Consider the following 69,755-nt stretch of genomic DNA (forward strand, 5'->3'; position numbering starts at 1 on the left):
ATATCAAAATGCACTCCTACGCCACTACCTGAAAGCAAAAGGTAGAACATAAGAACAGTATTCAGGAAGTATTCAGCTTTCTCTCTTCCCACCCATTTAGAGAAGGTCCCTGTCAGAGAAAGTGACTCACAACTCTACACTCTGCCCAGCCTCCTCCACACACACACACACACACACACACACACACACACACACACACACACACACACACATACACACACACACACACACACACACACACACACACACACACACGACTCAAAAGTTTGAATTGTTTAGGCTGGAGTTCCACAGCTGAGCCCGATAGTCACATAACTCTTATAGCCAGCCCTTGAAAATGTTGTGACAAGTTTTGACATGTAATATATACAGTATATCTTGCGGCCAAACACAAGCCTAGAGTATAGGTACCACACAGCAACAAAGCCTACAGTACACAACCTAACACACACCACCCTCAGCTTTAGGACACACACACACCTGAACTCTAAACAACGGAAGAGTGGCTCACATGTTTACACTGGGTACTGTTTCACTCATAACACCTCTTACTCAGAGAGAGAGAGAGAGAGAAAGAGAGGGAGAGGGAGAGAGAGAAATAGAGGGAGAAAGATAGAAAGAGAGAGAGATAGAGAGAGATAGAGAGAGAGAGAGAGAGAGAGAGAGAGAATAGAGAGTATGCTGACAAACTTACCCTTCACTTCCCAAAGATGACCCTCAGCTGATGTGCAGCCACAAATACCCCAGATGACATAGATGAAGAGATAAGAAAGGTTCTTTATGAACACTACCACAAACTCTAACATGGAGCAGCCTAATACTCCGACAGAGAACACACATCAACAGCCCAGGATCCTGGATGGAGCTCACACACACACACACACACACACACACACACACACACACACACACACATACACACATACACATACACACACACACACACGCTGTGATGAGGCTGTGCTTCCGCAGGGCTCAGCCAATGGTGTGACTCCTCTCGACACACACGGTTTTCCACTACACACACACACACACTCCACTCCCCCTAAAACAAGCCAAGCTGGCTCTGACTAGTTGTGGCAGTGGTAAGGCAAGGCTGGCCACTGTATCACACACACACACACACACACACACACACACACACACACACATCGTAGGGCTTACACTCCCTATAATCAGCTTAATCCCCTCACTGCTTATTCACACCATTGTTTATCTTTCAGCAGCACCACACCTTTAAAGGGTGTGAGTGTGTGTGTGTGTGTGTGTGTGTGTGTGTGTGTGTGTGTGTGTGTGTGTGTGTGTGTGTGTGTGCGTGCGTGTGCATGTGCGTGTGTGTCCTTCTACTTGTTTCAGAAACAATTATCTAAACATTCATTAAGTGCTTCTTAATCTGTCCATTTGAATGAAAGTCTCAAACACATACTATTAGTCTTACCGACATCATGTGAATGTTTGCCCTCAAGGAAAGTTTCTGTGCGTATACTGTAACTTAATATCAGACATGCATGACAACATCAAACAGCATCTCCTAAAGTACACATCTCCTAACATTAATGTTGCTGCATTCTGGCCAGTTGACGTCAACATGTTTATGGTCTCTACATATTCAAAGTTATGTAAATTTCCTGGAGGGCAAATGCAGGATAAAGAAATGGAGACAGAAATGGTGACACAAGTATTCTCTATGCACTGGCATTGAATGGATATGAGAAATAAGAGGGACATACTGTTGGTGCATGCACACGTAATCCCAATCCTTCTTACCTTTAAGCATGTATGGCTTTAATTTTGCAGTCATAGTAACCAAGAAAATTAGAGCTAGATCTATTTATTCATTCATTTAGAATCTAGTTATTCTATATCTATTCATGTTACATTACAGCATATTCACCCATTATGAATTCTGTTCTGTTTCGCTATTTCCTGGTCACACTGTGCTGTTTGATTAGATTTATTGATTAGCTTAATGATTAGCTTAATTCAGCTACACCAGGGGTCTCAAACTCAATTTACCTGGGGCCGCTGGAGGTAAAGTCTGGGTGAGGCTGGGCCGCATCAAGTATTCCACAAAAAAAAGGGTTTCAAGTACAGTGGAACCTCGAGATACGAATGCCCCAATATACGAATGTTTTGAGTTACGAATTGAAATTTCGTAGAATTTGTGCTCTGAGATACGAATGAAAATTTGAGATACGAATCCTTTTTTTTCGCGAGAAGTGGCAGCCGCCTGCACACAAACCCTTTTTTTTTTAAATTTGAGATACGAATGTTTTGATTTACGAAGGAAGTCTCGGAACGGATTAAATTCGTATCTCGAGGTTCCACTGTATTCCAAAAAACCTGCCGTGAAGGGAAAGGTTGGTGACGAGCACAGACAATTTCAGGAAAAATTCGCTAATTCGCGTTGGCTAACTTGTCAACAAATGGTAGCCCATAAGTGATCAAAAAAACATATAAAACGCCCAGGGCAACGACTCGGCAAAAAGGTGTGTGTGAGAAAAACGCGCGGGCCGCACTAACACTAAACTTTGATGTCAAGTAGGGGGCCACAAAATATCGTCCGGCGGGCCTCAATTGGCCCGCGGGCCGCGAGTTTGAGACCCCTGAGCTACACCATCAGTCTGTAGTGTCTTCTGATAGGGTTAGCGTTAGCGCCATTTGGCAACATACAGTACAATATCAATGATAATGTCTTTAGTGTTAGCTTCAGTTGGCTACTTACAGTACAACCTTAGTGTGATAATGTCTTTAGTGTTAGCTTCAGTTGGCTACTTACAGTACAACCTTAGTGTGATCATGTCTTTAGTGTTAGCTTCAGTTGGCTACTTACAGTACAACCTTAGTGTGATCATGTCTTTAGTGTTAGCTTCAGTTGGCTACTTACAGTACAACCTTAGTGTGATAATGTCTTTAGTGTTAGCTTCAGTTGGCTACTTACAGTACAACCTTAGTGTGATAATGTCTTTAGTGTTAGCTTCATTTGGGTACATAAAGCATCAGTAAGACCTGTCTTCTGACATTAGCCTCTTTGTTGTTCTGCCTGGGAGGAGCTGGCATGGAGCCGTAAGGCCAGGCTGGCTGTATCTCTAACAAACAGTGATGTTATACAAGAATGGAAGATAAAAGGGGGAGGGTGGAGGAGTGGGGGGAGGGTGGAGGAGTAGGGGGAGGGTGGAGGATTGGAGGGGAGGGTGGAGGAGTGGAGGGAGGGTGGAGGATTGGAGGGGAGGGTGGAGGAGTAGGGGGAGGGTGGAGGATTGGAGGGGAGGGTGGAGGAGTGGAGGGAGGGTGGAGGATTGGAGGGGAGGGTGGAGGAGTGGGAGGGGTGGAGGGAGGGTTGAGGAGTGGGGGGAGGAGTAGGGGGAGGGTGGAGGAGTGGTGGGAGGAGTGGGGGAGGGTGGAGGACTGGAGGGGAGGGTGGAGGAGTGGGAGGGGTGGAGGGAGGGTAGAGGATTGGAGTGGAGGGGTGGAGGGAGGGTGGAGGATTGGAGGGGAGGGTGGAGGAGTGGGAGGGGAGGGTGGAGGAGTAGGAGGGGTTGAGGGAGAGTGGAGGGGTGGAGGAGTGGGGGGAGGGTGGAGGAGTGGGGGAGGGTGGAGGAGTGGTGCAGGATGAAAGGGGGTTAGAACTGTTCCTTTATTTATATTTTATTGCACATAGATTCATTTCAATGCAAAGTTCAGAGCATACAGAGAGCTTCCCAAAACATTCATCATCCACTGAGTCAGATGTGGAGACACCCTGCACACAGTACCCTGACACCCAGACACCCAGACACCCAGACACCCAGACACCCAGACACCCAGACACCCAGACACCCTGACACCCTGACACCCTGACACCCAGACACACTGACACCCAGACTGACACCCAGACAGACACCCTGACATGCTGACATCCAGACAGACACCCTGACAGACACCCAGACAGACACCCTGACAGACACCCTGACAGACACCCTGACACCCTGACACCCAGACACCCAGACACCCTGACAACCGGACACCCTGACACCCTGACAGACACCCTGACACCCAGACACCCAGACACCCAGACACCCTGACACCCTGACACCCAAACACAGTACCACAGCACACCATCTAAAGTCTGTTTCTAGGACTGGACAGAGAAATACAGTAAAGACTTGAACAGGGGTCTGAAATACCAGTCAATACCCATCATCAATGGATGCATTGTCCAAAAATGCCTGGCAGGCTGTGTAGTACATCAGTCACTGAGCTTTAATACTGTACTGACCATGTCCCGGTGGACCGTGTGGTTTTACATCGAACAAATCACAGACAACCACAGTCAATGGAACAACCCTCCAGGCTTCCCGCAGCCTCTCCGTGTTCGCTGTACTGACCATGTCTGTGTGACCGTGTGGTCACTGTCTGTGTGGACCGTGTGGTCACTGTGTTATATTATACTGACCATGTCTGTGGACCATGTGGTCACTGTACTGACCATGACCACGTCTGTGTGACTGTGTGGTGAGTGTGGAGCCAGTAGAGTCAACACAGAGGCTGTCTGTCCTCTGAGGCTCCTACGGCTGTTGATCTTAGCCTTTGTACGGAGCACAAAGGACCGACCTGCAGCTAAAGCAAATACATGCCATGAGCTGGCAGCAGCACAGAGAGAGGGTCATACAGACCAGCCTCAACTCAGAAACACACACACACCTTCTCACACACACACACACGCGCGCGCGTGTACGGACGCACAGACACACGCACACACACACACACACACCTCCTCATGCACACACATGCACGAGCGCACGCACAGGTACACACACACACACAACATGCACGCATATACACATGCACACACGCACACACACGTGCGCACACACACACACACGCACACCTCCTGTGTAGACTCTGTGTGTTCTGTGGGTTGTTACATTAGTCAGGTAAACCACAAGGTTGGCATTGGGGGGAGGAGGGCGTAGTGTGAGAGAGAAACACACATTCACACGTTTGATTGACGGGCACTTAAAAGCTTGGAATCCATATCCTAAACTTCCACACCCCCTTGGAAAGAGATTGTCATGGAGAGATTATAGTCCTGTTTGCTCAAGGACTTGACTTGAGAAACATGGAGGTGATCCCAAAACATTCCATGAATCAGAAATCTAACCAAACATTAGATTATGAACAAGTTGTGTAAGCAGAAATCTGTTCCCAGAGGAGGCAGAAATCGAAGGGCGGGCTCTTTGTAATGACTGGAATGAAATGAGGAATGGTATCAAGGACACATGTCTAATTCCATTTTATGCATTACAACAAGCCCGTCCTCCGATTTCTACCTCCCGCTGTCTGTTGTTGACCTGTAGAGGAACGTGGCGCTGAGCAGCCCACACATGGCTCTGAGACTCCAGTAGTCAAACATGGTCATAATAACCTACTGCAGACGTCACTCTGTGACATTGACACTCCTGCCAAGACACGCCCCCCCCCTGGAACGCTCAGAGAGGTCACAAGATTTTAAGCGCGCAGGCATTCTGGCTGCTGCCCATGTACGTACCAGAGTACTCCTGCCAACGAGGAAACACACACAGTGAGCAAGGGTTCCACATTCCTCGTTGACATGGCCAAGTGGGGAAACGTTTCCCAGGAGAGAGAAAAAGCTATTGAGAAAAAAACTGGTAAAACTGGAAACTACGGAAAACGGTGTGAGGTTAATTATCCACAATGCAAGTCATGTCAACACCACCAGGGTCGCATTCCAATATACACACAAGCGTACCGCGTAGGAGGAAGACACGCCTCCTTGCAAGCAGCATGCTAGAGCCCATATTGGAACACAGCCCAGGTACCGACATTCTGGTCTAACGTCAGGGTGTAGACCAGGGGAGGCTGGTGGAGGAGGTAGGAATTGGAGGATTTCTGCCTCTATCAATTTCTGCTTCCACCAGCCTCCCCTGGTGTAGACTTTGGGGAGAATGAAAAATGATTCCCTAGTCAACAACAGCCTGTAAGAGTCTGCCGCTCCACTCAATGTAGAAGTCTCGTGATAAAGAGGGAAAGACTGTGGTGTGTTGTGTTTGTGGGAGATCTGGGGAGGAGGGGGCCGCAGAGGGTTGGTGTGTTGTGTTTGGGGGAGATCTGGGGAGGAGGGGGCCGCAGGGGTCAGTGTGTTGTGTTTGGGGGAGATCTGGGGAGGAGGGGGCTGCAGGGGGTCGGTGTGTTGTGTTTGGGGGAGATCTGGGGAGGAGGGGGCCGCAGGGGGTCGGTGTGTTGTGTTTGGGGGAGATCTGGGGAGGAGGGGGCCACAGGGGTCGGTGTGTTGTGTTTGGGGGAGATCTGGGGAGGAGGGGGCCGCAGGGGTTGGTGTGTTGAGAACACAACAGAGGACGTATTTACCTTGTAACAGATGGAAAGATAAAGCTCTCTTTTTTGTTTTATGACAGATTAAAAGTTAATATTCAAAAGCTCATTGATATGCGTCTCAGGATTTCATTCCTTAGCCTGTGTGTGTGTGTGTGTGTGTGTGTGTGTTTCTGTGTCTCGGTGTGTGTGTGTGTGTGTGTGTGTCTCTCTCTCTCTGTTGAATTGTGATGGGTAAAGGTTATGTCTTGGTCATAGAGCCGAAATGTACAGTATCGATCTCTACTGCTGAGTAATGTGAATTGTTGTGTGGGAGTAGCGTTACACACACCGGTGTGTGTTACCTCGAGGAAGAGGGACATCCCTCCTTCATTATCAGGCACAACATCATCAAAAAATGGATTGCCACCGATTTATCATCGCCATTTAACACTATGTTAAAGCTCAAATCTACGGACTGTACCTTTAATAAACAACTAAACTTGTTCATAGCTGTGAAGGCTGGATATTGTTGTGTGACTGAGTGGAGATGGGGGTGGTTAGTCAGACAGACAAACAGACGGGCAGGCAGGCAGGCAGGTAGGCTGACAGACAGGCAGACAGACAGACAGGCAGGCAGACAGGCAGACAGATAGACAGGCAGACAGACAAGCAGACAGACAGTCAGACAGACAAGCAGGCAGACAGGCAGACAGACAGACAGACAGACAGACAGGCAGGCAGGCAGGCAGGCAGACAGAGAGACAGCTATTGAGCGTAGGCCACCTCTCTCTGCCTCTGTAAGCTGCCATTGATTCGGGGGCGGGCAGAACCCACGCCAAGCGGACGGACGGACGGACGGACGGACGGACGGTGGACTGAGAGCAGCAGCCTTTGTTTGGAATGTCAGCCAGATCCTATAAACATGAGATAATGACTGTCTAGCTGAGCGGGCCAGCGCCACAGGCCATGGAACACATCAATCACATGGTGTTCTAGGACAGCCAAGTCTAAAAACATCCATCCACAAAGACACGGAAAAGCATCTAAAGGACACCTCTCTCTCTCTCTCTCTTTCGACCTCTCTCCCTCCCTCCTCGACCTCTCTTTCTTTCTACCATCCTCCTCTCTCTCTCTCTTTCGACCTCTCTCCCTCCCTCCTCTCCCTCTCTTTCTTTCTACCTTCCTCCTCTCTCTCTCTCTTTCTAACTCGCTCCTTCCCTCTCTGTCTCTCTCTCAGACTTCTATTGGTGATTCTATTGGTCTCTCAGAACTTCTATTGGTGGTTCAGGTGCATTATCTGCCACTCCAACTGAGTCAGTCAGAACACAGTTAACAAAAGACCTTGTTGGTGCTCCTGCATAATACTGTACTTGTCTACTTTTGTGTAGATGTAGGAGGAGAATATCAAAGGGGAGGAACCTTGAATATTGTCCTCCAATGTGTTTGAGAAGGAAGCGAGAATGCAAGGGAAAGAGGAAAGACTACAGGGACACAACCCTAGTCTCTACTTTACTGTTATATTTCACACCACACCAACACTGCCCTCTTGTGGAGAAGAAGATACATCACAGTCAGCACACCAACATGACCGCCTCCACAATGGAGAGACAAACTCTGGTTTCTAAGAGAACATGAAAACAAACATTTGCGAATCTCTTGTAATTATTAGTTTTATTTCTTTATTCCAGCAAAAGGATTCAAACAGCAAATGTGTAACAGTTTACAACTCCAGGGTCTGTTCATTCACTACCATTAGTTAAAATCCATGTAGTGATAGAATCTGTATCAAAATCATCCAGTGCTTAATTTACTACAAAACCTGATTATTAATTAATCTCAACGAGGAAGTGTTAAGAGCTGACGTCTGATATATACTGTATAGACACATAGATACGGTAAGACAGACAGAAAGGACAGAAAATAAACAATTAAAATAAAAAAAATAAAAAAACAACGGAATGCTTGTTACAATAGAAGACATAATGTGACCGTGTGAGAAATGTGTTTCTTATGTACATGTTACAAATGACATCTAAAATATACATGCAATTATTATCATCCACTATAATAATAGATATTAGTTATTATTATTGCTCAAGAATCCACTTCAAGTGTTTTACAGTGTGATCAGATATGCTCGTTAAATTCAGTTCAGATTTTACAAACTGACATCATATAAAAAAATATATACTTTCTCTTGAATAATATGTTGATTTTTTGAAATACAGCACCATGATTATTTAAGATGATTTAGTTCTTATGAAATGTCTTACTGAAATGTACACTTCAAAACAAACAAATCATGTTTCTCTTTTTGAATTGAAATATCAGAGATGACTGAACGTTCCATAGACCAGTACAATAACAGGCCATTATAGAACCTTCCCTAGACCAGTATTATAACAGTGTTCTAGAACCTTCCATAGACCAGTGCTATAACAGTGTTCTAGAACCTTCCATAGACCAGTACAATAACAGCATTCTAGAACCTCCCATAGATCAGTGCTATAACAGGCCATTCTAGAACCTTCTATAGACCAGTCCCATAAGAGGCCGTTCCAGCGTTCTAGAAGCTTGATAAGTGTTCTGTGGAGGAATTCCTCATCATTTTAACAGGGGCATACAATTTTATTTAACCAAATTATCGGCCAATTGAAATGCATTTGATTTGAGAATGTTCTTAGAACTCTCACTTAGAGCAATGGACATTGAATTGAGCTGAAAACAACCATGACACAACTTAAATTCTACCCGTAGATGTCATTTCCGGACGTTTCAAAGGACCTATGTTACATGTATGTTACATACATGATAAATTCACATTCACGTTATTCCTAGTATAGATTGTTCATGTTGGCTAACGCACCAAGCTGCCCTTTGAACTTCACATCATCCTCTCTTTCTAGTTCACCAGTAGTTTCTACAAATTAATAAAATCATTCACTCAACCACCATTACAGTATTATTCCGGAGTAAAAACCCTTAGTATTATTTTGACCTGCACTGAACACAACTGAGTGACACAAAACGAGCTCAGAAAACTACAACTCCCATAATGTGTCCTGGCTGCCCAGTCTGAGGTGGGAGGTGAGGGAGTCAGAGGTGAGGGGTCAGGCCCTGAAGCTCCAGCTCCTCTGGAAGGGCTGGCTGAAGGGTTTCTTCAGTGTCAGCAGCATGAGTTGAGGTTTGAGCCGCGCGGCTTTCTCCGGGAGGACAGCTGCCTCGCTCTCCGCCGTGGGGAAACGGCGCCGGTAGATCTCTGGGTACGACTTCTGGAACTGAGGGGCGGAAGGACGGGGGCCAGTTCACACACAGCCAGAGTACAGACCGTCTTTGACTTTTATTCATTTTATTCACTTAAACATCTTTGTCGTTTATTCATGTCAAAATGCCGCTAAAAAATACAGCTAAAACGCTGAATTAACCGAGGAACGTGATGGCGCTTTCACTTAGCGCTTTTCACAGCGATGTCATCGGCCATCAAAGATGGTTACTCTATCATGAAATATCAGTTTAATATATAATAATATCAGTTTTGACTGAAATATCAGTTTAATTTCCTCCGGAAATGTTTACATAGTGGCAGAGCCGAGTGGTTGTTTGGGGAGAACCCTGGGCTGTTTGAGTCTCCTCCGGTCTCTGGGCACACCTGCTCAGTCCCCCGGAGAAATGAGACGAATCAACCAGCACAGACAAGGGAAAGGATGGGGCGTTCAGTGGCGTAGCACACTAAGGCGCGTACCATATCATCGCAAGGTCCCTGGTTCGATTCCGGCCATCGACATATCCTGCATGTCATCCCTCCTCTCTCTCTCTCACCCATCCTTCCTGTCAATCTCTACTATCTCTATCCCAATAAAGCAGAAAATGCCCTAAAAGCATATTTAAAAAAAAAAAAAAGAAGACAAGGGAAAGGATAAGGCGTATATATATCAATGCAAGTGGAAGGGGATGAGGATGTGCGGGAACTAAATTGGGAAGGCTCTCGGTGTAAGGAGTGAGAGTTAACCTCTGACCGCTGGTTATCAAATTGCTATGATTCTGTGCTTCTGCTACGGGGATTCCTTTGTGAAGAGGGATTTGCAGAAAAAGTGTTTTTCACCTGTTTGAGCCTTTTCCTCTTGTCCTTGTCGGAGAGCTCTGTGTCGGCGATGAGGCCCTCCAGCAGCTCCTGCATGGGGCCCTGGGACCCCGTGGTCCTCTGCTCCTCAAACTCAGCATGGCTGATCTTCCTGCAGTAGGAGGGGGACGCCAGGGAGGCGTCCGCATCCGCGCCGACATACTTTATCTGGAGGAGGGAGGGGGGGAGGGGGGGAGGGAGGGAGGGAGGAAGGGAGGGGGGGAGGGAGAGGGAGAGGGAGGGGGTTAGATGTCTGTCGCTCTGAGGTAGATAGGGGAGAGGTCTGAAAATTTGATGATATATCCACATATACACAACAGACACATTTGTTCTCTCCCTCTCAGTCACACACACACACACACACACACAGACAGACACACCTGTACCCTCCTGAGGTGTGAGAGGTGGTCCTCTACGTGTCTGTGCAGGCTGGAGGGGACCTTGAGGACGTTGTCATGGTGATCCATCATGAAGGTGACCAGCTTGGTGGCCAGAAGCTCGTCCAGGTCCACCTCGTCAGACGAGCCCAGGACGCAGCGGGAGAACGTCTGCACCATCTGATCACACATACACATACACACGCACGCACGCACAGACAGACAGACAAAATACAATAGGTCAAAAAATGTCTCTTCCACAGACTTATTACATACAACAGACAGACAGACGGGAGTACAGACACACAGACAGACCGACAGGCAGAGAATGAGACAGACAAACAGAAATACAGATAAACAGACAGACAGACACACAGACAGACAGACAGACAGACAGACAGAGAGACACACAGACAGACAGACAGACATTCAGACATTCAGACAGGTGTCTATACCAGGGTGCGTGTTGCTATGGCGTCGTTGAGTGGTGGGAGGGCGGGGTTGTGACAGACTCTGGTCATGAGGCGGAGCAACAGCTGGAGCCTCCTCCGATTGGCCGGGGGCAGGAGGAGACAACACACCTGGAGAGCCTCCTCTGCTACCTGCTGCTGGGGCAAGAGACCTGGGGGGGAGAGACAGGGTTACACACACACACACACACACACACACACAGACACACAGAGACAGACACACAGAGACAGACACACGCACACGCACATATACACACACACACACGGAGACAGACACACGCACACACATACACACACACACACAGACAGACACATGCACAGACACATGCACATACACACACACACACACCTAAGCAGCAACCGACTGCTAATGGAGGAGACCAGAGAAAAGAGACAGCGGCAGCCTCTCACTCACACACACACTCACACTCACACTCACTCTCACTCTCACTCTCACTCTCACTCTCACACACACACACACACACACACACACACACACACACACACACACACACACACACACACACACACACACACACACACCCTCCCTCCTCTCCAGAAGAATGGAGGAATGACTATATAAAAGAACTACTGACTGAGAATGTTGACGAACACTTCGTAGAGCTGGAAGGTCATCAGAGGCTCCTTCAGCCTCTGGAAGTACTCTGCTACCGTCTTCAACACGTCCTTCTCAAAGCCTGTGTACATGGGCTGTCTGGTCTCACCACCGTTAGGCCCTGGGAGGGAGGGGGGGGGGGGGGGGGGAGACAGACAGAGAGGGAGGGAGGGAGGAGAGGGAGGCAGGGAGAGAGAGAGAGAGACACGTAAATAACACAATTCACAACGGTAAACAAACCTACGAACAGATGTTCATAAGCAATCAAATAACCCAGGATTCATAATCCTTTGGGTTCGAGGACGACTCGAAACGTCGACACCGCTAATGAAGAAGGCAATCCCCCCCTGAGCAGATGCGGAAAGTTTGAAGCTTGAAGTTTGAGGTTTGAACGTTAGTTTGTCGGCGCCGGCGATACTCACAGTTAGCCAGACATTTCATGGCAGAGAGCACCCAGTAAGGCATGTCCTCTAGTCACGCCACGCCAGGAGAGAAGAGAAAATCAGTCACTCATTTCACTCCGTCATCAGGTTTTTACATTATAAACAGTAAGAACGGCGATACATCGGTCAGGGGAGGCTGGTGGAGGCAGCAATCGGAGGACGGGCTCATCGTAGCGCACGGGACGGAAAGAGTGTCTGACGCCGTTCATCATTCCGTTCCGTGCGCCACGATGAGCCCCGTCCTCCGATTATCGACCTCCGCCGGCCTCCCCTGCTGTGCTGTGCTGTCCCCCGACGTACCGGCTTTGTTCTTCAGTATGACGATCCCCGTCTTGTTGACGCTGAAGACGTTGTGAACGATGTGCTTGGCGTTGACGTGTTTGGACTCCAGCACCCCCTCCATGGACTTCAGCCCCAGAACCCGCTGCAAACTAGCCCAGCGCAACACAATTACAACAGCTGGCAAGAGAACACGGTTATCTGAATACAGTATTACATTTACATTACATTTACGGCATTTAGCAGACGCCTTTATCCAAAGCGACTTACAACAAATACATTTGTTTTAGTAAGTGAATCATCTATCCATCATCCATCATCTATCCATCTGTTAACAGGAGAGTGTGGCTGAGGTGGCGTGTGGGTCAAGGGTGGCGGAGGGACATACTGGGCGATGGTCATGGACTTCCAGATGTGGTCCACCTGCTTGGGAGTGATCTCCCTCCTGCGGATGAGCTTACACTCGTGGACCTCTCCGATGGCGATGCTGTGTCTCTTGTTCCACATCTCAGAGTTCTGGAGCAAATACACCACATACAGATACATGACATACAGATACATGACATACAGATACATGACATACAGACACATGACATACAGATACATGACATACAGATACATGACATGCAGATAAATGACATACATGACATACAGACACATGACATACATGACACACAGATATATGACATACATGACACACAGATACATGACATACATATGTGTTCCTTCATAGTTTTGATGTCTTCAATATTAATCTACAATGTAGAAAATAATAACAAATAAAGAAAAACCATTGAATGAGAAGGTGTGTCCAAAATTTTGACTGGTACTGTACATGACAAAGACACATGACATACAGACACATGACATACAGACACATGACATACATGACATACATGACGTACAGATACATGACATACAGACACATGACATACAGACACATGACGTACAGACACATGACATACATGACATACAGATACATGATGAGTGGTCTATGTCCACCACACTTATGGGACGCGTGAGTGAGGAATTATTATGGACATTGAAATGTGGTGTGATACATCTGACTTCACACACTCACACACACACACACACACCCACCCACACCCACAGCAGCCCTCTCTCTCACCAGGACCAGCGGTTTCATGGGGAGGTTGTCCTTCTGTGGCAGCTCCTCGTAGTCGTCCCAGCGGATGAGGCGGGGCAGGTCACTGCTGTCTATCACCATCGGGGGGCGCTGTGGCAGGGGCTTCAGGGGGGACGTGGGAGGGAACCTGGCGGGAAAGAGGAGATAGGAGGGGAGCACTCAGGTACGGATCATTCCTCATTCACATGCATTGGCCTTTTGAGAATCCAGTCTCCTTGTATACCACAATGCACTTCCCATATTAGCCATTAACCCAAAACGCTAACAGTGCCGCCTCTTGGTTGCACCCTCTTTGATGACATGAATCATGAGGGAGACAATAATCTACCACTGTGTCCCTGAAGTGTGTACTTGTCTACTACCCGTACATTGACAAATCCTTTGTAGAAAGTAGCTACAAAGGGGGTGGAGACCGGTTTGAAACGAGTGACATTTGGCGACACGTTAAACCAGTTTTCTTCAATGTTGCAAAACAGTCCTACCCGGTCGGAAAAGACCACGCACATTAGAACAAACAACCATTCTACGGGCATGTGTGTGGGGGGGGGGGGGGGTGGGGGGGGGAGGGGCTCTTGGAATGTAATACTAAATGTAATTGCGACCACATTCTCCCATCGCTCCGTCCAGTTCAATCCAAGCCAGGTGGGCTAATCTTTAATTCTCCAGACCTCCAAAGGCGGTGTGAGAACGGCGTGATATGGAGGTATGGCTGCGTGACACTAGACTACTGCACACAGACCGCTGGGTCTCTGCATGTGGTGTTTGTGCGTTGGCCTGGTTCTGAGGCCTTGGGCTGGGCCTGTCACAGCGTACGCACCACACACACACACACACACACACACACACAACAATAAGATAGAACACAACAATAACACGTGTGTGTGCCCCTTTCTGGACACACACGCACACGCACTGACACGCACACATGCACAGACACACACACACACACACACACCCCGCCCCCCCAATCAGGACCTCACCTGTACAGCTGTCCGTTGTCCTCAAAGTCCTCGTTCCCGTAGCGTCCCTTGATGTCTTCGATGACGTGGTTCTTCAGGAACTTACGGAGCAGCTGCAGGGTCTGGTAGCGCGTCACCTCCGGCCCAAAGTTGTGGTTCCGCCTCAGCAGCTCGTGCAGCCAACCAATAGCCTCGGAACCGGCGAAGCAGTTGTCGTAGCTACGGAAGTGCGCCCAGTGTCTTCTCAGCGGCATGCCTCCGCGGAACAGCTTGATGGTTTCATTCCACTGTGGGACAGAGAGAGACGGAATAAGGAAGAACTAGGTACAGGGGAGGCTGGTGGAGGTAGAAATCGGAGGACGGGCTCATTCGATTGCGTGTTTGATACCATTCCTCATTCCGTTCCGTGCATTACCATGAGCCCGTCCTCCGATTTCTACCTCCACCAGCCTCACTGGACTACCATCTCGACCAGCCTCCCCTGATTGTTTCAGAAAAATTAAACAATTACACTCTGAGGATGGGTTGATGCCAGTGGAGGCCGGTGGAGGTAGAAATCAGAGGACGGGCTCATTGTAACGCATGGAACGGAATAGGGAATGGTATCAAACACGTGTGCTGGGCGGAGCGGTGCTGGCCTGGTTACATATCAACCAAGTCACTGTGACAGTGGTGCTGGAAAGGTCAATGTGAGAACAGGCTTCCCTGACAAGCACAGTACAGTACAGTTCAGTAGTATGTATAGTTTATTTTGCACGTTGCCAAAACAATATGTTGTGGATATAAGAAGAAGAAGACTCTTTATATGGCCATGCAATCAATTCTCATCAATTGTAGGAATTTGACACATGCACACCCCTCCCGAGACAACACACAGACTGCACACACCACACCCCCCAAGGGAGAGCAGAGCTCTGAGCACAAGGCAGCCAGGGTGGGGATCGAACCAGCAGCCTCTCTAACCTCTAGGCCAACTGCCACCCCAATATATATATACAAATGGTAGGTTAGATTGGCTAGATGAGCCAACCAGTACAAGTAGGAACGGCTGTGACATGAAATCTGAATTTACCCATAATTGGTCCCCTCTATAGCGAGGCCTAGCCCGCGAGACGCACAACGATTATTAGGCATATTTCTCTCAAGGTCCCTAGTAAATAAGGTCTAATTTGGAGTGGCCCCATGTCTGCAATTCTTATCTCATTTCCTATCGTCTGGGTAACTACACGGGAGACTACATGGGGAATTACACATCAGGCAATTAAATACTGCAGCCCTCCAACCAAACGGCCCAGGGGGCCTGGTTTCCGCCTAAACACATCCTCCACAAGATCACAGTTCACCCATGCATGCTGGTCGACAACTGGAGATTGAAGATTGTAGATTGAAGATTGAAGAGCCATCTCTTCAGGCTACATCTTAACGGTCCTTCCTAAAGACCTCTTCACCCCCACTACCCCCCTGTACAAGTTTCTCTCCGGTTTAAAAATAATAATAATAATCCTTCTTCTAGCATTGTGACCGCCTATGGCCCCTGGTCTGAGCATTGACTACTTTACCTTATGATGATGATTCACTTATTTAAACAAATGTATTTGTTGTAAGTTGCTTTGGATAAAGGTGTCTGCTAAATGCCATAAATGTAAATGGAGCCTAGATGCGTCGTTTATTCCTTCCTAATCAACCTATTTTCGCAAGCAGTGCCGCTAGAACGCTTGGGCTAGACTTTGATCCTAGAGGGGAAATTACAATGTTGCAGCCACCAGTGACGATCACAACACAAAGGACAAGTGCAAAAACGTAACAAAGTACAAGAACACAAAGTATAAAAGGTTGTGCAGTGGAGGAATAACTGATGTACATATATACAGTGTTATAAGTTAAAAACGTTGGAGTATTGTACGTGTGATGCATATTTACGTCAAACTGTGATCACCATAACAGCAGCAGTTGCACGAAACAGACGTGTGCTGGACACAAGTAATACGTATAGTTGATAGATATATACACACAGTGCAGATAAGTCAGTCCTATGCTACAAGGAGTTAAGTGAATAAAGTGTATTTCAGTGCAGGTTCAGGTAGTTGACAGATATGCAGGTTCTGTGGTAACCAGTAACTAGATTGTAGACCAGCACTGGACAGCGCAGAACATCCCTGATGTTAGACATGACAGTGACCTACATGACAGTGACCTACAGCCATAAAAACAATCAATAGTTAACTTACAACTCATCTGATTAAACAGCAACATTACGGTATCTATCAACCTATACATTTTGACTGGAAATCGGCCAACTGAACTAGCTAGAAGCCGATCTGTCCTGTGCCAAAAATAACAAGAGACGGAACATTGGCAGACGACCAGCACACACACACTCACCAGCTTCGTCGCCCTGTAGGGTCCCGGTCCGATCATTTCACCCTCCATCCTCGTATTATTCAGATATGAATACCGTTTAACGGTAACGTAAGTCAAACGTTCCCAAACGTTATTGGAAGCTGTTGTTGACGTACAGAACAGTGCGTGCCATTGAACCGCTAGCCTAGCCGCTAGCTACACGCCTGGCTCACAACAAACTTTGAATCTCGGGCGTTACAGTATGGCGCTGTGATTGGAGGAGAGGCGGGTCACATGGTTCATTGTCCAAATATGGGAATGGGCAGGACAACATGCCAACTTCCGGTGGGTGACGTAGTACGTGGATGAAAACAATTCAACTATGGGCGTGGCCTACTAGTCGCCACAGATTTAGCAACGCGAATACTACAGTGAACTAGTTACGGGTTAAGCCTGAGAATCAAATCAAGCCTAACTATACTGCATCAAAGGACAAAATCCAAAAAAATCACAAGAAATGACGTCAATAATTTATTGCAACATTGAGCATATAAAAGCACATTCAATTTGTTTTACAATATTGGTTGTGGTAGTAGTCTACTTTGAAATACACAGTATTCGTTATTGACTGCAGAAGTAAAATACAGCTTTCACTGAGACAATTTGTTCTCCTTCACCATGGGCACATGAACAAATGCAATTCCAATTCATGGCAGGTTCCTTCAAGAACATTTAAAAGCTCAGACAGCCTTCACACACACACTAGTCCTCCCACAATACAGAAACATTAAAAATTACATTAAGATAGATTAAATAAACATTGAGAATATATCAAAACAAGATCCCTAAGCAGACAAACCATAAAAGCATTTCAGGAAGTGGTTTTCACCTTGATGGCAAAATCTGATAGCTAGGGGTCCAATGGCCTTCTGAAACAGGATCAAAGCTCAAAATCTGTGAAATGTCAGACAACATACTGAATCCAAGGCTTCCTGGCTTAGCCACTCATCAACCTGTTCACACACAGCAAGACACTTCAAGTATCATCACTTCCTCCAAAACAATATCCTGCAGCCTGTTCTCAGACAAGCCATATTGTAACATTACAGTCTTTAACATCTGGATAAACCAGAGAATTCTCTTCTTCCTTTTTTTTTTTTTATGTACAGTCAATTGTTCCCTGGAACTTAATTTCTGAACCACAGTGATATACATAAACAAACAAACAAACAATCTCAGAACTACCCTCAACAATAACATCACCACGTGAAACTGGATGTTAAGAATCAAGCTTGTAAAAAACATGATTGGAAGTGGAGTTGAGTGAAACAAAGTGAGGACATGACTGAAATGGCTGAGGTGTAAAACATCTACAAAGAGAACGCAACACTGTAACTTGTGGTAATAGTGGAATGACGTAAACCAAAACCTGATGGATGGGAGCAGGCCTCCTTTACTCTTCCTTCATGTACATGCCATTGCCATGGTGTACCCCGTTGCCAAGGGGAACGCCGTTGGCGACCCAGTTGGTTTCCCGCTTGGCGAATCCATTGGCATGGTGAACCCCATTGCCTGCGTGACAACCGTTGGCGTGAACACCGTCGGCATGGTAAACCCTGTTGCCGTTGCAATCGCCGTTTGAGTGAACATCTTTAGCCTGCGCACCGTTGGCATGGTGAACCCAGTTGGGATGGTGATAGCCATTGGCGTTGTGGGTGATCTGGGGGGGCAGCCTCTTGCCCTTGGTGTAGGCGTGGTACCAGAAGTTGAGGAACAGAAGCAGGAAGACCAGCCCATAGATGCCAATGATGTAGATGAACACAGGGAAGCGGTAGTGGCAATCCTCCAACAGGAAGTACTGGCCAATGTGGACAGTCACCATCATAAACTGGACCTGGAGACAGGAGATGGGGGGGGGGAATTTACCATCTAGTTCTAGATCACCAACTAAACTGAGACACTGGCCACAAAATGGCACCGAGGGAAAAGGGCATTCCTCCACTCCATTCTTCTGCTTCCCATCCAACATTGTATATGTAAAGCACCATAATAACAGTCTTCACACACGCAGATGTGTTCATGCATTGCACATGTCTGTCTAACATGCTACAGGTGTGTTCCACCTACCAGCTGGATGGTGGTCATGTGTTTCTTCCACCACAGGTACTTCTGGTAGGCGGGGCCCAGGGCCGCCAGGGCGTAGTACGAGTACATGATGATGTGGACGCAGCAGTTGAGCAGGGCGTGGAACGTCCCCAGACCACCGCCAGAGAACTTGACCCCAAACCACCAGGTGAAGGGCATGATGGAGTGGTGGTAGACATGGAGGAAGGTCACCTGGCTGTTCTTCTTACGCAGGACGAAGAAGATCTGAGAGGGGAAGGAAGGGGGGGAGGGGGTTAGATCAATGTTTGCTTATGTTTCTGATCAGTCTCATCGACCCCATGTAGAACATCTGAAATGCTCAGTAGAAAAGATCTTGATTCTTATAAAACAGTCACTGTTAAGTAGAATACTTACAGTGTCCAACATTTCAATGAACTTTGAGATGTAGTACAGCCAGCAGGTCCACAGCATCTGAAGAGGGAACAAACAATAAATTAGCCTTTCATTGTCAAATTCAAAGACAGGGATCAAATCTTGTTCAGATTTCAATTGGGCTGTGTGCGCCGCTTACCCGAACACCCTGTGGCGAGTTAGAGTAGTCGACAAGGTCACAACGGTATGTGTAGCCAGTGGCCCAGCCAGCCATCAGAAACTAGATACAAATGTGGTCAAATTAGTCACAATTGAGTAGCCTTCATATAAAAAGCATCGACATGAAAGAGCAGATATTTAATTCTTCAGAGCACTCATTTCAAACAGCCAAGATTGTAATATTGCAAATAACCAGCAGATGGCAGACTAGTAGTGGAAACGAATGCACCGTCTAGCATCACAGGAATAGACTGGTGTGAAGTTGAGCTGCATCCCAATACTCTACCCTATTCCCCCGATAGAGTACACTTGTACTTCCCCACAAGGATAGAACACATTGGATTGGTGCAAATGGGATTGAGAGCATTTCCACCACACCTTAACCAGTCCCATGTGTGGGATGAGAGTTCAAATCCCACACTTCAGTGAAAAGTGTGGACAACTGGGACACAGGCGTGACCATGCATTTGTAAGCAAGACTTCCTCATGGCACCCACCTCGTAGACCATGTACAGGGAGAAGGCCACGATGCTGAAGTTGTAGACGATCATGACGCGCTTCAGGTCAAAGGGTTTGCGGTCCGCCATCAGACGAGGGCCCAGCGTTGTGACGAAGTAGATGTAGGCGGCAATGATGATGGTCTGAGGGAGCGGAGACGACATGAGGAACCAGTCCTCTGCTCTGAGGTCTGGGGGGGGGACAAGATACAATGTTACACACAAGAACTGTTGGAAGGGAATAGGGGTAGGACTTCACAAGCAGAGGTAGAGATGAGAACATACATTGACTTGGAATATCACATCATATATACACACAATATAATTTTAAAGTGTCCTTGTGGGCACCGCAGATTGCAACCTACAGTGAACTAATGTATTAAAATAATATCTTAATCATAATAGTAATTAGATCTTCACTTCACAATTACAATCTGGATTAGGCTATGAAGCAATATTGCTAGACTTACCAGCATGCTTGATGAACGCATCATAGAGGGGGACAACTCTGGAGGCCAGCACATCCAAAGCCATGAGTTATCTTTCTAGTAAAATAAAATGTCTTTTTCTCCTGCAAAAGAAAATGAGTGAATAAAACTCAGAATAAAAGTATAATATCCCCATGTTTGCAGACAAACAGCTGATCAGACTGGAGGGTGGCTAGACCATACAGGAGAGAGATGTTCCAAATAGTGTCACCAAAGACCTTCGTTTTAAAAGAACTCCCATTTGAAAGGTTCCTGGCAGAGACCCCTGTACACAAAGGTAGGCAGGTTTGACCTCAAGACAAGTCATTGCTGCGGTTGATTTAGTTGGAAAGGACTGTTGCTGATCATTAATGAAGGCTATCATTACACAAAGCTAGACTGGGAGAGTCAAATGCCATATACATGTGGCTACATTACATCCGTAAAAAGCTTCTACACATTCATGTTCAGTCTATTGCAGAAGGAGTTCACACCATTTTTTTTTTTTATTATGGACCATTTTTTTTATTATGCATTTCATATGCATCAGCCTGCCGGGTAAACCAACAGATAAGCATATGGAATGTACAGCCGTTGTTTGGTCTGGATTGCGAAGGTCGCAACGTTCCCCGAACGTTTACACAAGGCTGGTCCATCGCAACCGTTACCTAAACGACGCAAGCAATTCAGAAAGATCTAGAAGGCTTAAATCACTACAAGGCTACTACTGATAGCTATAGGCTGTGTATTTACTTAAGAAACTGTTTTATAGACGCCGTGGGGATGGGTGAAGAAATCCAGCCTACCAAAAAAAACACTATTGCGCATTAATCAATCAGAAAGCCATTATCCACCGGTGTGGGTTTGTGTTCGGTTTTATTGCGCTAAGTAGGCATAGTAAAGTATATGTAGCATAAAAAGAAAAACACAAAATAATTAAATTTAAAAAGGAAGTTGACTAAATCACCGCAACACCAATCAACAGGATTCATTTTCTGGGAGAGAGAAAACAAACCGGTTCGATTTATGAGAAGTTGACAAACATTCCTCTCCGCCTTCACTAGCTAAGCCTAAACTATACTGTAGCCTAAAGCTCATTTCAAAATCTGAAAAAACGGAACATGAAGTTCCTCTCGACAAACCTGTGGTGACGGCGGCGACTTCCCTTCTCCTCTATCACTAAACACACCTGTCGCTGTTCAGCCTCTGGAATGGCTCACCTGTCGGTGATGCCCGGTACTTATCCCCCCCTAACAGGTGTCTCCTCCCCCGGCCAGGTGGAGGGTGGGGCCGCTGAAACCTCTCTACTTACCACCGAAACTACGGCAGCCCGCTTATTGGTCCGTTTTGTGAGGGACTGAGTTTATCAAAACTACGGCAGGCCGCGCATTGGTCCGTAGAGAGAGGGACTGAGTTTATCAATGAAACGTGACGCTGTTTCACAACCTATGCTGTGTGACCAGTTAGAACGGCAGGTAAACAATGCTGAATGTTTGATGTATGCACTTTGTCAGTTGTCTTAAAAAACTAATATTGAAACTCTGTGGACTGAGATGGTCATGGTCATCACTCACTGATCACTCTCATTCACACATATGTTGGCTTTGTGTAGCAATAGAAAGCATTAACACTTCAGTCCTAGTTTCAGGGATGTAACGGCTCTGGGATGGGGTTAGGCACATTATCAATAGAGTCAATGGGGCCATAGTGAGAGAGACCATAAACACAGACACACACGCACACACACACACACATGCACACACACACACACACACACACACACACACACACACACACGCACTCATACACACACACACACACACGCACGCAAACACACACACACACACACACACACACACGCACGCACACACGCACGCACGCACACACAGATGGGGTCATGTTAGTCCCTATGTTGTTGCTTTTGTGGAGAATCACAACAATGCCACCGAAGGAGTGGTTGCCTCCTTTCATCTCTCTGTTCTTTTCCTTTTTTCTCTCTCCTCCTCTCCCCTCTCTCTTTCTGCTCACTATTCTTATTCTGCCATGCCCACCCACCCCTATCTTTCTCTCTCCCTCTCTTTCTCTCACTGATCACCTGTAATTGACCTGTAATTGACCTGTAACATTCACCTGCCTACTTCTAGTGTGCAGATCTAGCAAAGAGCTCCTCCCGTCACCTACATAGGAAAGATTGAATCAGTGCTGTGATAATGCGAAAACCATAATGGAACCCTGTTTTATCATAGAGCATATATTGTTCAGTAGTCAGTAGTCCAAACAGACACATCAGAGTTTGTGTGTCATTGCTCATAGGATCATGGCAGACAGCACGCTGTCATGGAAATCAACAAAGGTGTCCTCATATCAGAGCTATGCAGCATGTAGTGTGGCTGTTTAGAGTTAAATGCCAACCACTGCAATCATACTCAAATACCTCTCTAAGTACGTAGGTTTGACAGAATGCGGTTGAACTTGAACTGATCTTCGTTGTATACATTTCCAAATAATAAACATCATAGTTGGAGACACATGTTATCTTTACTGTTATTTTCTTGTTGTTTATTATTTATTTTTGTTATTATTATTTATTATTGTGGTTGTTATTGCGGAATCTGTATAGCCATTATTTCCATTTTGGGTATAATACAGATTACTTGATCATGCATGTAGTGTGACAGGAACTAAGCAAACCTGACAAGTCCCTTATCACCAATACCTTTTCCCCCATTCTCCACCTCTGACAGCATTTTTTTTTTCCTTCTGGGAGTGTCAACAATAGACATTGCATAAGGCGACACACATAGGAGACAGCAACTCACAACTGGTTTTTGGAGGTTTGCTTTAGGACCCATTTCTGGTAAATCCTTTCTAGAATTCTATGACCATCAGATCACCATCATCCACCAGTCAGATATCACATTTAGCTCTATGGGCAGACAGTCAACAAGGCACCAAAGGGGTTAAATGAAGTGAACAGTCCCAGGGCTGAACAAGTGTCCGGGAGGAGAGACGCTAGTGTCTGACACACCCTCCCAGCTCTCACCTGACGAGTCCTGCAGGTTACTGTGACAACCAAGGCAAGGTGATGATGGGTTGCTGATCCTGCTGTATGGGCCTGGACACACAATCTCCAAATGAATACCTCCCAGAGGATCGTTTCTGCAGACCAAAGAATACAATCTGTGTGAACGTATTATCTGGCTATACCAATGTTGACCACATGTGGTGCTGTAAGATGGGTCCAAAACTTAAGATCTGTTAAGAAACTGTCCCCCAGAACGCATTCATTTGGAGACTGGGTTGCGGGCTGGACACACTATAGAGCCGTCTCCAACCATACTGGGATTTACACATTACAGACCCCAACCATACTGGGATTTACACACTACAGACCCCAACCATACTGGGATTTACACACTACAGACCCCAACCCTACTGGGCTTTACACTCTACAGACCCCAACCCTACTGGGCTTTACACATTACAGACTCCAACCATACACACACACTACTGACCCCAACCATATTGGGCTTTACACACTACAGACCCCAACCATACTGGGGCTGGACACACTACAAGACCGGACCTGGATTCATACTGTGCTTGTTTCATTTGTTTTGACCTTGTCCTTTCCAGCACTGTTTCAGCAATATGGTACATGCATATCCAGGCCAGCCCAGTACAGCTCAGCCCGGCTCAGCTCAGTTCGGCTCTGTAGTGTGAATTAGAGTTAGTGATTAGGGTGTGGGTTAAGTGATCACTACATACCTGAGTAATCTACTATCTAGAAGTATGAAATGATGCCCACTCTCAACAATCAGCGATAATTATTAAAGATAATTATTAAAGATAATTATTAAAGATAATTATTAAGATTAAAGTTATTTATTTTTGCGCTGTTATCTATGTGTGAACAGTGAGATTAGAGGATGATCTCAGTAGACACATCAATATAATCATGCACAAATGATTATACTGTACACAAATATTTGATTGATTGATTGATTGATTTTTGGGAAAACACAGATGCGGTGGAAAAATACACAAGACAGACAAAACACAAAAAAACCACTGTGAGTAGTTTAGGTATGTTATGAATATGTTACAACACAACAGTCTCTCAAGATTGTTGTCACAGACAGGTTTTAGACAGACAGGTCCTGCCAGTGTCCCTGACAGAGATGTATGGGAGGTTGTACACACCCACACATATTCACCTACACACCCACCCAGCCAGCCACACACACACACACACACACACACACACACACACACACACACCCACACACACACACCCATATACACACACACCCGCACGCACGCACGCACACACAGTTTTCCTCAGCTATTTACTCAGAGATACCATTGGCATTACATTCTGTATGTCTTTTGTTCCATTGCTCCATACATTCATAGGTTATTACTGTTACAAATCCAGTTCTGCAGCCTCAGGCTCCCTCGGAACTCCAGCCAAAAAAGGTGACAAGTAGGCAGTACCACTGGAGAATTACAAGTTTCACCTTCAACACACTTACAACATAGATTTGAAAGGCCCTTGTTTACAGTATAAGACCATTTTGGTTTCTTAGTCACCCTGCACATATATATTTCACTTATATTGCTCGCTATTAATCAGACTCTTGTCTCTGAGTCTGTTGAGTCTGTCTCTTGTCTCTGAGGCCCTGTGTTATTCTCCTGCCTTCTCAGACTCAGGTGTTGCAACTAGTACAAAGTGTGTCCTATGAGACCTCTGTTTTCCACTACAGAAAAAGACAACATCATATGACCTTATACAGATACAGATGTTACAGACCAGCTGACATTCTGTCCTCCTCCCCTACAAGAGAAACGAATGTTATCATATAAATCATTTTTGGTGATAGGACTTTTAGCAATTACATAACTGATATAGGCAGTGTTGGGGAAGCTACTCTGAAAATGTATTGAACTAGATGATAATTACTTTACTAGATAATTACTTTACAAGGGAAGAAGTTGAACTACCCTTGAGAGAAATATAGTTTGTCAAACTAAAGCTACTTTGAAAAAGTAGTTCACTACATCCAAACTACATTATCTAACACAGACAGTCAGTTACTGAACGATGACCAGTCCATGTGACAGAAAGCGTGTGACTGAAATAATTGTGAGGTGGAGCAAAGTGGGGAGACTGGAGGCAGTAAGAGAAGAAATAGTTGGGAAATTGAAGTTCAAGGGCTGGAATAATAGTTCAATTCCGCAGTTTTTTTTTCTTTTGGAAAAATGTAGTGAATAGTGACAGTAACTTACTACAACGCCACATAGCAAAAAAGTTGTTAACTACAGGAAAAACTACTAGGATTTGAATTTAGTTTAACTAACACCAAGCTACAGTACTGCAACTGCAGTTAAACTGATAGTTGAACTACATGTAGTGGAACTACTCTCCAACACTGGATATAGGAAGAATTAGATTAGATTAGATTAGATTCAACTTTAGAGTCATTGTGCAGAGTCAGAAGTACAGAGACAACGAAATGCAGTTCGCGTCTCACCAGAAGTGCAAAAAAGCAGAAAAGTGCAGTGTGAACAATATATACAGGTATAAGTAGTGCAGTATAAGTCTAAGTAGTGCAGTGTAGCAGTATATGTATTAGCATGAATTGAAATGCATTGGAAAAAAAGTCAATTTCAATTAGTTTACATTCTCTATTCTCATTTCAAATATGACTGAAATACACTGATCAGTGAGAGGAGGATCAGTTTCACTTTCCAGACACCCTGCCCTAATCCCCATATAAATGACAACAGATAGGAGAGGAGCCTTTTCTCAATTGTTAGGAACACAACTCCTCGCGTCCTCCACACGCTTCGTCCTCAAAAAGAATTAGAGGAGAATATGTATGGGGAGGAACCTAGGTCTTCTCATCCAATACGTTTTGAGTAGGGAGGGGGTGGAGGACGGAGGATGGAGGCCCATGGTGAAGGAGGCAGATGTGTACACATGTTGGCCAGCAGGGAGCGCCGTCCCCACGATGGACAGCTGTGCTGCGTCAGCTGTGTGACGTCATTTACAGGAAGAAAGATCGTAGATAGGTAAACATATGACCGGTTAGGCTGCTTGATGGAAGAAGCCCAATCACCGTGTCTTTTAGCTAGATAATGTTCGCGTCGAGGTCAGCTTGGGTGCTGGGCATCGTGTCTATATCATTCGTTTGCTGTATTTCATGGAAACATTCCATTATTGGTAAGGGTTTCTCTTACTGCTCGTCCCATACATTAAATTAACGTGGTTCCCCTACGATTAGGAGTCTCATCATTGTGTAATATGCATGGCTATGTGTAAAATGAATGTCTATTATAATGTGTATCAGTAACCACCCAGGGAATTATAATGGTGCTGAAAGTTATGGTGGGCGTCCTTCTGAATTACTCCTCAGTGGCTCCTTCTAGTACAATGACTGTAGAACGAGACAGACATTATACATTCTAAATTCTCTCTTATATTGCCACAGTACAATAGCTAATTGGAAAGAAAGTATGCATAAGGTATCCTATATGGATACACACTCAGGCTGCACATTGTTGATGAGGCCCCTATCCATGTTTTATATGCATCTATAACAGGGGAGACTGGTCAAGGTAGAAATCGGAGGACGGACTCATGGTAACGTAAGGAACGGAATGAGGAACGCTATGTTTGATACCATTCCTCATTCCGTTCCGTGCCTTACAATGAGCCCGTCCTCCGATTTCTACCTCCACCAGCTTACACTGGACTACCATCTAAATCTCAATCGATGTACTTCTGTTCTCTTCCTCCAGGGGTGAGGGGTGTGCTGTTGCTACTGGGGCGAGGGGCTCTGCTGCTGGGGCTGTCTACCTGGACGGTGTCCTACCTCTACCCACGCGTGAGAGCTGCCTTCTCCTCCAGGGCTACCGCTACATCTGAATGTAGGCTGCCCGCTAACAACCACCGTTCAATCCTCAGATGACACATTCACCTGGCTGCGACTCCTGCCTCAGATAGACTTGTTGATGCTGATTGATGATCATGCCTGCAATGGATATAGATTTGGTTTGGCAGGCAGATCGAGCATAACATACAGTACCAGTCAAAAGTTTGGACACAAACTCGCCAAGAGTGTGCAAAGCTGTCATCAAAGCAAAAGGTGGCTACTTTGAAGAATCTAAAATATAAACCATATTCTGGTTTGTTGAACACTTTTTTGTTTACTACATAATTCCATATGTGTTCTTTCATAGTTTCGATGTCTTCAATATTAATCTACAATGTAGAAAATACCATTGAATGAGAAGGTGTGTCCAAACTTTTGACTGGTACTGTAGATACACAACACAAGTACAATGTAAATACGGTGGTATGTTCTGATTGGCTGACAGCGGTGTTGTCCTCCAGATGTGGAGGTTGAGGAGACCAAACAGAAGCAGAGGCTGGTGAGGGAGGAGCTACAGAAGAGGCACAGTGAGAGGGTAAGAACACCTCTCAGCCTCATTCGCTAAGACAACAAAAACCAGCCCCAGCTTGACAGAGCAATACTTTGCCTGTGTGTGTCTGTGTGTCTGTGTGTGTCTGTGTCTGTGCACGTGCACGCCCCCCTATCAGCTGCTGAAGGCTCGCCAGGAGTTGTCTATAAGGAAGACAGATGAGCAATACTACCGCAGGACCGGAGAGAGCTGGAAGATGACGGAAGGAAAAAGACTCGGCGGGAGAGAACTTCGACACATAAATGTATGATACACAATGGAAATAATGACCATACACTTGTGTTTGTCTCTCTATATACCAACCTTCTTTTACACTTTCTCTACTTCAAATATAGTCTCATTGAAAGCACACTCACTGACTGGAAGTCTGGTCCCCCTGGCCCATTTAATGCAGTGCAGTACTTCCTTTCACCAGGGGGAGCTGTTGCACACATGAGTGGATACTTGCCGCTCCAGATTGTGCTGATTGCACTGTAATCGTGTTATTCCTGTGCTACAGGAAGGAGAATCGTCTGGAACAAGCCCCCAGGCGGAAGTGAGCGGGACATCCAATCAGCAGGCAGTGCGGAGGAGGAAGGTACCAGAAAGCGCTACTAGACCTGAGCCCCCTCTCGAGAAGAGGGTGAGTAGCAGTGGAGGCTGGTGGAGGTAGAAATCGGAGGACGGGCTGTTTGTGTGTTTGATGCCTATACTCATTCCATTCAATGCATTACATTACATTAAGCCCGTCCTCTGATTTCTACCTCCACCGGCCTCCCCTGGTGAGTAGTATTTCCTTCTGAGGATGCGCTACCTGTGTCCTCAAAGTGAGCACTTCAATCTCACTTCAGATGTCATGTTGCTAAAGGCCCAATCATGAGTTTGCTCTTCTTCTGTTGTTTCTCTGCACTGTAAAGGTTGTCGTGCTCCCAGACGAGCCAGAGGATGATGCTGAAGGGGTATGAAGGCATACTCATAATATCTACCTCTTTTAGTTCAATGCTGAGGGTTTCATTAGTATGATAAATGTCATGAGACTGAAAAATCATTTTAAATCCAAGTTAAATCAAATCTTATGTTGTTGTTTTTTACGTGGCACTTCTTCTCTCATTGTTTGGGCATGAAACCCTCCACCCTGAATGTTTCATTAGTGGGCTTGCGTCAGAAAGTCCAACTATTGTTATTGCTCATACTTATTCTTATTCTTATTAATAAGCTTGCTTCAGCAAGTTGCTCATAGTTTTCTTTATACTGCTCTTCTTCTTCTTCTTCTTCTTCTTCTTCTTCTTCTTCTTCTTCTTCTTCTTCTTCTTCTTCTTCTTCTTCTTCTTCTTCTTATTATTATTATTATTATTATTATTATTATTCAAATTCTTCTGATTTTTTGGTATACTACTCCTCCTACAGCTTTTAAGCTATTCACACCAATCAAACTTTAAAACGTGCAGAGAGGTCGAACTTTCAAAGTCATTATATCTCTTTTTTAAACTAATCAGCTTTTTATAACTCAAAAACTCCTATCTTTTAACCCTAACCCATTGTTACTGCAACTGCTATGGAACTTTCACAACTCTTGAATAAAAACAACAGGAGAAATAAATGATTACACAACAATGCACTCGCTTGGCTACCAAGTCATACCCCCACTAAAACCACTCTCAACTACTAAACTAGCCAACTCAACCACTCTCAACCACAAACTTCGTAGGCATTTCTATGCTAGTAACAGAGTAGCTTGCTAGTAAGAGGGGAGAAAATACATTTAGAAAGTGTTTGTTTCATACAAAAATAGTGTATAGTTATTTCAGGAACTGCAGTGGAAGACATCCTCATTTTCCAGTGAAGTAGCCGCCAACTTCTTGGGAATATGTTGTTTGTCCCGCCCCTCCGTCAATTTGATTGGTTTCTTGGCCCAAGTCACTACATTTGGCCACTAGATGTCGCCCTGAGATCACAAATGATGCGTCCCTCAATAGTAAGGTCTGCTATTCATGACATTAACTTTTTTTCATACCATTTTTACTTTTTGCGCTGTACACCATTTTGCCTGAAATCCTATTAATTCCTATGGCCATTTGCTCTTAATGGGGACATTTAAAAATGTATCCACTTTTTCATATTTAAAGCTTGACACCTCAATATAACTTTAAAATATGTAGACTGACTCCACTTAAATAACTTCCATTCAGTGTTGATACTATTTATACTTTTTAAACTTCAAGCCTTTTCAAGTTGCATTTATGAACATGGGTTTCATTGGATTCTTATGATACATTCTATCTATATTTCCCTTCTCTCATCTATCCATCCTCTCTTTCATCTATCCATTCATCCATCCAACCAAACCAGCTTCTATCTATCTATCCTTCGCTCATCTTTCCCTCATCTATCTAACTTCATCTGTCTGTCGATCTATCTACAGTATCTATCTATATAACCTACTCTCATCTGTCCATCTACAGTGCAGTCCATCTACAGTGTAGATGAAGCTGGTGGTGCCAGCTATTTGATTTAAATGTGTTTAAATGAGACTGAGACAAAGGCAGTGATATGGTGATCAATGTCCCCCACTTTCAGCCCGATATACCAATTTAAAGTTGAATGACCATGTCTAGCGGACATCCTGAAGAAATCGCATCTCCCCTCTTGTCAGTTCCTTTGCTATTGTTATGTCGATTGTATAGGCCAACTGGCTCTCACACCTATGTCCTATTGTCGGGATGGTATTTAAGGACAAGAACGGCAAGACTTACTTTGAGTTTTGGGTTAGGCCCGTGACGGGCACCATTCTCCTGTGTTGTCCTTGACTGACAGTGTTAAACGTATGGTTAAACTGTTAAATCGGTTAATTTGTTCATACTCTATTCTCATTCTTCCTATGTGCCTTAATGTGATGTTGTGTGCTCGATAAAGGTTCTGTTAAAACAGCATGACATAATCATGACCAGGTTCTCCTATTTAATGTCTAATGTTTACATAATGTTTACATGCATCCTTAACGACACGTAGAGTCGAGTCATTATCTGCAGGTACATGTATTGGCTTGAGCTTAAACGCGATTTATCCTAACCTGAGGGCATGGTAAAATAGCATTTTGGGTATTCTTAATGGAATCTAGGATCCAATATGATCAATTGTCTGTCACAGGATGAGCAAAGCATTATAAATTATTGTTAACCATGAAATATATTTTGGAGTCAGATATAACGTAATGTTAACTTGTGTTAATTGGTCATGTGACCACTTGTGTAGAGTTCGCTTCATCATGTCCATCACCATTTGAAGTTGTACTTGGGAATAAATGTATGTCTTATCCTTAACCCATGCTCTGTTCTTCAATGTTTTCATTTCCAATTCTTCAACAGTATCTATCAATTTACCCATCCATCCATCCATCCAACCAACCAACCATTCATCCATCCATCCAACCCACCAAACAAACCATCTTTAACTGTATCAACTACCTAGCAAATCGATCTATCGTCCAAACTGTCGTTAAACTTTTTTCTACTACTAAAATAAGACTTTGCAAGCCCACAAATTTATTCTGGAACTTCTTTTTTGAGTTATTATTAGGTGGGCTTTCTTAAGCAAGTCCAACTATTGTTCTTCGACATACTTATTATTATTATTATTCCAATTCTTCCACCTGCTACTCCTCCTACAACTTTTAAGCTATACACACCATTCCAACTTTACAACATGCAGAGAGGTCTAACTGGCGTTGCTATAATTTTGGTTTTGTTACCTAACTTTTTAAATGTTACAAACTTGAAAGTGCACTTTTTAACATGGAGGTCTATGGAAACCAAAAGATGTGATTTTTAAAACCACTGTCGATCTTACACTTTTAAGCTATTAAAACCAATTTCAACGGTAAAATATGCCCAAAACTCAAAATTATCAACACAGATAAAAGCTTTTAAACCATTAAGTAACTCCAAAACCTCTCATCCGGTTGACGTGGTGGAATGTTGACTTCCAACATTCTGAGAGCCACATTATTACTGCAACTGCTCTGGAACTTTCACAACTCTTGAATAAAAACAACAGGAGACCTGCAGAATACATTCTTAGAATGATTACAAAACAGTGCACTCTCTTGGCTATGCATGTGTCCCGAACCCACCACTTAACTTTGACCTTCAGGGTGTCATTCCAATAAAATAGGAATGATCCTTTTAAAGGTTATATGATACCTGTTTAGTGATGACACGTGATGTGTCATGTGTAGGCCGAACAACTAGTTTCACCAGTCAGTACTGCTTCACTCAGTATAACCCATGCGGATTAACCCCTTAATTGTTGTAATCTTTCTATACTTCCCCTCTCTCATCTATCCATCCTTTCTTTCATCTATCCATTCAGTCAACTAACCTAACCAACCTATCTCACTTACTTTCAACTACCCAGAGACTGTTCATCAACCCTGATAAAAGCTTTCTGATACCTATTAAACCTTTTTAACTATGAAACTCCAAAAACTCTCATCCGGTTAACCAACTAACTCGATGTTAGTTAGTGTTGATGTGGGTTAGTTAGTCTTGACATGGGTTAGTTAGTCTTGATGTGGGTTAGTTAGTATTGATGTGGGTTAGTTAGTGTTGATATGGGTTAGTTAGTGTTGACGTGAGTTAGTTAGTATTGACGTGGGTTAGTTAGTGTTGATGTGGGTTAGGTAGTGTTGATGTGGGTTAGGTAGTGTTGATGTAGGTTAGTTAGTGTTGTGGGTTAATTAGGGTTCAGTTAATGTGGGTTAGTTAGTGTTGACATGGGTTAGTTAGTATTAATGTGGGTTAGTTAGTGTTGACATGGGTTAGTTAGTATTAATGTGGGTTAGTTAGTGTTGACATGGGTTAGTTAGTGTTGATATGGGTTAGTTAGTGTTGATATGGGTTAGTTAATGTTGATGTGGGTTAGTTAGTGTTGACGTGGGTTAGTTAGTGTTGACATGGGTTAGTTAGCGTTGATGTGGGTTAGTTAGTGTTGATGTGGGTTAGTTAGTGTTGACATGGGTTAGTTAGTATTGATGTGGGTTAGTTAGCGTTGACGTGGGTTAGTTAGTGTTGATGTGGGTTAGTTAGTGTTGATGTGGGTTAATAAGTGTTTGTTATTCCTCTCTGGCAGGTTGTGAGGGTGGCTCTGAAATGTCCCAGTGGAATAACGATTCACAGGAGGTTCCTCAAGTCACACAGCTCCTCGGTAAGAATAAGCTACTCTCTTACCATATGCAACCTGTTCATTTATCTTCTTCAAATGATCTGATAGAAATGATCAATAATTATGTATTGACCTGTTCTAAAAATAGCAGTGGAGGCCAAAATGTTGCTCTGTCTGCATAATATGCTCACTATTGTTGGTTTTCAATGCTGTCTCCTCACAGTACCATCCATATCCCAATTAAGATCCAAACAAATACCATGGTAACAGTAGTTGTGTGTGTGTGTGTGTGTGTGTCTGCTACAGGTTCTTCTGGACTGGTTGCTGAATGTGGGCTACCAACCTACGCGCTACACACTGTGTACCTCGTACCCCAGACGACCCCTGAACACAGGGGAAGACATCAGCATGGAGGAGGCTGGCATCCTGACACACACAGTCCTGAACGTGGAGGAGAAGGACCCCTCCACGACCTGAAGATGAACCATCAGCTCTCTGCTGTGGTTTCCTTGTTCTATAACCATTAAAGCTGCCTTCCAGGTCCCTTACATTGCAGTGAACATAGGGTTCCTGGGAGGTGTACCATCCCACACTGTCTACTGCTCTCAAATAGGTCAAAACAATAGAAATGAACTATGTAGGAGCATTAGACAGTGTGCGGGTATCTTGTTTATTTTCATGTACCAATTTTGTCCCCTGTAACTTGTTGCTGAGTCATGGCTGATATCAGCGATGCCAATCCTTGATGTTACCACTACACGCTCGAGAGGGTTGGCCGAAGCAGAATCCCTCATCTTGAAATTACTTGCATTACAAAACTACTTGGCAATAAATTATATCTACACTTCAGGCAGTGCAGTGCCTCACTAACAGCAAACATTGTCTTTCTGACATGGGGGTAAAGCTTTAGGTCCCGTACGTGTGGGTTTTATAGTGTTATTTCAGGCCAAAGTCTACAAGCCTATAAGTGTACTTAGGCACTCCCTCTCTATGTACTCAAAGACCACATTTTGTGTATGAAATCCAATGGTCTCCCAGATTTGTTATGCAGTATTTTGCTACTGATTATACAAGTGGACAATTTGTGATTCTGGGTAAACTCTTTGAAAATAAAGGCACTTTTCTGCAGAACTTCTCTGCTGTTGATCCTGTGACATTCACAATACAGTACCAGTCAAAAGTTTGGACACACCTTCTCATTCAATGGTTTTTCTTTATTTTTCTTATTTTCTACATTGTAGATTCATATTGAAGACATCAAAACTATGAAGGAACACATATGGAATTATGTAGTAAACAAAAAAGTGTTCAACAAACCAGAATATGTTTTATATTTTAGATTCTTCAAAGTAGCCACGTTTTGCTTTGATGACAGCTTTGCACACTCTTGGCTAGTTTGTGTCCAAACTTTTGACTGGTACTGTACATAAGTGAAAGGGTGACTAACAAACCCCAAATGGTCTTATAGGCAAGGGTTCACCCTTTAAAATCTGTGTTGTCAGTGTTTTGAAGGAGGAACAGTGGGGTTTCCTGCTAGTCACCATATTTGGTGAACCTGAAGCTGCAGAACTGGATTTGTTTATCTGTGAAAGTATTGCTACAGGCTGAACTGAAGCATACAAATCACAAGATGTGTATCTTGTTTGCTGTATCTCTGAGTCATTGTAATAATGGCTGTTCTCCTGATATGTGTCTGTCTGGGGGGGGGGGGGGGTGGGGGGGTTTCAGGCAAAACAATGAATGTCCATACAATACACATTTATTCTAAAAGTTATTTTTAAATCCTAAAAAGAAGCCCACAGCAACAGTCATTAATTGGTGTAGTTGACGATTAAAAGTACTTTATTAGTTCAAATACATCAAAGAAGAGGCAATCACTTCATGACAAATATACAGAGAGAGAGAAAGGACAGTGAACACAAAAACAGGAAGATAGACAAAAGGGGGGAGGGAGAGAGAGAGAGAGAGAGAGAATAGGGACAGAGGTCTATAGACATGAAAGCTTCCACTCCCAACAAGACAGGAGCTCCTCTCTCATTGTAAGCATCCATTCTCAGATAGATAGTGTTTGGTTGGTTGGTGATGTGGAGGGGGGGGAGGAGTGGGATGATGTAAGCTTGTGCATTTGTATAAAATAATACCGTAATTCACATGCCCAGCATTGCCAACAAAAGGTATCATTTGTCCAGTGATCTTTGGGGGGTACAGGAGGCGGGGGGGGGGGTGGGGGTAGGGGGGGGGAAGCCAAGTTGTCACATTTTTGCGTAGAAGAAGAGTAATGAACAGTCCATGAACAAAGAGAGACCATTACTAGTATTGATAGCATACAGCAGGCAGTTGCACAAGAGGCTAGAACAGGACACTGTGTAGCAGGATTGAGACACAGGGCATTGGGATCATTTTGGATGTGTACTAAATGCTTATATGGCACATTTTGGTCCATGTTAGTGCTTCTGTCGTGACGCACAGGTCATATGCACACTTGTGTTGTAATGCGGGAGGGGGGGGGGGGTGCTTGCTGTAGAGGCTGGGGGGGGGGGGGGGTTAGGGTTTATAAGAAGTAGTCAGGGGTGCGGCGGGTGACGTGAGGCTCTCCGCGTCGGGGTGCAGGGTCAAACTGAAGGCTGTAGGGGGAAGCAGAGACAACATGGAGGAATTAGATGACCACTTCGCACCACAACTCCCATGACACATTAGAAGGTCAGAGTTCATCTAGAATGAATGATCCCAGAGAAATGGTGGATGAAGAAGCCACAATAAGGGATACAATCATGACTGTTCCTCAGAAATATTCTAAATCGGTTGTCCTCTTAACAGCAGTCAGTATTCTCAGGACCTCAAAGGTAAACACAGAATATCTACTAGTCAGTCAAGCACAACAACAACAACAACAACAACAACAACTCACAAAGAGTATTTAAGAGTATCATCCAGTTCCATGATGGCCGCTTGGTTGCCACAGCGATAGCAGTAGTTTGGCGCACTGAAGATGGTGACAACGTTTCGATCGTGACACCAGTTGTAGCCCTGGGAAACACAATAACAGCACCGTACATTAGATTACACACACACACACACACACAAGGGTATGGAACATTCACTCTACAGGTTCAGTGACCATTGAACCCTGGAGTTTTATGTTATGTTATCTCTTTCTGTGGGAGATCTGGCTGATTGCAGGACTATATATAGTCATATAAAACAGCCTTTAACGAGATCAGACACTTGAACCTCCGCTTGTGTGTGTGTGTGTGTGTGTGTGTGTGTGTGTATATGTTGTGTCTGTAAATTAATGAAGAAAGTCTCCTAGTACTGATAAAATGGTGTTAAATATTAATTTCTTTAAATTCAAGGAGAAGTGACTATACATAATGATGCAGCTTCCACTAGGAAATGTGTTGACTCAGGGATTCTTAGGACCCTTCAGCACTGTCAGTGCCCTGGACCGACCCATCCCACCCACCCACCCTCCCTCCCTCCCTCCCTGTCAGAGCCACGGCTCCAGCTCCTCCCTCCCTCACAGCAGGAAATGGGAAATCCTATAAATAAAAGCCTGAAGTACACAAGGCTGCTGAATTATTGATCGGTGTTAAACATCTCTAACTCACAGAGCAGATTCCATCTGGACCCTCTCCTGAACCAGACTAGATTGGGAGGGGCAGGCAAGCAGGCTACAGTCGCTGGAAATCAAGCGCGGAGCTACATCTTATGTAACAGACGTTTACTGCCATTTACATAACAGACTTCGCAAATACAATTTTGTTGTCCGTCGTGCTGCCAGGAAACGCAAAGTTGTTGTAATGAAACAGGAAGTGTGTACCTCCATGACCAGCTGGTGGGCGCGGGATACCAGGGTGAGGCCGTTGGCATGGTTAAAGGTCTCAGAGATGTCCTGTCCAAAGGTGTACCCCGCCCCCCTGGGGGAGATGCCCCAACCTCCACGGTCATCAGGGTCCGACCACAGCAGGTCGCACATGGGGCCCTGGGAGAGACAGAGAGACATCATAAGACAGCTGCCCTTATAGGATAAGAAAATAAAACACCGAAGAATAGATGACGGGTCAAACATAAGACATACATTTATTCCCAATGATTTACTTCTAACAGTTATGGACATGATCGAACAAACTCAACACAAGTGGTCACATGACCAATTAACACAAGTTAACATTGTTATATCTGACTCCAAAAGATATTTCATGATGATTAATAATGATTGATAATGCTTTGCTCATCCCTGTGCGACAGACAATTGATCATATCGGAGCCTAGATTCCATTAAGAATACCTCAAATGCTATTTTTTACTATGCCCTCAAGTTAAGATGAATCGGATTGCGAGGAGTTTACGCCCAGGCCAATATCTGAAGCGGATGACTCGCTCTACGTGTCGTTAACGATGCTTGGGAACATTAGACATTAAAGAGAGAACCTGGTCGCGATTATGTCGTGCTGTATTAACAGAACCTTTATCTAGCGGACAACATCACATTAATGCACATAGGAAGAATGAGAATAGAGTATCAACAATATAACCAATTTAACAGTTTCAAAGCAACATATGACTAAGTTTTAACCATACGTTAACGTGCGTCAAGGACAACACGGGAGAACGGTGCCTGTGATGGGCCTACCCCAAAACTCAAAGAATATCTTGCTGTCCCTCTCCTTAAATATAATCCCCTACAAAGGACAAGGTGTGAGACACATTACAATCGCAAAGGAATTGACAAATGGTGAGGATGCAACTTCTTCAGGATGTCCGCCAGGCTCACTCAACTGTACACAGTGAAATCAAGGCTGGCGCCACCAAAATCCGTCTCCACCCTCCATTACTAAACGATGAAGACTCTTTCTTTTTTTGTGACAAACTAAATACTTCTTGGGCAAAGGCTTTGTTGTGACAATGCAGCAACATCATACCATCCCACAACCCCCCCCCCATGCCAACGGTTGCTACTACCCCGTTGGCCCGTTTAGCCTGTAAGCCTGCTACTGTTCCTACCCCAGTCATACACCATGTGGCTCTATCTGACTGTGACAGCCTGTCAGCCTGTATACCCGTCACCTACCAAACATCGCTGTGACAGGCAGCAGGGCTGCTGGTGTTGGACAGTGATGACTAACAAGGCCTCAAGGCCTACACTTCTACCCCACCAGAACTACGACAGCCAGGGGAACCAGACAGGACTGACTGACCTCGTGTGGGACCTCCTGCAGGCGGTCCAGGGCTCGGATGTGGTCCAGAGTGTCTATCGACGGGGACAGGCCACCGTGCAGGCAGAAGATCTAGGCACAGGAGGGAGGGAGGGAGGGAGAGAGGGGTGGGGGGAGGGAGGGAGGAACCACAAAGAGGGTCATTCAGAGTTCCTTCACATTTTCCATGATAAAAATTCCAGACCTTTTCCAGACCTACTTTTTCCGGACTTCTCAGTAGTTTTGTAGGTTTGTGTTGACAGAGGTCCTAGACTACTGGCCCATTCCCGTTTGACAGTTCTACCACCACTGTTAAGGACGTAGGCTATGCTTCCAATGAATACCTGTATCGTGTCTGGTCAAGACAGCACAGATAGAAAAAGGCCCTGGGGTCCAATACATATGTCTAACACCTGAGAGCATTTGTCATGTGGTTGGGTTGGTTTAGTGAGGGACTTTGCACTTATATCCGTTCCATTGGAGCAGGCAAACCAAACAGAACCGAGCCCGAGTACGTTAAAGTGTCTGGATGTGGTGCAGTAGACCCAGACGTGGACAGAACATCTGCGGCGGCGTTACCTGTTCGTCGACCAGGGCGGTCAGGGGGAGATAGTCAAAGAGGTCTGTGAAGTATTTCCACACGTTGGCGTTGCCGTACTTCCGCAGGCACTCGTCGTAGAAGCCGTACACCTGAGTGATCTGTCTGCTCTCGTGGTTCCCCCGCAGTATCGTGATGCGCTTGGGGTAACGGACCTGAGGAGAGGCGATTAGATTAGACGACACCCACGCACACGCCCCCCAGAAACACCATCCGCCATCCTGTCTGCGGAGTTGCTATTCCGCAGGCCTACGAGGAGAAATAACGGGGTTTCAACCTTGTTTGCGTTCAAGTAGCACCATGTGAAATGACAACTCGCTTAGAAGAGTGAAAAACCAGCAAACCAAAACACTCTACTTGGGCAGAGTACAGCCTGGCTGCACTAGGCCGGTCACTTGCGTTGTTCTTAGATGAGCTGCTCTGTCCCACATAGCTGAACCCTGATGAATACACACACAGCTGGATGAACGCAATTGTAAAGGCCATGTTAAACCGGAGTGATAGTGGAGGGAGGGAGGGAGGGAGGGAGGGAATGAATGTGACCTGGCCCCAATTACTCATGTCAGCATGACTGCCTTGTCAGCATTGCCAGCACAGCTCAGTAATTCAATGAGTCCACGAAAACCATCTACTCCTACTTCAGGTTTGCGAACGGTCTTGCATACATTTGCCTACTAAGTAATGCCACCCACGCTTCAACAAGACAATGCTATCTCAGGGTTCTCCCCAGGATTTTTTTAACGAGACGGTACTGGACTGCATTATCAAAAATATGACTCGCAATTTAATCTTGTCAAAATGCGCTAAAAACGCAGCTAAAACGCAGAATTAACTGAGGAACATAACACTTTCACTTTTAACAGCAATGTCCTTGGCAATCAATGAAAGACAGTTACTCTATCATGACAATATCAGTTTAATTTGCTCTGAAATGTTGACAATAGTGGCGGAGCCAAGTGGACAAGGTCCCTGTCCATTCTTTGGGGAGAACCCTGCTGTCTGTGGGCTAGCACACGGTCAACCTGACTTTCTTCAGGACGCTCTCAAAAGCCCTGCATGGACACAAGGCCTGACCCTAGACACTAATGTACATCTAAGAGGATTGAATAGATGTAAGCTAGTGGAGCTACTACCATGTTGCTTCAACATATCCAACCCTTTCAGATCTACTGAAGTGGCTCAGGCAAAGTGCTGCAATGTTGTAACTCAATCAAATGTATAAAAGGGGCGTTTTAACAAACCCCAGGTCGGCGGCCTATGGCACAGACCCCAGGGCTAGGGAGGACAGGGGAGGGCCACAGTCTGTTTTCCTCTCTAGTTCACTACTTGCCTTTAATGATACGAGCAGCGTGACGGTTTCCACCGAATAGTAGCCTCTGTCTACGTAGTCTCCCATGAACAGGTAGTTGGTGTCGGGCGACTTCCCTCCGATTCTGAAGAGCTCCATGAGGTCATGGAACTGGCCGTGGACGTCCCCGCACACGGTGACGGGGCAGCGCACCTCCTGCACGTTGGACTCCTTGGTCAGGATCTCTTTAGCCTACAGGAAGGAGAGAGGACCACAACATCACCACAGGGGCAGGGACGACAAACTCCCATACTAGGACCTAGCGAGAGCGCTGCAAATGACAACAAACCTCAGTGGTTTCTATGTGCTTTTGATTAAATCACGGTAGGTGAAAAAGTGAAAAAGGAATATCGTCCGTACAGTCGACAACAGGGTCAATCGAAACATATAGCCGTATCATTCTGACTATGGTCTTAAGGACGACTTGAATAACATTTGATTGAAACAACAATATCGACTGAGAAGACTTCCCGGCGACCCGTTCTAGAGCTGCTACGCAACCGACCTGCAAACATATGCTGTGTCCTATTTCTACAGCCACTCCGGAAGTATGCAACTATGCACTGAACTCCCCCACATTTGTACAGGCCTGGACTGGCATAAGAGCCCATGCGTGGACCAATCATATTTCTGTTAAGGAAGAGGAGAAATGGGACACAGCAACAGTCCGGTGTAATCATTTCTACCACTACAGGGTTTGTGTTGACACTGGAGTAGCTCCCACCCCCCCCCCCCCCCGAATCACCATAACATTAGCTTCTGCCCCATCATCACCATGGAGACAATGCTCCTGTGTCTCCATGGAGACCTCTCTCTGCAGCACAGCCCTATGCCTCCTAACTCCTCACTGTCATTGTCTGCCTGCGTGTGACGTTGATGTAAATTCAGTCAAACTTGCCACCTCACCAAAGCACACTTGACAGTCTGACATAATGGAATATTTGCATTCACCCACCTGCAGTGCATGCAATGAAAACGAACTGGCTGCAGTGCACATGCATAGAAATTAACATCTTAATGTCTGGCTATAACTGTATATTATGCATATTGTAATCTATCCATGTAGATAGACCTATGCTCTCACATTTATTGGGTGCAAAAGGGCTTTTTTAGGCCATAACAAACAGTGAGTCAGCCACAGTGATTCTGAGTCATCCAGAAAAGTAAATCAACTAGCACTTCAAGGGCACAGTTTAGGAAGAGTTTATGACTGAGTAGCTGAGCTGAGTAGGCTACATTACAGGGGAATCTGTCTGTTTCCATTAGCATCAGGCTCTGCATATGATCCACCCTTACAAATTAAAGGTGAAATCTGCAATTCAAACAACAAAGCGGGCTCCCACCCACTTTTTTGGTAAACAGCTGAGGGATGGGGCTCTCAATTTCATATACAGAGCTATGGATGCAATACTATAGTTTTAACCATGTTTTGAAGTTATACACTGTTTGTTTACAATTGCATTGTTTACAAACAAGGGAACAAGCTTATGTTGGGGGTCTGATGGGGTAAGACAGTTGAACTTAGCTCATGAGGCATTTATAAATGATATTCTTCAAGAATCAATGGCTATATTATATATCATTAATTTAAACGTCCAAACATTGATGTACCAATTACAGATTGCACCTTAAGTGGTTTGTCAGATAAATATGTAAAGCTGTATGAACAAATGTGCAAGACTTATTGTTTATGTTGTTATGATGATGATGATGATGATAATGATGATTACAAACAGGGTGGCCTCTAGCTAGCTTGTCTAACTGCTGGCTGTATTTAGCAATGTTAGCTAAAGTATGTTGTTGACAAGGGTGTGGAAATGTCATTCGCAAGCGAGCTAGAACATTTCATTTGTGGAACCGCAACCAATACATGTATGTAGCCTCGCTAGGTGGCTTGTTGGGGGGAGACATTCGACATGGCCAAGAATACTGCTATCTATCTATCTATCTAGCTAGTTAGCAGCTATCTGAGCTAACGGCGTTCACGTGAATGTAGCCAGCCAGGTAGCCACCGGCGCTGACAGCTAGCATCGCTACTGGCGTGACAGCTAGCTAGCCTGGCTAGCTAATTAGCGAGCTAGCCAGAAAATGAATTGACAAGTCGATCCTTACCTTTTCGCATAGCGTTCTCACTTGATTCTCAGACAGCTGCTTACATTCATTCAGTTGTTCGACCCACTGGTCTAATTCCTTGGTAAATACTTTATCGTCCATTTTGAAAACTGTACCCTATTTATTTTTTTTGCTAATTGTAATGGTAAGGCTAATGAAACAGCCGTTATTTCCCCCAAATTCGACGCAACAACACAGCCGGGCTATGGGGTTGTTGAGCGTTGCGCACCTATCTCGCTTAGCCCTGTTTATTTCAAACCAAAGGGTCTGGGAAAATCTGGGATACGAATTGGAACAGTTGTCCACTATACAAAACTAATCTGCAGAGAATAACGTGATCCTCGAATGAACGGTGTGGTGCGGCGGGGACCAGCTCCTCTCTCCCCGACCTTCCAAAGGAACTCGCTGTGTAATGGCCGCTCACTATGCCTCGACAAGACGTCATCACATTGGTATTTCCAGCGCACCTCAAAAAGCAAGAAGGACGGGTGCGACGAAAGCGTCGGCGCCGCCTTGAGGACAAGAGGATGAACCATCACATCAACAAGAACTTTTTACTCAATTTCAACCTGCACAATTTTAACAATCTGTAAAAAAACCTCTGAAATGCACCAATATTTACACCCATACAAGTGAGAATTAAGCAATCCAGGCTTATTGACAATGCATTTTAAATGGTATGCTAGTGTGCATACTGGAATACAGACAGTCAAGAACTTCTTTCACAACAGCCTATCTCTGATGACTCTGATGTCCCAGGGTGCTTCTCAGTCTAAAGTGGCTTTCTTTCCGAGTCGTCTTTACTTGTCCACTGCTTTGGTTCCTATATACCCCCTATGTCAAGTCCATGTTGGCCTGTGCACACTGCACACTGAAGGGACAGGAAAAGGGGTTATGGCTGAAATGGACCTGGTTACCTCTCTGATCATACTTTCTACTGAATCAACAGTTGCACATCAGGACAACATCTATTCTATAAAGACAAACTATTTTGCGGTTCCTGAATAGGCTTCATTCAAAATAGCTCTAACCTTTCAGAATATGTTCTGTCAACCATAAAGGAAGTGTTGTTTTTTTAGTTTTTTAGTTTTTTTCTCTGCTGCTGGTTCCTTTTTACTTACTTAGTTCTGCTCTGCCTTTTCAGGCAGTATAGTGTTAGACTAATACTGTATGCAAAATATTTACTGCATTTAGGCACAAGTAATTCTCATTTTAACCTAATATTCAACATTGTGTCCTATTATTGAGAAAATAGTTCTTAGGGTGGTAAAGTTTGTCAATATGACAACATTTAATTGCAAAACAGGCTCAGGCAGTCAAGGCAAGTGTCAAGTTACAAAAACTTGAAAACATACTGTGTAGACAAGCTAATGATAACAAATGTGTCTCAAATCTTTAAGGTAAACACTTAAATACTATTATTTACAATATAATACTATAATTACACAACATTGCAATCCACTGGGAGGATATTCATTTAACAAGTTAACAACACATCATACAGTATCGCAGAATTATTTTGGTCAATAAACCCCATTAATCAAATATCTATAGCAAGATGACAAAATGCTTCTGAGTATACAATTATATAACAGTATACCATACCACAAAAGCATAAATACAAAAAGAAAACACAAAACAAATTAAATGGAAAACATGAATATGAAATAGATCAAGTCCATCCATATCTCTATCTTTTATGGCTGATATGTCTTCACTGTTTTCACTAACAATATTAACCTCTTTAGAAATGTCCTTAGTTTTTACAGGCCTGAAAACCTGCTTCTTAACAGTAAAAGTTGATAGTGAATGTAAGCAGTCCTCTATATAGAGTATGGATGAAATCTGCTCCCATTATGAAGACCAGATGAGGAGACAGGTGGTTTGGCAGTGGAATAGGTCTGACCGTTCAGAAGGAAGAAGGGGTAGTTCATAGGAGCCTTCTCTGTAGGGCTACGAGTGAGAGGCTGGGAGGAGGAGAATGGTGCTGGGTTCCCTTTTGATGATGGGATGTATGGAGGAGGAGGAGGAAGAGGAGGAGGAGGAGTGATGGAGGAGAGAGGAGGAGGTTGGAGGGAGGAGAGAGGAGGAGGAGGTTGGAGAGAGGAGAGAGGATAAGGAGGAGGAGGGAGAGAGGAGAGAGGTGGACGAGGAGGAGGAGGAGGTTGGAGGGAGGAGAGAGGAGGAGGAGGAGGAGGGAGAGAGGAGAGAGGAGGAGGAGGAGGAGGGAGAGAGGAGAGAGGTGGACGAGGAGGGAGAGAGGAGAGAGGAGGAGGAGGGAGAGAGGAGAGAGGTGGACGAGGAGGGAGAGAGGAGAGAGGAGGAGGAGGGAGAGAGGAGAGAGGTGGACGAGGAGGGAGAGAGGAGAGAGGAGGAGGAGGGAGAGAGGAGAGAGGTGGACGAGGAGGGAGAGAGGAGAGAGGAGGAGGAGGAGGAGGAGGAGGAGGGAGTGAAGAAGACAGACTAGAACAACAGGAAGAGAGATGACCTTTCTCCTTGAGAATGCCTGAAATGATAGGGCTCCTGATGGGATGATGGCCTTGTTCTCTGGTGGCTCTGATGACACTAGTCCAGGGAAGCCTCACCATCGGCCTCGGATCCCCGTTTACTGTGCCGAGTGGCCAGTCTGGGAGCCACTGTTGGTGCATGTTTAGTTTAGTTTCCACCACGCCTCCCGCCAGTCTCACTGGGGCAGGTAGCTGGGGATGGGCGTTAGCTGCTGTCACTCCTTTAGTCATCAGACAGGCCCTGATCTCAGGGCACGGCGGCATAGTTGGGGGTAAGAATGGTGCCGGGATGCCCCTCTTCGGTGCCTGTATATCAACCCACTTTACCTGGTTATGTGAAAGTGTATCTGTGTGTAGAGGGGGGGGGGGGTTGTTTGGTGGTTGGGTCACATCCGGCTGATCCCTTCTAGAACCCACATGTGGAGGACTTGAGCTGAAGAGGAGACAAAAATCAAAATATTTATGTGTGTAGCCAAAACCATTGGATAATGATAATGATAATGATATTATGTCAACTGCTACTTTGTTGGCCAGGTTTTGCTGATATAACAGGCTAAAGGGTCAGACTTTATATTATTATACCTGTGTGAAAACTCTATTACCCATAACAACATTGTATTAACATGCTGTCACATTTGTAATGACTTTGTAATTGATTTTTATTACACAAGTGGAATAAGGACTATATTAAGACAAACCGCTAAACTCCATATGCCACATGCAATGAAATTACTGTACCTAATTACTATATAATAACATGTTGATACAGTGTTGTGACTACAGTTATTACAGTGTAATTACACAGGTACAGTTATACAGGTATATTACTTACGTTGGTGTGCTTATTAGGTCAATCCGTGGGATGGATTTATGTTCAGGAGGTTTATACTAAGAAATAAACCAAAACAAGTTAATTATAGCGTAAATGCTTTTCAAACCTTCTATAAAGTACACTTTAGAACATAGTGTCACCAAATATTCTACATTCAAATACATCAACAAACCTGAGCACAGCGTTTCCTCTCCATAGGCTGTTTACCTCTCCCCCGACCGCTGGCTCGATACACCCTGCTGGGCGGTGTGGCTTGTTGTACTGAGACCCCGGGCATACCCATCCTAGCCAGGAGCTGAGTCCTCCTCACAGTGTTTCCATGCAACAGCGAGACACCAGACTCTGTCACTCCATAGACAATCTGTGGATTCGCTTTATTGTATTTCCTCAGTGGGTCCTCTTGTGGTGTCCCCCCTTTAGCCTCTCTCCACACCAGTATCTTCGAGGCGTCGTATAGGAGATGCTCCATGCCAAACCAGGATATCTTGCTATGAAGCATATTGCTGGAAGTTTTCAAATAGCTGATTTTCTCCTGTAGGAATCGGAACATCATGGCAAGGTGTTCCGCCTTCCCAACATCAAACCCTCCCTCCAGCTGGTCCTCAGGGGTCTCTGTGAAGGCCTTCACCAGACCCAGGGCCTTCTGTAAACTTTCAAAACTGTCCCCAAAGTCAATCATACAAGACAGCGGCACAGAGAGGTAGAAGTTGTCTACATCTAAGGAATTTCGTAATGCAGCCTCAACCTCCAGTCGCTCTCTCTTGCTCTTGAGATACATGTAGTAAGATATATCTGACCTCCTGTGGAGCTGCTGGTTCAGTGTAGCGACAGCAAAGTGATATTTCCGTAATGCGCTTGCACCCTCGTTGTCTAGGGTTTGCTGGAAGGATGAGTATAAAGAGGACTGTTGCTGAAATCCCACCTTCCCTTTAAACAGTTCACCATACAGGGTTGGGTCGTACCACAGCAGACTCCTGAATGTAGACTGTCTACTCATATATCTCATCTTGTTGTCTAAAAACTGCCAGGCTTCTACCATCATCTGTAGTTCTAAGAAAGAGCTCAGAGCTTCGTAATTCAGTTCCATTGGGACAGGGGGGCGTTCCAGATAGCGTTCCAGAATCTGGTCTCTTGTGACAACGACTTGATTGGCTTCTACATTCTGCTTCCTCTCAAATTTCACGATGAAGTACTGGAGCATGACTTTGCAATGGGATCGCAAAGGGCTGAGTTCACCCATGTTACCTGCTCTATCACAGTGTCTTAATATGTTTGAGATATCAGTCACATTAAAGGTTCTATGGAAAGAGGTAGGGCTCAAGGTTCTATGGCCCGCCTGGTTGACATTTTCCTTTGTTTGGCCAAATTCTGAAATTACTGATTGTAATTGTGCTCTATCCATATTCATGTTGCCTACATCATTATCATTAGTAGAACTGTTGGGTATTTGATGTTCCCTTGTGGTATGCGTTTCTGCATTTTCTGCAATTATAATCCAATGGTTTGTGTGTTCTGAATTGTTTGCTTCAATGTTTTTCTTTCTGTCCATAGGGGCTTTAGTGGACTCTCTGGGGATTCCCAACATGGTGGTGCTATCAGGACTGACATTAGGAATGCTATCCCAGTTTCTACTGTTTTCTTTAATTTTCTCTCGTTCTGGTTCAGTGTTAACATTACTGTCTACGTTGGTAATCAAAGTAGAGGCCTTAACTGGGGGAGGTATAGCATGTGCTTCCTCATATTGATTTCCTTCTCTGTCATCCTCTGGGCACTGTGAGGGGGTTATAACCTGACTCTGGGGCTTCTCCTCTGGCTGCTGTGAGGGGGATACAACATATCTCAGGGGCTTCTCTGCTGGAGACTGTGGGATTATAATGTAACTCTGGGGCTTCTCTGTGATATTTTGATGCAGTTTACTTCTATTCAGTCTCAGATTGGGTAACTCCACCCTATCAAGGACGACCAATGGGATTTGGTAATTGACTTTACTCTGAAACATTTCACAGATCTGTGGTAGATTATTATGCACAGTTTCACAGACTGAATCGAATGTATTTACCTCCGGTTTCCTGACTGTGGACTCAAACTTTGTCAGGAAAGCTCTTAATCTCGAGATAATTTTGACCTTGGTTGGTGAATTGATTTCCTCCTCTGGTTCCTGTATGGCGGAGTAATCTATATTCTCTGATGGTACTACTTTCTCTGTCTCCGTCTCAGCATAACTCAAAATGGAGTGTGGTGGATCAAGAGTCTCCTGTGGTTTAGGTGGACTGGTGTTGGATTCACTCTCTAACTCACTGCCACATAGAATCTCTATGGCAGCTTCTAAGGGGTACTCCACCATCTCAGAGTTTGGAACAACGTCCTTAGTAGGGCTCATTGCATCATCGCCATCATCATTGACTTCTATAATCTCTTCTATACAATGTATATCATCTTGTGATGGCTTTTCCTGTGGTAACTCCACCTCCTGTGTTTCCTGGTTGGTTGTTGACTTATTCTCCTGGCTTGGTTCTGTGATACTAGTGCATTTAGGTGATGAGTTGTCCTCTGGAGAAATGCAGAAACTCTGGGTTGCCTGTAGCCTTTCTGTGTCATGTGACTTGTCTTCACGGTAGGTTACCCTTGGAGACAGAACCGCAACTTCCTGAGTGGGTTGAAGGTCTTCCCCTATGATACTGAGGTCACTTCCTGATGAGCATTTAGCAGCCTCCACATCCGTAACTTCTATGGTTGATGAAATAGAGATTGTGTCAACAACATCAGCAACATTGGTCACTTCATCTGTCTTTTCTTTTTCATCCATCTCTTCATCCATATCCTTTACAGTTTTTATCTTTCCATTTGGTGTTTTCAGTCCTTCCTCATCAGAATGCTCACCACTCTTCTGAGGTGTATGACACACTGTTAGTTTTCCTTCTGTTTCTTCTTCCTCATTTGGACTTACAGGAGTGTCAGATAACTGGCTTTGACTGTTTATCCTGTTGGTTTTAAACCTGTGATTGAACATCCACCAACTGTTACTCCTCCTCAAATCTCTCATCATCCTCACCATGATGCCTCTCCTGGGTTTCCCTGGAGCTTGTTTCATGGTCCTATAGTAGTCAGACAGGCCTTCAGAAGTGCTGTGAACTGTCATTGTTGTGTGTGAGGGTTTTAGTTTGTTCCCCCCAGTTCTATTTCTGGTGTTCTTTCTGAGCTCCATGGGAAACAAAGTGTTCGACTTTAAGTTCCTCTTCTTATTAGAAGTCACATCAGAACAGTCCTTCTCCCTTTGTACGATTGGGCCCTCTACATGGCCCGTTATGGTTTTGGTTTTGTGGGGGGGAGGGGGTATGTCAGTGAGGGATTTTTCAACCACAGAATTCTTCTTCACTTGGTGTTTTTGATGTCTCTGCTTGTTGGATGAAGTATTTTCCTTTCTATTGTATTTCTCCGCCATTATTTTGATTAATCTCAAATTATGGGAATTTGGTCTGTGTCCACCATCACTGTGAGCTTTAAGAACACCTTCAATGGGTGTATTCCCAGTGATAATACAGTTGTTGGCAGGCGTATTGTTTGCCTGTTCAGTGGGTGAGACAGCTGGATTCCCTTGAGGGCATTCTGAGAGTGAAAACCTCTTAGACAGAGAAAGTGATTCAGCAGTGTATTCTCTGTGTTCTCTGTCAGCCTTTATGATAACATGGAGCTTGCATAGCTCTGCCCTGTTTAACCTGTTTGGGTTGTAGGGTGACAGAAGTGATTTCCTGGAATCCATGGGACTGTTGATACCTTTAAGTCTAAGGTAATGTTTACGAGACACTGAACGTGCAGCGTTTTGATTTGCTGAGAGAAACAGCTCATGGAATTGCAGCCTATTACATAGGGAGCTGTAAAGCAGATCTTCCTGTTGTGATTCGCCACCCATCTGACATTCCTGAGTATTGTGATTTATGTCATCACCAATCTTAGAATTGAATGTCTCGGATTCCAGTTCTAGATCTTGGCCAGTTCCATGGAATTCCCTGTCTGCCTCAGGACCTTGACTCAAAGAGTCCAAAGGAGAGACAGTGCTTACCTCTTCCTCTGAACAAATCTCCATAGAACAAACCTCCTCACAGACATCCATCACATCAGTCTGACAGTTCTGTGCATTGTCAGTCACATCATCACGGTTCATAGAACCCAATGTTGCGGGTTCCGGTTCGAGATCTTGGTCAGTTCCATAGAATTCCTTGTCTTCTTCAGGGCCATGACTGGGCGGGACTAAAGGAAAGACGTCCTTGTCAGATATTTCCATGTCACAGGGAGTCATATTATCAGAGTGGTTCTCAGATTCCTGAGTATTTTCACCCACACCATCACAGTTCATAGAACACAATGTTGTGGATTCTGGTTCTAGATATTGGCCAGTTTCATATAATTTCTTGTGTCCCTCACATTCCTTACCAGACAAGACAGAAGGACAGACATCAGAGCTCTCAGCCTCCTCATCAGATATGTCCATGTCACAGACAGTCATGTTGTCAGAGTGGAATTTGTAAATGATAGGTGCTTCCTTCTCCACTGTGTCACACACTCTACTCATTGGGTTTGACAATGTTTCTCTCCCCATCATGTAATCCTGAGAACTAGTAGCATCCTGGGGTGCTTCAGACCTCACCTCTCTGCCTCCTACACTTCCCTCACTTGCAGTGAGAGTGTCTTGAGTTTTCTCCTCCAGGATTGAGTTACCCTCAGACCTCACCTGTCTACACCTCACCAGACTATTCCTGTCCTGTGTAATTTCCTGTGAGTTTACCTTTTCTTTGACAACCTGTGGGTGGTTTGGAGTCTTTGTTTCTACTGCCATAGCCTTACTGTTTATAGTGAGACCACTGGTAACCATAGGCCCGTTGGAATGAGCTGGTGTGTGTAGGCATACACTGTCAGAATGTCCACTGGACTCTGTCACAGTGGGCCTGTGAGTTTGGTCTTGCTCTTCTGTGAGCTGTGCAGCGTCATTGCATTTGGATTGACTGGAGAAAATGTTCATTAATAAGAATGGAGGCAAAGGCCCTGGGTCCTTGGGGATTGTTTCCAGAGTTCTCTCTGGTTTCTTCTCCGCACTGGTTTTGTGCCTTTCTTTATTTCTTGTGAGATGCAATGTGATAGGTAGTATCGCACTAGGTGCAGGGCTGTAATGTTTGACACACGGTGCCTCTTCCAGTTCCATGTTTTCAGTTTTGCTCTCAAAAGAAAATGCCATTTTGTTCTCCATAGCTTTACAGGTATGATCTGCTGACTTATGGGTTAAGATATCTGGTGACAGGAAATGTGAGCTCTGATGACAGTCATGAGGAAGTTTATGTAACCTGACCTGTTGCTGAGTGTCTGTGCCATTGCCCTCAATAGACTTCTGACTGTTGTACCTCTCTTTTACGTCTGTACTGGATGTTTTATTCTCATATCCTCTTTTGCGTGATAGCATTGGGTCCATGACAGTCTTCTTGTCATTTTGAGTCAGCAAACCCCTTTTGTGCTTCTGATAAAAGCTCTCGTAGAAATTGATTCTCTTGAGTAACGCCGTTTTGTCCTCCAGTTTTAAATATTCTATAGACCATACTTTTTCCCTCCTCTTCTCCTTAGTCAGCCCCAAAAATGCTGAATATTTCCGGAATTTCATTTGCAACATCTTAAACGATGGCTGTTTCATCTTGAGGGTGGCTGAAGAAGCAACGGAACTGTTCCCCACAGGAGCAGAACTGACACTCTGTGTGTCAACCTGGGGTAGTTTCTCCTCATTGGTCGATGTCTGCATGTTGCTGTTTATTGATCGTCTAAGCGTCCTGGGATCCTTAATCACACGAGAGGCATAAACAACAGAAGAGATGGGTTCCATCACACCTGTTGTTGTAGGTGTCTCACATTGTGGTTGCCATGGGATACTCTGGTTCGTGGACAGGGCGTTTGGAACTTGTTGACAAGAATGGACATGACTACTTGTGTGTAGTTTATTTTGGTTCATTTTAGTTACCCCAGAATGAGCACTGTCCTCCAGAAATGGAATTGAGCCACTGGATGGTGGTGGAGGTAGGTTGAACGGAGAGGTCAAGTGTACTTGAGGGGTCCAGGAACCCAAGAGGGATAGGAAGTGATCGCTGCCATTCTGTTGGTGGAATTGGTCTAGGGATGGTGTTTGGTCACAAGAGATCTGTGGTTGGTCAACCCCTGGGAATGAGGGCATCGTTCCAAATCCTTGAGCTCTGTATCCAGGGGTAGGGCTTTCAGGTGTTCCAAAATGTATGAATTTGACAGTTGCATTCTGCCCCTTGCCCCGTCTCTCAGCTACCGTGCATGTCTTCAGACATGACACTGAGTCTGTGAAGGAGGAAATAAAAGATTATGAAGTCATTAAATTAGAAATATAGTTTATGTATGAATATAGCTTATGTACATGGGTTGACAACCTTGGAACACCAGCTAATGATGTATATGATTAATGAATTAGACAAGACAAGCGCAACTTTATTGTCCCCTAAGGGAAATTAATCTTTGACACTTTAGCTGCACCATCAGAAATTCACATGCATACACAAAATCCAGGAATCATGATATATATAGGAATCCAATATCCAGAAAGCAATGAATTTGTTATAGAGGCATAGAGTTCCATACCTAATGGGTTCAGCTTCCTAGACTGGACTGGAGTGCTAGTCGACAGGGTAGAGGGTGTAACGGACTGACTAGAAGAAGCAGTCATCTCACAAGCTAGACTCTCAGACACAGTGGTCTCACAAGCCATACTCGAGGTCACAGTAATCTCACGAGCCAGACTTGAGGACACAGGAATCTCACGAGCCAGACTTGAGGACACAGGAATCTCACGAGCCAGACTCGAGGACACAGGAATCTCATGAGCCAGACTCGAGGACACAGGAATCTCACAAGCCAGACTTGCAGACGGAATAGTTTCTCGAGCCAGATTTGTTAATGGCGTCGTATTTACAGCAGGGACCAATGAAATTGCAGCATATGGTAAACACTGTCTTGGTCTCATGTTCAGCTCCTGCTTCTCATCATAGTCAAACAGGAACACCTGTAAACACAAAATATGTCAGTCAAATCAAATAATCAAATACAAGTTAATGTGTGTGTGTGTGTGTGTGTGTGTGTGTGTGTGTGTGTGTGTGTGTGTGTGTGTGTCTGTCTGTCTGTCTGTCTGTCTGTCTGTCTGTCTGTGGCGTCTGAGTGTGTGTGTGTGTGTGTGTGTGTGTGTGTGTGTATGTGTGTCTGTCTGTCTGTCTGTCTGTCTGTCTGTGGCGTCTGAGTGTGTGTGTGTGTGTGTGTGTGTGTGTGTGTGTGTGTGTGTGTGTGTGTGTGTGTGTGTGTGTGTGTGTGTGTGTGAGAGAGAGAGAGAGAGAAAGAGATAAAAGTGGACAAACAAGTTAAGAGAATCAAACTAGAAAAACTAAAGAAACTAGTTTGGTCAGTTTTTGAGGCATGCAATTTTTTTTAATGCCTATACATTCCAACAGCTTGAGGCATGACCAAAGTGTGGATCATTGAAGTGTGTGTGTGTCTTGCCTAAATAAAGACTACTTGAATTGAAGATGTGTGTAACTTACAGATGAGGCTAGGACTTGCAGAGGGAGGCTGTCCCTCGGACTAGCTGGGTCTTTAGTCATGTGACAGTCATAGTTCACTGTTGGGTCATGTGCGCCATTCTTCCCAAAACTTGGAGGAACTTTCTTCACCTTCCCGAAGAGGACCTGGAACATAAGTCAATGTTTTCATTGGTTGTTCAATACAACAATACGATTTGGTGAAGCAATTTATAAGTATTTCACTACAAACTACATGGGTAATAACATAGCTACACATACATTACTATACTTTTACTTTCTTTGAGATTCATTATACAAAGCACCATGCGCCATTTGGTGCCAGGTGCAGGTTGTTTTGAGTACTGTACCACAAATAAAGCAGTAGCGATAACATTGGTATTACAAACATGATCCCATTAATAAGTATTTCCAACTAACCTTGAAAACAATGAGTATTTTCCCTGGAAGTGTATTGCTACCAGAGGCATGTTTCAGGGCCACATCGACGTGCCTGTGTAAACAAACCCCATATGACGGGTTTCCCAGAGAGTGCTGCTCCATGTCCCCGATCCTCAGGCCGTGCTGGTAGATCTGTGAAGCCTGATGGAGTGACGTGACTAAAAAACAGAACCTCTCCTCCATTTCTCTGATGTGTCTGTCCTTCAAACGCATGTCTGACCTGAAGGGACAAATAACGTTTTATTGAACTGAAGAAATTGAGGAAAATTGAGGAAGATGGACCAAGACTAACAGTGTTTATGAATGTTTTGTAGTGCATATTATCTATGATGGACAGGTACATTACAACCTATGAATAAAGGTTGAATATAAAACCCTGACTCCTCAGTACAATATCTCCTGCAAAATCTGTATATACTGTACATATTTCACTGTTATTTTGAAGACACAAACAATTATCATATACATAATTCTGTTAATTTGTCATTTTACACCTGCAGTATCAACATCAGTTGCGCAGATAACTCTATTGAAGAGACGAACATGTATACAATATTGTAATCTGCAAAAGCGTACAGTCCTGAACAATAAAAGAGATGAACACTACCATATGTTGATCTGATCGTCACCTTTTGTCAGAGAACTCTCTCAGCAGCTCCTCATTGTGGATCAAGCGGACCTGGTCAAATTGGCAGGTGTCTGAGAGGTCCTTGGTTGTATCCAGACAAGACTCAGTCAGCGACATTTGGAGCAGGTTGTAGTCTCTGCTGTCCTTAGGACACAGCTCCAAAAGAGCTGCTGGGAGGACAATGAAATGCATAAGAAACCCATCAATTCAGGGATTGTAAGAAGTAGGTATTTGAAATGGTTTTGTATATTGTCATCGTGTTGTATAGTGTAAGGAAATGAGAGGGACATGTATAAGAAACCCATTTAACTGTATTTAAGGCAGAGATGATAGAATATATTTCATGAGAAATACTTACATTTAAATCACAAATGATTTGTTCAAACCATTTGTTTATCTTTCTTTTGTGCATGACATGACCTACTAGTATCATAATGCTTCAGGTTGTTGATTCATATCAACCAAACTTAATATTCATTGTATTTAATAATTTAAAAAATTCTGTTACATGTATTGTTAATTTAATTGTGTGTTTCACAAACCTTTTCCATCTCCCCTCTTCTTCCTGGGAATGGTGAAGTTCTTGAGAGCAGGAGTTCTGATTGGTTGTGAGGAGCTTTGTGATGTTAGAGCCATCGTTCCTTTCTTATATCCTAGAATATCCATGATCCTAGATCACAACATCACCCTGCAAGAGGTCTACATGTCAGAAAATGTACAAGAGGAATCACATACCTTTGCACTGTAAAACCATGAGATACCATTTGTTAGTTCTGAATCTGAGAAGAGAAGAGAAGAGAAGGGAAGAGAGAAGAAGAACCCGTGAGATACCATTTTGTATGTTGAAAGTTTCTCTTTCACAGTGATATGCTGTTCCCTATTTCACAAGTCACATTGTTACATTCTTGCGCAAGTTAGAAAACAACCCTTCCTCATACTTTCCATTAGTACGAGTACGAGAGAGAAGTCAGTCTACTAATACTACTTCCCTGTTCCCTTACTAAACAGTGAGTGATCAAATGACCGAACATTTACATGTACGGACAAGAACTGTAATATTTACCTGCCTCTCAAGCGACAGGACAGTCTGTCCAAAGTTTGTTCATTAACAAGAGCAGGAGAAGAAGCCGCATTTGAAGTAATTACCTCATTCTGTAAATGTGCAACCTGAATGTCTAATCATCTACCTCTACTCTGACCCCACATCAACACTTCCCCAAGCCTCCCCTCTCTGTGTGGGCGTAACCTCAGACATCTTGGCACAGGATTCACATTTTTGTACATGTGTATCATTACAGATATGTATCTTCTCATCCAGTCAGACAACAATTGGGGTCTGGTTTAGGTGGTTTTCTACCCTCGTCCTGATACCCTGGATCACTGTTTACCCTTTGTTGGGTCATTACCTTTGACCTTTTTTCATCCAACTCTGATGAGCCTCACATGCTTCATTTGCTTGTTTCTCAAACCATGTGACCATGTGACCATATAAAGGAGATATTGCGGCTAAAGTCCTTTTGTGACTTTGCACTTGCATGCGGCCGTCTGATTGGCTACAAAGTTAAACCGGCCAAACCAGATTAGGCTTTATGACGCTTTAAAATTCAACTGTCAAACCTGCCTATACCTGTCTATATTTAACTGTTGGAAATGGCTATTTACCACATAATGTACTGTAAACTACACTCAGAATATTGTACATTTACAGACAAAATAATGTTTTGAGTCTACAGTATGTAATATGTTTCAGCCAAGCCAATGCAAACCTGATGTGGCTGGTGCTCCAGAACCTGTTGGATGGAGAGAGATATCGTTGCTGAAAAGGAACAGTGACAGAGATCTGAGTGTGAAGCAGAGCCCAGCCACTGAGGCAACCACAGAGATAAACTGCTGAAAGGAACAGCCCCGTAGTCCTGGAGAAGACAACATCAGAACAGCATGTCCTCTCCACTGAAAAAGCATCACGCAAAACAATTCTAAAGAAGCATGAAGGACCGTAACAGTAATCCAAAGTTTTTTCTCAAATGAAGAAGTAGGCACCCCCATGTGGACATTTTGGATTGGATGCAGAGGAAGCAGCACATGGCTGCTCTCACAAGTGTACAAGAGATGTGTGTGTGTGTGTGTGTGTGTGTGTGTGTGAGAGAGAGAGAGAGAGAGAAAGAGCTAAAAGTGGACAAACAAGTTAAGAGAATCAAACGAGAAACTAGTTTGGTCAGTTTTTGACTGAGTCGCTGACTGAGTCAGTTTTTGGCATGCAACTTTTTTTTAAAGCCTATACATTCCAACAGCTTGAGGCATGACCAAACTGGATCACTGAAGCATAGAGGAAGTGCCACAAATCGGAAAGCAATACTACTAATTCACCACCTACACTTGTGGTCTAGTCTTTCCTATACTGTATTATTACTACCAGTATTTGGTTGCTATTTACTGTCTTTACTGACTGTTCTTTTTGCACTGTTTAAATTATTTTTATTGAATGTTTTACTTTTAGTATGTCTTGTCTTATCTGTTGTGCCTGTGCACTTTATCTGTCTCACCGTGGGAGAGTGAGAAACGTCCTCTCGATTCCTTTGTATGTCTTGACGTGAAGAATTGACATTAAAGCCACTTTGACTTTGACTTTGATACTGACAGCTGCGATCACTGGTAACATCCCAAAGTTCATCTGAAGACTAGCAACTATGCCTGTCTTTAATAGATCATATCTAATTTGTTGATAAAAAAATATGCTGGTAAATTTCTAAAATGCAGAATACTATTAAAAAGGAACAGGAAATGAAAGTGAGTTAGAGAGAATATGTGTGCTCTTACCATGCTTGAAAGCTGTTGCAATAAATCCAAGAGCTCATTTCCTTAGAATGTGTGCGAATGTCCTTAGAATGTATGTCAGTCATACAGTTTGTACTTTTGCGTTGTGAGGGCCACTCGCTGCAGGTTTGTGAGGAAGCGGTTTACCTCAAACATGTTCAGTTGCAGTGTCTCAGGAAGTCCCCACCAGCACACCAGCTAGAGGAGAGATCACACCTCCCGTGGTTGGTTGCTCACTTAGCTTCTCACCACAGAGAAATGACCCAACCAGCCAACACAACCAGCCTTAGAGGCAATGCTGAGAGAAGAAAATACACTCCATCAAACAAGTTCTTCATTCGGTAAACAAAGCCAATTCCACTCCAGCAATGATGATCACATACTCTTGGGACAGCTTGACATTGCTGAGACTGAATCTGTGATTAATAGAATTGTTGAAAACAGCAGGACTCACTTTGTCTGAGTGTTTACTTGACTGAGAGAGAACACTGAAAACACATGTGGCAAGTCCATTTTCACACCTTTTACACATACAGATAACGTGTGATATTTCACGTCCTGTGAACGGGGAGGAGATGCTCAAATGGTACATCTGGTTATTTAGATGAGCTGATGATATCTCAATACCAATAAGAACTGCACTGAAATACAAGGGGTGAACACACCAGGGAGGCTGGTGGAGGTAGAAATCGGAGGACGAGGATGCATTACCGTGAGTCCATCCTCCACCAGCCTCTCCTGGAACACACATACTGAGCACAGCTGGAGTCATAATTCACAGCTATAAGCTAAGACTCAAATAGAGATGTCAATTCATAGGGTTGTATTATATGGTACATTGCTCCACCAAACCTTCCATTGAGATATTTGATTCTGAGACAGGACAAAAAAAGACTCCACAATTCATTAGTCTGGTCAAACTTTTATTGAACAACAAAATAAAAGGAATGATGGTTAATACAACCGTAAAACAGACGTTACACATCTGTTCCCATAACAATCACCTCATGAGTTTTCCAAGACCGTGTAGTAACATCAACTTTTCCAAGACTGTGATGACTGTTTCCTTCTCCGAAAACTCTGCTACATGTAAAAGCTATTCCAAGACATAAACTTCTGAATCATTAGCAATACAAAATGTATTTCATCATTAGATTGTCTATCTATCTTTTGGGAGCAGTAACTCACAGAGGCTGCGTAACTGTAAATAGGCATCGCTGATCTGGTCTAAAGTAATCGTTTCCTTTGGCTAGAGATTCAACAGCATGGGACTGACTGACTCTTTATAGAGTAGGGTGAGGTTGCCCCTAGTGGCTGGTCTGGGGTCAGATCAGGTTGGTTCTCTCTTATAGATGTAAGGAGGGATAGGCTGATCCTAGATCTGTGTGTAGTGGCAACGTCACCCTGGAACAACTGCTTCCAGAGCTGCAGGGGAAGTCTTTCTCCTCAAAAAGTGTGTGTTTGTAGGGAAGTCTTTCTCCTCAAAAAGTGTGTGTTTGTAGGGAAGTCTTTCTCTCACAAAGCAAACACAAGTGATTTATGACAGATTCCCCCTGCAGTCATGATAAGTGTCAGGAAATCGACTCCCATTGTATTTACAGTTACACTAAACCTTCTGTGATCTGGGACAACACCTTGGCAGTCATCACATGACTGGAACAAGATGTCTGACTTCAAGTTTTTTTTAATTCTACTCTTGAAATGTCCTTATAACATGCATGCAGCTGGAGTCCATATAAGCACCTTTAATTATATAGCACCATTTTTTTAATGTATTATTTTTTTTGTCTTCATTTTTGTTCGGACCCAACTGTTGGCATGCATAAACTTGTTGAATAAAAATGTGGGTTTTTATCTGATAGGTTTTTTCTAAATGTTGCAACCTTTTACAAACATTACAAGGCAATTAATGAATATTCATACAGTACCATACATGTAGAACATTAACTAATACAGTACACACGTTTAAAGAAAGTGCTAGAATATAGAACAATTGCTTTCTTTGTTTTGAGTCTTATAATTATTCTATAGGACTAAGACACGCTAATGTTTTACATTACATTTAATCCAAATATACACTAAACATTTTTGCTTCACCATTTCATTTTTATATCATTTACCAAACACTTATAGTTTCTAAAAACCCACTGCAAAAATGCCATGATAAACACAAAGCAAAGAAATCAACAAACAAACCCAACAAAGCTTCTTCAATATCCATACTTTCACAGCACGCTACCTACACAACTATAAATTAGTAACATATAAGATGGTCTCACTTCTCCCCAAGTGAAGCCTGAACTCTTTTTATCTTTTCCTTTTTTCTTATTTTAGTCATCACTACTACATTTAAGTGGTTAGTAGTGTTTTTGTGGAGCTTGAGTGCTAAGTATGCTTTTGAAATAATAATCATTTCCTTAAACATGCTTGATCACCATTAGTGTTTTTGTGCAATGGAAATCTGTTGCAACAAACTTACTCCTTCTTGTATCTTAGGTGACCTTTTCAATATTTTCAATATCCAACTTCAAAAGAAATAAAGTTAAAAAAACATAATTATAATTCTAATCAAAACAATACAATCAAATTGTAAAGATGTTTAAGGCTTAAAGGCTGGACACGGTGTTCGGAAGATAACAGTCCGAATTTGATTAATTCAAGTTATTCAATAAGAGACCAACACAGCCCTCAATAGCGACCTTTAGCCATTCTCATGGTGTGGTTGTAATCCCAAACACCCGTCAAAGAAGTCAAGTTGGATATTACACAAGCGGTAACATATCCATCACAGATCTCAGTTAGACTTAAGGGAATTAATTCAACCGAACGCATTATAAATCCTATCTTTCTGTTGGATAATAAGTTACTCATATTTTCATGATGAATCAATAGGGAAATGCACCACCTTACTGGATCAAAAAAAAAAAAAAAAAAAAAAAAAAAACACTTGTATATCATCCTCAACAAGCACACAGATCAGTACATACAATATAAGACAAAGGTAATATAATAAAACAGTATAATATATCTTGAATTATTAAATGTCATGGTAACATTTCATATAATTTGTATTTATTAATTTCTTTATAATATAGAATTTTTGGAAGAGGAACAAGGGGCAGGAAACCCGTGTGCACGTAATCTAAAGTGCTTGGTTGGTCGTTTGGATGATGGAATATGTTTTGGCTATAAGTAATCATCTCCAATTAATAACTGGGTCATCCTCACTGCAACCATACAGTAGGGATCTTTAGATTCACTTCTTCTTCTGACCATCGCTTACAGTACACTCTGGATAGGACATCTTTCAAACGTCTAAATCAAACAGGGTAAATCAAACTGAAATCAAATTTGGAATCACCATACAGCTTTTCAGAAAGGTATGGATATTTAGTAACAGCTGAAAAAGCTAAAAGTATGTTCGAGAGTTACGTTTTGAGTATGAGGCATCTGTATGTTGAACTCTATTGGACGTAACCATTGCTAGCTACCCTTGCTACAACAACCAACAACCCCAGTACGTACTCATACGATAGCAAAAAACACTGCAAGACTGTGACCTCGTTATAAAGGGGGGGTCACAGGGGCTCAGGTAAAACAACACTAAAGGAGGAAGTAATAACTTCAGGACTACCATCTGGTTCACTTTAACGCTCACTGAAGCTCTTCAGAGTATAAATGGACGATGTCTATGAATGCCTTCCAGAAGATTAACCTCATGGTATGGCAATTGAAGTGTGTGATTGTCACTTTAAACCAAATGCATGGATCTTTATGGTCCCTCCGTGTAAGGTGAGTTCAGGAGCAGCAGAGAAAAGTGCTGTTTGTTTCTGTTAAAGTGCTTTCTTAGGGAGGCTTGCGTTTCCAAGGACAAATTTATCTGTATAGGCTAGGCCTAGGCCTACCTGCCGCCCTTCAGATATAACTCTCTTCTCCATGCCCCATCTCCAGAAGAGGAGAAAGGACATGGGTTTTAAGATATTCATGGCCCAGAAGTACTGCCACCATCATTAAAGCCTTAATCTTCAATAAAAAAATCACTGGGCATTAATAAAAAACTGGATCTGACATAAAAAGAGGAAAAATGTATCTGAATTCTAAAGTGAAAACAGGCATTGAGAAAGATAAACAAATCAAAGCAAAGGAATGGGAGAAGGATTCCAATCTGATTAAGCAGAATGATTAAGTTGTGCTTTGAATGAGATTCCCATAATGCCTTGTAAAACTGTTCTGTTCTAGAATAAATGAAATCATTCAAGTTGAAATTCCATACCAACAAACTGGATAATACAAAGAAAACACAACCCAACAACAACAACAACAACCCAACTATTCTTGTGCTTTCTCATGCACCTCTTTTCTACAGTCATAACTAGATTGGATTGCCGTCTTTAACAAACTCAAAACACTGGTCTTTGATATCACAATATCAAGTTAATCTTTTAGAGACAATGGTTTTCAACCTTGACTTTTTACGGTGTAGACCTATCCAGATCTCATTATAGTACACGGTATACCTCTTTCATTGAGCTTTGAGAATCAGTCAACATCATTCACGTGGACTGGGAACCACAATATGCTTGTATATGTTCTAACAGACTTACTCAACAGTTGTATTATGAGTATGATGCGCTGTGACTGTTCTATTTGGTTAATTTCTCTTCAATGGATCCTCCATGCAGGACAGAGATACAGAAAGCTAAATGTACTTCTAATTACATTTGTCCATTTAGGCTCTGCAGGAGAACCGCTGCTTTATGGGCTCTCTAACACAGATATATGGGGGAAAAGGAAAAGAATACAGACATGAATGTTCTTCTCAGACAACTTCATACTCAACATCTTGGTCATGAGATGCAATGGAAAGGTCAAACATATGCGATTCAATACAGAGCACGTTTGTTTTTAACTCATACAATTCTACATTTCAAGCCCTGTTTAAGCGTGGTGTGATGAGCCCTTACTAGAACTGCAAGATGTTTTCTCTACTCTGTTAGACGCTTCCAGAGGTGTTCAGACGTGTGAAGGTGGACGTGAGGTCAGTTCTCCAATGCTGAGACAGGCCTACTTCAAACTCAGCTTCACTTTGGTCTGGCAAAGGTCTGCATGTCCTCAATGTTCTGACGAAACTCTAAATAGGCCTAAATGTTACATCATGTACCATTGATGTACCATTTCCACAGACATCAAAGGCTCTATGACGAGCAGAACCATAGCTTAAGGGGGGACAATTTTCTACTAGCTTCTGTGTGTGATGAGCAGAGGAGGCTGGTATTAATTTACACAAGCGCCTATCTCAATAAAGATGGTATATGATCTGTGTTAGGAGACGTGCTCCTTTCCTTAGCACCACAGATTGTCAGCATGATCTGAGATACAAAAATATAGTATGGCGTACTATCAAAATCGATTTGATAAGAGCTTATGTTCAACATCAAGTAGGCTAATTTTCATACAGAAGAAGTAGATCAGTGTCAAATATGTTAGCTATAGTCCTAGCAAAAGATGTAAATAGGTTCATTTAGGGGGCAAGGGGGCATCAAAGCTGCCCCTGTAGGTGTGTGGAACGAGCCTCTGGGACGTTTTAGCTGCAAGAGTCGAGATGTCAATGTTTCAAGTATCCTCATAAGATTTTAGAAGGCATCAGAATCAGAATGTTCACTTTAGAAGTGTTCCGGTTCTGGATCACTGAAAGCAGCGTTAAGGCGACACCACAACATCCGATGAACTGTCTATCTGTGCCCAGCATAAACAATAGCTTTCCTTAAACTCTGTGTGTGTGTGTGTGTGTGTGTGTAATATGAGATGGTGCCACAATGCCCATTTTATGACTATGTAATTACAGCATCACCACTAATCAATATACTATACCTCTTGTCTGCTGTCACATTTTGTCTCATATATGTTTTGTGTTATTTGCAGACATGTTAGACACGTTCACGTAATAAGAATCTAAGATCATATTGTTAGTGCTCCAACTAGATGCAAAGCAATCCCAATGTCCATCATTCTAGCTTATTCTATTCTCAAGATGAAACGGTTCACTATGACCTACTGCACAAACAAGACTAATGATTGTTGATAGTTAAACAACAGACACATTATTTCTCCTTCCAGCAGTTATCCTTGTATCAACCCTCTCCATCCACCAGTTGAGAATGGCAGGAAGTTATATTTTCTATCACCTTCCGTCACTCACACACGCACATGGACACCCACCCACCCACCCACCCACCCACACACTCACTCATTCATTCACTGCAAGTCTTCAATGGACACTTCTAAATGCTTCAAAGCTGGCCTGTATCAACTAGAATTTCGTACACCAGTTTTCATTGTGCAATACTCTGCGCCAATTTCGAAACAGATGCCATTATATGATCGAAACAGATGAACGATGAAACAGGAATAGCCTAACCATGAGAACATGTAAAAGTGCTAGTTGACAATAGTCATACAGTACAGTATTATAGAGGTACATTAATCGGCAAGAAGAAATATTTTTTTTCTTATAAACTACTAGAATATTGTCACGTTTATCTTTTGATCCTTCCCGGTTTGAACCCACCATGACTTTGACACCTCTAATAAAAACCATATGCTGCTGGCTACTATCAGTCCTCCTGGTCCTCGCTGTCCTCCCTCGGCTCTGTCCTCTTCTCCTTGTGACAGGTGAAGATGCGTCTCATCTCCTCTTCGTACCTGAGAAAGTTCTCCCCGAACCGGGCCCAGGCCTTCAGGGGCACCGTGATGGTGTTTCTATACGGCTGCCGGACCTCGCTGATCTTTAGAAACACACCGTACCTGTTGGACCCAACGTCGAAGTAGAACCGTTTATTGTCCACTCTGAAGGACGCCGCCTCGGGTAGTTCGGGAGACTCTTCGTGGTTCCGGGTGCCTCTGGCCCGCTCGGCGTCCTCCTCGTCGCCGTAGTCTTCAATCAGCTGCGACAGCGCGTCTCTGAACTCGATCAGCCCTTGAGCCGGGAGGACGATGGTCTGCTCGATGCCCTGGCCGTAGTACCCCATGGTGCCGTGGCCTCGGCTGACAGTCTGACGGATGCGGAGGAACCTTCCCCGCTGGTTCTCTTTGAGGTCGAGGTAATATTTCCTATTGTCTCTCTCGATGAATTCACTCTTCAGGACGCGGTGAGTGGGCTCCTCCGCAGACACAGCGGACCCGGTGGGAGACACGGAAGCTTGGTGGTCCTGCTGCCTCCTGCGGGGGTCCAGCGGGCGGCCCTGGCCGTTGCTCTGCTCCTCTGGCCGCGGCACCAGGCCAACACCCCCCCGCAGCCCAATATGAGCGTAGTAATCGATGAAGTCCCCCAGGCAGTAGCGTAGGTCGGGTGCCATCGACATGGAAAGCGTCAGCTTGCTCTTCCTAATGTTATCATGACGGCCTCTTCCGATCCAAACCTCGGCAATTTTCAGGAATCGTCCCCTTGCACTTTGCTTCACGTCCAAATAGAAGCGTTTCTTCTGGATGTCGACCCGTTTGGAGGCTAGCTCCTGGATGTCTATGCCCTGCTGCTGCTGTTGCTGCTGCTGCTGCTGCTGCGGGCCAGGGTGCACATAGTGCTGAGTATATGCGCCTCTCGGCATAGAATCTGATGTAATTCTTCCTCTCCCCCTATCCATCCCTCTCGAACACGTATCGGCCATCATTCTTCAGTTTACACCACAGTTAGCTGCTAAGCACACGATCAATCGACAGCCCCATATCCCAACTATCCTACCATGCTGTCTTTTCGGTATAATAGCTTATTCATCTAGCTAGCCTGCCAGCTTGTGTGGCTAGTGACAAGTTTGAAAGATACCTCGAGTGACCTGAAAATGGCAGCTACTCGCGGCAGGAGTCATCAGCTGATCGCGTTTCTGTGTCCTCATTAAAGGTCAAACAACGTTTGGTGCCATTTCCATCGTGAACGTTGGCGAGGCTGGTTACCTAGCTACCTGGTGCCCCGCATCTGCCACCTCTCCCCGTCTGCAGAACTGGGAACACTGGGAGAGCAGCGAGCCCAGTCTGCTGAAATGAAAGGAGAATACTCGTCCAATCCCGGGTCTCTTTAGAGGGCGCTGCTTCAGTACAGGCAGTGAGATGAACCCAATGAACCCCTCTAACCCCCTCCCGGAGCGAAACACCACCGTTTTAAAGAGACAATCTGGATTTGAGCAATGAATATGAGTCGTAATGATTTTACACAACAAGCGAATTTACAGCAGACCGCTGCCTTTGTAAGATGCAATGACTGTCACGTCGATATAGAGTGATGTAGAATATAGCAACGACTTATCCATCGTTTCGAAACATGATGTGAATAAAAAGGGGAAATAAAATCCATCGAATCGATTGAAATGTGCTGATAGAATAGATACGCTACATGAACATTTTGTATAGGTCGTTATCTATTTTTTCCCGCGACTTAACAAAAAGAACGTGCTACATTCCACACCACAACGGTTCATTTCGAGTACGAATATTTCCAGTCTCAGAAACGGCAAGGGATGAACAGCTCGTTTCTTGTCAGCTAATTGATGTAGCTGATAATGAAATTCATGATATCTCATGTTTTCACAGAAGTCGTGAAATAACGGCGACGGTCCGCTTTGATCGGCCTTTTCGTTACAGCAAGCACAGAAACGGCTTCATCATCTTGAATGCAGCTTTTCGCAGCTGTCATCTCCAGATGCAGCCTGCTGCAAACCGCTTCTGATTGCAGTTGTGCGTAAATAAATTAATGTACGAAGTGTTTTCATTCACGATACACTACCCTGAATTTATAACTAATAATAGTTACTGTTATTAGCTAGTTGATGAGATCTAGTTCAAAATGTAACAACATACCCGCCGAAACAGCGTGTGGCAGTAATGCGATTTTCTGTATTTTACGCGCTTTTACAAAATGACAACAAAACGAATCAGTAGAAGTAGAAGACGGCGGGAGTTGTTAGCATGGTTGTCGTCTGACGGCGGTGAGATGTGAACCAACGTTACTGTTAAATGACCTGTCAAAGCATAAAACTACCTTTAACGTGAGTCTTTAGTTGAATTCAGCTGATCGCTACATACCTTACGTTACTATTTCATATGCGGAATGTTGACCCTAATTGCGAACCATGTAGCTAAGGCAGCAGAGAACGTGTTATTAGCAGTGTAAAGTTAGACATGGTAAGGAATAACTGTTGTGACAGGTAATTCTGGACACCTGCGCTTACTGGAGGCTACTATAAGCCCACTGGCTAACTACTAGCTAATGATTAAATCATTCAGGTTATGCCTAAGGTTACTAGATGATCAAATGTGATGGCATTTGTTTTGGCAAATGTTGAATATGCTTGAAACAAGGACTATCTCTCCACAGCACTAAAAACTATTTCCCTTGATAGATCATTCAAACATGACATATGTTGATAAAAGCTGTCTGTGAATAAAAATAATGTGTTAATAAGTAAAGGCTCAAAGTCGTCCTCACCTAACTCTGTTCCAGCTGTGGAGTGTAGTTCTACTGCATGTTGTTCAACTAGCAGTTTAGTAGTCCGAGTAGTGTGTCCAGTAGTTAGCCTAACTATTTGTTTGCCATGTAGCGGTGAGGTAAGCTATTGTCACTATTATTTACTAATTTAACTGTTATTCCAACTTCAATTTCACTACTATTTCTTACTTCACTGCCTAACTCACTCACCATTTTTCAGTCCCACACTTTGTCACATGGACTGGTCATCTTTTCAGTAACTGACTGTCATGTATTGTATGAAGTAGTTTTTAAAGTAGCTTTATTTTGACAAACCATATTTCTCTCAAGGGTAGCTTTTGTGTCGTTCAACGTCTTTCCAAGTAATTGGTAATCTAGTTAAATACATTTTCAAATTAGCTTCCCCAACGCTGCTCTTTCCCCTTGACAGATCACTTCAACATGAGCAACAGAGCCCTGCCTGACTGGATGTCCAAGAGAGATAACCCAGAAACAGATGCCCTTAAACAGGTACTGTCGTTAGAGTAAAAGAGAGGCAGTAATTACTGTACTTACATTTACGATCCAGGAAGTAGGGATGCAATCGGGCAGAACAAGAAGTGACTTGGCTGTTTATCCCTGATGGTGTAACAGGTGGTAATATCACAGTAATGTCCACACACTCACTCACTCACTCACACACACACACACACACACACAGTACAGTATATCTCTTGTAATGGCCTCGAAGCTTGCCAGCAGCTCGGCGTCTGAGGCAGGTTATCAAAGTAGGGTTAACAGCTGCTCGTTGTTGAGGTGGGGTTCTCTTTCAGTCCAGTGAGGCTGGACACATTTGCTTATATTTACTCATGCGCCAGAGCCAAGGGAGGGTCACATTCAAATGAAAACCAACGTACTGTTTTCCACCTCAACCTCCAAGCATATTTCAATACCCAGTCAGGGTTGTGCACTGTATGCAGATTTGCTTTGATGACCACTATTAATAATTAGTTACAGTTTTTATATCAAATTGCTGATTGCTGCAGTCAGTAGGTATAGTAGGTACATCATACTGTATGGTATTGTATAGGACTATACAGTGAAAGCTAATGTATGGTCTGGTCTACACTGTCACTTGATGATTTGCATAGGCTGGTCTGAGCTGGAGATTTACATTTCTATACAAGGAACAAGAGCACGTGCCTTCTGATGGACAATAGTGAATGGGCTTTTATTTGCATATTTCCTTCGACACAGGTTAAACTTGATAAGCACAATTCAGTTGGGAAAAAACAGGTCTGTTGGTGAATATATAACCATACTGTAACTGTCACTGTCGTTGTCTGTTTTTGCTTTAACAGGTTGGATCTGGATTCTATAAGAAAAATGTCATAGAAGACGGCCTACCTTATCTGGAGTTTACTGGTACAGTCGTGTACAGCTGTGAGAAAAACGACTGTTCCTTTCTCACAGAGGACATCAGGTAATCAGGAAGAGTACTGTCAGTCGATAGCTCCTGTCCCAGAAACTAGCCCTAGCCCCTCCACCCTGTTTACATCTGAAAGGATTAGGTAGGCATTAGCAAGATGGTAGCTCCACCTTGCTCTCCGCTGTAAACCAATCTGTTTGTTTTGTCCATCAGGTCTACCCTTACGTCCAACTCTGTGGTTGGGTTCGACCTAGAATGGCCTCCCTGCTTCATCAAAGGACAGACAAAGAAAGCGGCCCTGGTCCAGTTGTGTGCCTTTGAAGACAAATGTTACCTCTTCCACCTCTCCTCCATGTCAGGTATGATCAGGCCTATTTTAATTGACAGGTAATGAATCAGCTATGAAGCACATCATTTCATCATCATTTCTTGCACAAACTACTATGTACATTTTTTAACTCTAAACTCATCAAACGTATAAAACTAAGATTCTTAGAAGATAAAAGTTAGCTTTTTACAAAATGAAGAGTCCAAAAATCCTGAGGGAAGTTCCAATTGTTTAATCCCAAAATGCATCAGCTTAATACACAAAGAATGAAAGGTCTCCGAATGTACTCCCATGAAAACACCACCCCGCCCCAGGCGTTAAGACTCTTGAAGGAAAGGTACAATATAATAAGCAAAACACAGTCTCTTTGACTGAACAGCTGCCAGTGTCCATCAGTGTAGCTGTACTCCCTAGTGTTATCTCGTGGGAGTGTTCCGCAGACCCTTGAGACAACTGCAGTAGCACATCATAGTTGAAACTAGGCCTATGGCACAGTTCCTATCTAAACAAAGGGGGGGGGAGACTGAGGGGTATTAAGGGAAATTCACCTGCCTTGACTACTGTACGCCCATAGTCGTTTAAAGCAGCTCTGCACTTTACAATGTACATATTTACAGTAATTATTCTGTTTTATTCTGTGTGAGATGTCGTGCTGTGTTGGAAGAGGAATTTAAATTTTTACCCTGAAAAAAAAGGCTTTTGAGGTTTTGAACTTGAAAACTTGAAAAAGGTTTTGAACTTGAATAAAAAGGAAAAAAATAAAAAAAGTACTGGCTTCTATATTAAGTTGTATATGTTATTACAGGATTCCCGACTGGCTTGAAGATGTTTCTGGAGGATGAGAGCATCAGGAAGGTTGGCGTGGGCATTGAGGGAGACAAGTGGAAGCTGCTGTCAGACTTCGATGTCAACCTAAAGGGTTATCTGGAGCTTGGGAAGTTGGCGAATAACACAGTGAGTTGACAGGAAGGACATCTGTACTCTCATCACACAGCTGTTCCCAAAAACAAACAAAAGGCTGTCCTTGTGTAATCATACGCAAATATTTCCACTTGTCGTTACTATCACAGATCTAGATGAAGGCTTACCCTTTGACAAAAAAAAGTATTTTCAATAAAGACTCTCAAAT

The 69,755-nt window shown here is 44.0% G+C and overlaps 8 protein-coding genes across 11 annotated transcripts in view; 2 read left to right on the forward strand and 6 right to left on the reverse strand.

Annotated features, from left to right (window-relative positions):
• Window positions 1-772, reverse strand: part of LOC310805130 (3',5'-cyclic-AMP phosphodiesterase 4D-like) — a 157,596-nt gene extending 156,824 nt beyond the window's left edge. Inside the window, exon 1 of the mRNA XM_083670687.1 lies at window positions 695-772. The gene's annotated coding sequence lies outside the window, so the exon portion shown is untranslated. The remainder of the gene's footprint in view (window positions 1-694) is intronic.
• A 7,265-nt stretch (window positions 773-8,037) lies between these two features.
• LOC310804779 (DEP domain-containing protein 1B-like) lies at window positions 8,038-17,250 on the reverse strand. Its single transcript, XM_083670117.1, has 11 exons — window positions 17,109-17,250; window positions 14,748-15,013; window positions 13,750-13,894; window positions 13,009-13,136; window positions 12,642-12,772; window positions 12,321-12,368; window positions 11,879-12,019; window positions 11,268-11,434; window positions 10,816-10,992; window positions 10,418-10,603; window positions 8,038-9,593 (listed from the first exon to the last, which is right to left on the reverse strand). The coding sequence occupies exons 1-11, from the start codon at window positions 17,154-17,156 to the stop codon at window positions 9,426-9,428; spliced, it is 1,605 nt and encodes a 534-aa protein (XP_083526243.1). The 5' UTR covers window positions 17,157-17,250; the 3' UTR covers window positions 8,038-9,425.
• Window positions 17,251-17,584: 334 nt separating this feature from the next.
• Window positions 17,585-21,932, reverse strand: LOC310804243 (very long chain fatty acid elongase 7-like). 2 transcript variants are annotated; one of them, XM_083669399.1, is made up of 7 exons: window positions 21,870-21,932; window positions 20,731-20,831; window positions 20,261-20,451; window positions 19,744-19,824; window positions 19,587-19,643; window positions 19,194-19,436; window positions 17,585-18,960 (listed from the first exon to the last, which is right to left on the reverse strand). In XM_083669399.1, exons 2-7 carry the CDS (start codon window positions 20,792-20,794, stop codon window positions 18,520-18,522), a joined length of 1,077 nt encoding a protein of 358 aa, XP_083525525.1. In that variant the 5' UTR covers window positions 20,795-20,831; window positions 21,870-21,932; the 3' UTR covers window positions 17,585-18,519. The 2 variants fall into 2 exon arrangements, with proteins under 2 accessions (XP_083525525.1, XP_083525524.1); XM_083669398.1 differs by lacking the exon at window positions 21,870-21,932 and having other exon boundaries at window positions 20,731-21,837.
• A 4,875-nt stretch (window positions 21,933-26,807) lies between these two features.
• ubxn8 (UBX domain protein 8) lies at window positions 26,808-34,476 on the forward strand. Of its 2 annotated transcripts, none has more exons than XM_083670631.1 (8): window positions 26,808-26,953; window positions 27,532-27,660; window positions 28,127-28,200; window positions 28,334-28,459; window positions 28,715-28,837; window positions 29,112-29,153; window positions 33,322-33,396; window positions 33,661-34,476. In XM_083670631.1, the coding sequence occupies exons 1-8, from the start codon at window positions 26,869-26,871 to the stop codon at window positions 33,829-33,831; spliced, it is 825 nt and encodes a 274-aa protein (XP_083526757.1). In that variant the 5' UTR covers window positions 26,808-26,868; the 3' UTR covers window positions 33,832-34,476. The 2 variants fall into 2 exon arrangements, with proteins under 2 accessions (XP_083526757.1, XP_083526758.1); XM_083670632.1 differs by having other exon boundaries at window positions 28,715-28,792.
• Window positions 34,477-35,175: 699 nt separating this feature from the next.
• ppp2cb (protein phosphatase 2, catalytic subunit, beta isozyme) lies at window positions 35,176-43,034 on the reverse strand. The gene is made up of 7 exons (XM_083670630.1): window positions 42,608-43,034; window positions 40,478-40,687; window positions 39,129-39,302; window positions 38,553-38,642; window positions 37,175-37,336; window positions 36,263-36,381; window positions 35,176-35,978 (listed from the first exon to the last, which is right to left on the reverse strand). Exons 1-7 carry the CDS (start codon window positions 42,707-42,709, stop codon window positions 35,906-35,908), a joined length of 930 nt encoding a protein of 309 aa, XP_083526756.1. The 5' UTR covers window positions 42,710-43,034; the 3' UTR covers window positions 35,176-35,905.
• Window positions 43,035-43,874: 840 nt separating this feature from the next.
• tex15 (testis expressed 15, meiosis and synapsis associated) lies at window positions 43,875-56,933 on the reverse strand. Of its 2 annotated transcripts, XR_014554232.1 has the most exons (9): window positions 55,665-56,933; window positions 55,144-55,289; window positions 54,603-54,771; window positions 53,953-54,193; window positions 53,536-53,679; window positions 52,586-53,006; window positions 46,119-52,288; window positions 45,947-46,002; window positions 43,875-45,547 (listed from the first exon to the last, which is right to left on the reverse strand). XR_014554232.1 is itself a non-coding variant. In XM_083670624.1 (8 exons), the coding sequence occupies exons 2-8, from the start codon at window positions 55,265-55,267 to the stop codon at window positions 45,943-45,945; spliced, it is 7,329 nt and encodes a 2,442-aa protein (XP_083526750.1). In that variant the 5' UTR covers window positions 55,268-55,289; window positions 55,665-56,933; the 3' UTR covers window positions 43,875-45,942. The 2 variants fall into 2 exon arrangements, 1 of the variants encoding a protein (XP_083526750.1); XM_083670624.1 differs by having other exon boundaries at window positions 43,875-46,002.
• A 6,785-nt stretch (window positions 56,934-63,718) lies between these two features.
• On the reverse strand, window positions 63,719-65,394 carry purg (purine-rich element binding protein G). Its single transcript, XM_083670629.1, has one exon. The coding sequence runs from the start codon at window positions 65,080-65,082 to the stop codon at window positions 64,030-64,032; it is 1,053 nt and encodes a 350-aa protein (XP_083526755.1). The 5' UTR covers window positions 65,083-65,394; the 3' UTR covers window positions 63,719-64,029.
• Window positions 65,395-66,355: 961 nt separating this feature from the next.
• The window catches only part of wrn (WRN RecQ like helicase), a 30,707-nt gene continuing 27,307 nt past the window's right edge, over window positions 66,356-69,755 (forward strand). The window contains exons 1-5 of the mRNA XM_083670796.1: window positions 66,356-66,450; window positions 67,321-67,400; window positions 68,231-68,352; window positions 68,512-68,657; window positions 69,432-69,580. Of these exons, the coding sequence (XP_083526922.1) occupies window positions 67,332-67,400; window positions 68,231-68,352; window positions 68,512-68,657; window positions 69,432-69,580 (486 nt within the window). The 5' untranslated portion in view covers window positions 66,356-66,450; window positions 67,321-67,331. The remainder of the gene's footprint in view (window positions 66,451-67,320; window positions 67,401-68,230; window positions 68,353-68,511; window positions 68,658-69,431; window positions 69,581-69,755) is intronic.

The sequence above is a fragment of the Argentina silus genome, assembly GCF_951799395.1.
Source record: "Argentina silus genome assembly, chromosome: 5".
Classification (NCBI taxonomy): domain Eukaryota; kingdom Metazoa; phylum Chordata; class Actinopteri; order Argentiniformes; family Argentinidae; genus Argentina; species Argentina silus.

What these genes read in the sequence shown, in the direction of transcription:
- LOC310804779 (XM_083670117.1), bottom strand. Translation starts at nt 17,156, where the DNA reads ATGGAGGGTGAAATGATCGGACCGGGACCCTACAGGGCGACGAAGCTG. An exon ending in CATGAAATGTCTGGCTAACT is followed by an intron (nt 12,020 to 12,320) that starts GTGAGTATCGCC and finishes CCTCCCTCCCAG; the next exon opens with GGCCTAACGGTGGTGAGACC. An exon ending in CCATAGCAACACGCACCCTG is followed by an intron (nt 10,993 to 11,267) that starts GTATAGACACCT and finishes ATGTGTGATCAG; the next exon opens with ATGGTGCAGACGTTCTCCCG.
- LOC310804243 (XM_083669399.1), bottom strand. Translation starts at nt 20,794, where the DNA reads ATGGCTTTGGATGTGCTGGCCTCCAGAGTTGTCCCCCTCTATGATGCG. An exon ending in TGCGTTCATCAAGCATGCTG is followed by an intron (nt 20,452 to 20,730) that starts GTAAGTCTAGCA and finishes TCCCCCCCCCAG; the next exon opens with ACCTCAGAGCAGAGGACTGG. An exon ending in ACATGACCACCATCCAGCTG is followed by an intron (nt 18,961 to 19,193) that starts GTAGGTGGAACA and finishes TCCTGTCTCCAG; the next exon opens with GTCCAGTTTATGATGGTGAC.
- ubxn8 (XM_083670631.1), top strand. Translation starts at nt 26,869, where the DNA reads ATGTTCGCGTCGAGGTCAGCTTGGGTGCTGGGCATCGTGTCTATATCA. An exon ending in GGCTACCGCTACATCTGAAT is followed by an intron (nt 27,661 to 28,126) that starts GTAGGCTGCCCG and finishes GTTGTCCTCCAG; the next exon opens with ATGTGGAGGTTGAGGAGACC. An exon ending in CAGAGGATGATGCTGAAGGG is followed by an intron (nt 29,154 to 33,321) that starts GTATGAAGGCAT and finishes CCTCTCTGGCAG; the next exon opens with GTTGTGAGGGTGGCTCTGAA.
- ppp2cb (XM_083670630.1), bottom strand. Translation starts at nt 42,709, where the DNA reads ATGGACGATAAAGTATTTACCAAGGAATTAGACCAGTGGGTCGAACAA. An exon ending in CCGCCCTGGTCGACGAACAG is followed by an intron (nt 38,643 to 39,128) that starts GTAACGCCGCCG and finishes TCCTGTGCCTAG; the next exon opens with ATCTTCTGCCTGCACGGTGG. An exon ending in CCCACCAGCTGGTCATGGAG is followed by an intron (nt 36,382 to 37,174) that starts GTACACACTTCC and finishes TGTGTTTCCCAG; the next exon opens with GGCTACAACTGGTGTCACGA.
- tex15 (XM_083670624.1), bottom strand. Translation starts at nt 55,267, where the DNA reads ATGGATATTCTAGGATATAAGAAAGGAACGATGGCTCTAACATCACAA. An exon ending in GAAGAGGGGAGATGGAAAAG is followed by an intron (nt 54,772 to 55,143) that starts GTTTGTGAAACA and finishes TTGTCCTCCCAG; the next exon opens with CAGCTCTTTTGGAGCTGTGT. An exon ending in AAATACTCATTGTTTTCAAG is followed by an intron (nt 53,680 to 53,952) that starts GTTAGTTGGAAA and finishes CTTATGTTCCAG; the next exon opens with GTCCTCTTCGGGAAGGTGAA.
- purg (XM_083670629.1), bottom strand. Translation starts at nt 65,082, where the DNA reads ATGATGGCCGATACGTGTTCGAGAGGGATGGATAGGGGGAGAGGAAGA.